Genomic DNA, 66,164 nt, shown 5'->3' on the forward strand with positions numbered 1-66,164 from the left:
ACAGAGAGAGACCCTGTCTCAAAACAGAACAAAAGCCAAAAAAAAAAAAGCAGTATGTAAATGGAATTATGCAATATGTATTGTTTTGCCTCTATTTTCTTTAACTCAACACTATGTTTTTCAGATTCATTTATGTTGTTGAGTGAAGCAGTCTGTTAATTTTCAATGCTGAATAGTATGCCATTGTATAAACATCCCCAAATTTATTCATTTTACTATTGAAGAATATGTGGACTTTTTCTGGTATTTGGCAATTACAGAGAAAGCTGCTGTGAACATTCTTGTACATAACTGCTGGTATACCTTTTATGCATTTCTGTAGGATGTATACTTAGGAACAGAACTGTGTAGTTCTTTCTAGAACTTTAGTAGAAATGCCAACCTGTTTTCCAGAGTGGTGGCACTGATTTACACAGTGTAGAAGAGTGTCCCTTGTTCTACATCCTCACCAATATCTGCAATGTGAATTATGTTGTGAAGTGCTATTTTGTTACGGTTTTAATTTACATTTTCACGATTGAGGTTTCATATATTTAGTAATCATTTGAATATCCTCTTTTGAGCACTTCTTTTTTTTTTTTTGAGATGGAGTCTTGTTTTGTTGCTGAGGCTGGAGTGCAGTGGCACCATCTCGGCTCACTGCAATCTCCACCTCCTGGGTTCAAGGGATTCTCCTGCCTTAGCCTCCTGAGTAGCTGGGATTACAGGCACCCACCAACATGCCTGGCCAATTTTTTGGTAGTTTTTAGTAGAGATGGGGTTTCACCATATTGGTCAGGCTGGTCTCGAACTCCTAACCTCAAGTGATCCACCCATCTCGGCCTCCCAAAATGCTGGGATTACAGACATGAGCCACTGCACCCGGCCAAAGCTATTTTTTTTTTTTGAGACAGAGTCTCATGCTGTTGCCCAGGCTGGAGTGCAATGGCAAGATCTGGATTCACTGCAACCTCTGCCTCCCGGGTTCAAGAGATTCTTCTGCCTCAGCCTCTGGAGTAGCTGGGACTACAGGCACACACTACCAGGCCCAGCTAATTTTTCTATTTTTAGTAGAGACAGGGTTTCACCACATTGACCAGGCTGGTCTCGAACTCCTGACCTCAAGTGATCCACTCACCTAGGCCTCCCAAAGTGCTGGGATTACAGGCATGAGCCACCGTGTCTGGCAACAGTGTAACTTCTCAAGTATTTTGTACTCTTGGGGTATCTGTCTTTTATTACTTTAAAGCTATTGCTTATATATTGTTTTATGAGTCCTTCTTATGTGTGGCATACAACTTTGATAGAGGGTCTTTCTTTCCCCACTCCATTCTCTTAATGGTGTCTTTTGATAAATGGATGTTCTTAATTTTTTTTTTTTTTTTTAAGACAGAGTCTTGCTCTGTCGCCTGGGCTGGAGTGCAGTGGTGCAATCTCAGCTCACTGCAACCTCTGTCTCCTGAGTTCCAATGATTCTCCTGCCTCAGCCTCCCAAGTAGCTGGGATTACAGGTGGGTACCACCACGTCTGGCTAATTTTTGTATTTTTAGTAGAGTTGGGGTTTTGCCATGCTGGCCAGGCTCTCCTTGTGATCCATCCACCTCGGCCTCCCAAAGTGCTAGGATTACAGGCGTGAGTCACCGTGCCCAGCCAGGCATTCTTAATTTTAATGAAATCAAATATATTGATCTTTTTCTTATTAGTTGCATTAAGTCTGGGTTCCCCAGAAACTAGAGCCTGACTTTACTACTAGGGAGTCCAGGGAGCAGGTGTGAGGGACAAGGGGAATGAAGCCAGGAAGGAACTACAACATAGTTGTAACATAGCAACATAGGCATCTTTCATCGACCTGGACATCACTAAATTAAACTGATTGTTCAATCTGGGGACTGTGTTTGCAATAAACAAACTATCTCAAAGACATCTTGGGATAAGTGAGATAGGGGAAGAAGTGGGGAAAAATTATTAATTGGCTCCTCCCTTTCATTGATCGAAATACCATCCCATGGGGAATTATCACCCTTACACTTTGCTGATTGCACATGAGATTATACCTTTAAAAAGACAGAACTATTTTATTTTATTTTATTTTGAGACAGAGTCTTGCTCTATTGCCCAGGCTGGAGTGCAGTGGCGGGATCTCGGTTCACTGCAAGCTCTGCCTCCCAGGTTCACGCCATTCTCCTGCCTCAGCCTCCTGAGTAACTGGGTCTACAGGTGCCCACCACCACACCTGACTAATTTCTTTTTGTATTTTTAGCAGAGATGGGTTTCACCGTGTTAGCCAGTAAGGTCTCGATCTCCTGACCTCATGATCAGCCCGCCTCAGTCTCCCAAAGTGCTGGGATTACAGGCATGAGCCACCGCGCCTGGCCGAAAAAAAAACAAAACTCTTTACTGTCATATTAGTGGAGGTTATGGATGTAATAGTGATACATGCATGATTGAATCCACCACGTTTAACAGAAAATCATATTTTCTCTCTTTTTGCTTTTCCAGAGACAGGGTCTTGCTTTGTTGTCCAGGCTAACCTCGGGCTCCTGGGCTTAGGTGAAAACTCCTGCCTTAGTCTCCTGAGTAACTGGGATTATAGGTACCTGCCACTGTGTCCAGCAGAAAAATTATATTTTCTTTTCTTTTTTTGAGATGGAGTCTCACTGTGTCACCCAGGCTGGAGTGCAGTGGCATGATCTTGACTCACTGCAACCTCCTCCTCCTGGGTTCAAGTGATTCTCCTGCCTCAGCCTCCTGAGTAGCTGGGACTACAGGTGTGCTAAGGAAGCCAGACTACCATGTCCGGCTAATTTTTATATTTTTAGTAGAGACAGAGTTTCACTATGTTGACCAGGTTGGTCTCAAACTCCTGACCTCAGGTGATCCACCTGCCTTGGCCTCTCCCAGTGTTGGGATTATAGGCGTGAGTCACCGCACCTGGTCAGACTCATATTCTCTTTCTCTTTCTTTTTTTTTTTTTTTTGATAGAGTCTCCTTCTGTCACCCAGGTTGGAGTGTAGTGGTGCGATCTCAGCTCACTGAAAACTCTGCCTCCTGGGTTCAAGCTATTCTCCTGCCTCAGCCTCCTGAGTAGCTGGGATTACAGGCACCTGCCACCATGCCCAGCTAATTTTTTTATTTTCAGTAGAAATGGGGTTTTGCCATGTTGACCAGGCTGGTCTCGAACTCCTGACCTCAGGTGATCTGCCTGCTTCAGCCTCCCAGAGTGCTGGGATTAACAGGCATGAGCCACTGTGGCTCGCCTCAGAATCATATTTTCTAATTGGTTATTACTGATGTATAGGTAATATTGGTAATACTAGAATATTACCATTCCAGTCACTGAGCAGGGAGTGCCTAGGCTCAGTTCTTGTTTAAAGACTGTCAATATTTTTATTTTCCCACCCACATGGCACATTCCCATGAAACTGTAGCCCCAAGCAGAAGGTTGGCAGTAATTTCGTTCAGCTTGCATGTAGGGACAGTCGTGTCCTTGGCTTTAAGCTGAAAATCTGTCCCAGGTCCTCTACCTCCTGAGAAGCACTTACATCTCCATTATCTCACAGGAGCCAAATCTCTAACTGCTACCCTTGATTCTAGACTCATTTCAAAGCCCATGAGGTCCATGGGGAGGGGGTTTTCTCATTTCAGAGTGTATTAGCTGTCTTGAGCTGCTGTAACAAAATACCATAAGGCTGGGTGGCTTCAACAATAGGTGCTTATTTCTCACAGCTCTAGAGGCTGGAATGTCCAAGACCAAGGTGCTAGCCAATTTAGTTCCTGGTGAGTGCTCTCTTCCTGGTTTGTAGACACTGCCTTCTCACTGTGTGCTTGCACAGCAGAGAGAGGGCATGGGTGTCTCTTTCTCTCTTTGTAAAGCCACTATCATCATGGGGGCCCTACCTTCATGACCTCATCTGACCCTAATTACCTCCCAAAGGAGTCTTCTCCAAATAGCATCACATTGGGGGTTAGGGCTTTAACAAATGAATTTGGAGTAGGGGCTGGGGGTAGGGGGAGACACAATTCAGTCCATAGCATACAGCTTAGGTCTCCTTACTTTTCTCTTTTAAGGTTTTATATGTCATTGCTATATGTCTGCTATGGGGTGGTATGTGTGTGTGTGTATTTGAAAGCCTTTACACATTTCATCATCTTCATCAGAAGTCTCATAAAAATTTCTTGAATTGATGACAGACAATAGTGACAGTATGTTAATTGCATTCTTCCTATTGTCTCTGGAATTTCAGCAAAGGCCTCAAAAGCAGAAGGCAATACAACAGATGCCAGGTACTCCCATTCCCCCATCTTAAAGGATGATGATGGAATATGAACTAGTCTGCCAGCATTACTAATCATCCACACTCAGTCTATATAAGAGAATGAGGATTGTGTTGGAGAGTTACCTGTGGGCTCTGTATTTCCTCTCCTGCCACTCTAGGTAGGGAGACGGGTTTCTCCCCTTGCCTGAAGCCAAGTGAGATGAAGGCTTCCACTAGAACCTCCTAGAATGTTTAGCTTGTGTCTCCTGGAGTTTGGAGATCCACAGGCATAGTGTCTTAACCCCTATCTGGGGGAAGTCCAAAAGTAAGATGCTGGCTAACTGTGCTGGGTTAGTGAATAAGGTGGGTGCCATGGGGAGTGAGCTGCATTGCCCTCGCCACTGAGGCAAAGATGCATGAGTTATCCTGTGAGCCAAGTGGACCTACAAGTTAACCAACTTGGAGTCATTTAAAAGGGATCTGTCCCATGAGAGATAACCAGAGAGGAAAGGGACTCCTGCCAGGGGAGTAAGTTTCACATGGGGTAAGCCTCCCCAAGAAGGCCAAAGACTGGGGGGAGGGGAGTCATAGACAGTGAACCAGAGGAGGACCACTGCCTAACTCCAAGCAAGAGAGTTCTAAAAAAGCCCACAAAGGTGCATAAGAGAGAAAAGCCAACATTTGTGATTCCTCCTTGTCCATAGGGAACCAATTTTGGAAGATAACAGCATCCTGCACTAACCAGGAACGTCTGTGTTCTTTCCCTCCAATCCCTTCTCCTCCTGGGAGGAAGGGGTCAGAAATAGCAGCTAGCCAGTGGGAGAGGAGGAGCAAACTTTGAGGAGCAAAGGCAGGGATGTGGAGAAACCTACCATACCACTTTTAATACAGCAAGTTTCAAGTATGAAGCAGGTAAGAGCAGGGGTAGGGGAGAATCTTTAGCCTGAATAAAGTTTAAAGTTTTGTTCTGTGCTATAGATTTTCTACTGCAATATGACTACTCTCATGACTGAAAAATACTTGAAAAGTGAAAGGATCTGCAAGAGATTTCATGCAGGACACAGAACTATGCATACAGCAAGTGTGAAGGGGAAGCAGAAGAGTTTTCTGATTATACACCATGTCTCCCCATCTTGAAACACCCCAGCTCCTTTGATAAAAATACTCAGTATTAGAAACGGGTCCAGGAGGAAAAGTTGATACAGAATATAACAAACATGATTTAAAATTTATTGACTCCAACTATCTATAAACACTGATTTACATTTTCTTCACATTTATTAAGTCCTACCAAAAGTATGGGTAACCAAAATCCATATATACTCTAATAAAGACAGGGCATACACCTCTGGCATATTTTTATTATTTTTTCCATTAAAATAAGTTATTGGTTTCTTATTTTATATAAATTATATAAAATGTGAAGCTGGGTGAAAGTAAAGTCAACCAGTAAACATTTTATACATATTTACTGAGTATATGCCATTATAAGAACGTATGGAAATGGATATATATATCTATAAATAGATATAGAGAGAGATGTATTTTTTGAGAGAGGGTCTTACTCTGTCACCCAGGCTGGAGTGCAGTGGCATGATCACAGCTCACTGCAGCCTCAACCTGCCAAGTAGCTGGGGTACAGGAACGTGCCACCACACCCGCAAATTTTTTTTTTTTTTTTAGAAATGGGGGTACTTCTACGTTGCCCAGGCTGGTATTTAACTCCCAGGCTCAAGCAATCCTCCCACCTCGGCCTCCCAAAATGGTGGGATTATAGGCGTGACCCTTCGCGCCTGGCCCACTTTTGTATTTAGGATGCAGAGCCCTGAGACTGGCATCTAGGAAAATTCTGGACTTAGGCCGGGGGGGGGGGGCATGCCTGAATCTCTTACAAAAACTCGCCAGGCCTCCAGTCTGTCATGATGTGGGCCCCTGGTAGTGAGGGACCTCCACCATGACCACAAGTACTTTAGTCAGAAAACAGCTCGAAAACTTACTCATGTCACGCGTGTCTGTGTGAAGAGTTCACCAAACAGGCTTCATGTGAACAACCAGGCTGTTTATCTCACCTAGGTGCAGGCGGGTTGATTCCGAAAAAGGAGTCAGCAAAGGGCAGTGGGATTATCATTAGTTCTTACAGGTTTGGGATAGGCCTACAAAGTACCTTCTTAAGGGGGTGGGGAGAATATTACAAAGCACCTTCTTAAGGGCGAGGGGGAGAATATATCCTGTCAGGATGGGGCAGGAGCAAATCATAATAGTGGAATGTCATCAGTTAAGGCTATTTTCACTTCTTTTGTGGATCTTCAGTTGCCTCAGGCCATCTGGATGTATACGTGCAGCTCACAGGGGACATGATGGCTTAGCTTGGGCTCAGAGGCCTGGCAAAGTCTATTTTGGGCTTGATTCTCGTCCACCACCTCCACTTGTACTTTCCCATCCTCAATTTCAACCTCCAGAAATTAGGCAAACTGGAAAGTAAACTAATGCCGGTCCTGCTGCTTCCGCAGGGAGGCCAGGACTTCGGTGGGCGCTCCTGCCAGGTCCCTAACCTCTGACACAGCTAACGTTTTCAGGCCCGCTTATATTCTCACGAATGGTTTTCAACCATTTCGTGTCCATCCCTAAATTAAGAGGCCTGAGGGGCAACAGGAAAGAGCGAAGACCTCCGCACAGTCTCCAAACCCCTAAGTCCCGAGGCCTGGACCATCCCGGAAAACCAGGCTCCTCTCTAGGGAAGCCGTCCCTTCCTCCCCGCCCACCCCGCGCGGAGGCCCCGGGGGTCACGTGGCCGTCGGGGGAGGGGAAGTGGGTGGCTCAGCGGCCGCCATCTTGAGGATTCGGAGGCGGGGCGTGCAGCGCTCAGGGCGCGCGCTTCGCTTCCCCTCCCCTCGCCCAGCCTCGCACCGGCGTCTGTGCTCCTCCCCACTTTTCTTGGTTCCTGCGGCCGCTCTCTGAGTGGAGGAGCGGGGAACCCCGGAGGCGGCGGGGGGGGGGGTGTGTCAGACGCGTGCTCGCGCCCTCCAACCGCCAGCCGCGGGGGCGCGCTCGGCCAGGCCCCCGGGGCGACGCGGGGCCGAGGGGAGGGGGCTGCTCCCGCGACTGAGGCAGCGCGCAGCGGCCGAGGTGGCGGCGGCTGCAGCTGCGGCGGCGCGCTCAGGGCCTGCTTCTAGGGCGCCCCCGGGTCAGAGCTGTCGCCGTGGCCGCCGCTGCGAGAACCATGTACCGCAGCAGCGCTCGCTCCTCCGTCTCTTCCCACCGGCCTAAAGACGACGGCGGGGGGGGCCCGCGCAGCGGCCGCAGCTCTGGCTCCTCTTCAGGCCCGGCTCGCCGCAGCTCACCGCCGCCTCCGCCCTCCGGCTCGTCGTCGCGGACCCCGGCTCGCCGACCCCGCTCGCCCTCAGGGCACCGCGGCCGCCGCGCCTCGCCGTCCCCGCCACGGGGTCGTCGCGTCTCCCCGTCCCCGCCTCGGGCCCGTCGCGGCTCCCCGTCGCCGCCGCGGGGCCGACGACTCTTCCCGCCGGGCCCGGCCGGCTTCAGAGGCAGCAGCCGAGGGGAGTCCCGCGCCGACTATGCCCGGGACGGCCGCGGAGACCATCCAGGCGACAGCGGCAGCCGGGTAATCCCACCCCTCGTCCAGGACTCCCTCCATCTCCCAGCCCCCTCGCCCGGAATTCCCTTTTCCAGAAACGCCCGGGGCCTCCAGACCAGGGTCTTAAGCGCGAAGCCTCCGGCCAACTCCCTTGGGGATGCCGAGCTTGGCGGCTTCTGTCAGACCCGGCAGCGTTGACACAATAACGGACTCGGGAGCGCACGGGCGCCTGGTCGGGAGTGCGAGCTCCGTTCCTTAGGAATAGGCTGTTTCTCTCACGCCGGGTGAGGTGTGGAAAGTTTGCTAAGGCGAGGGGCATTTCGTCCAAACCGTGTGCCTTGGTACTTTTTGTGGAGTTGACGTGTCCTCGGGGTTCCGTAGTTTTCATCCCCTTAAACCTGAGCTGCCTCCCTGGATCTTAGGGAAAAAAAGCCGAAATGTCAGTTTTTGTGGCGAGTTAGGGACACTTGAACCCTACCAGGCTTTACGTCTAGAGTGTCAACTGTTAGCTTAAATGAATTGGAGCTGCTGCTTCGGAATGAAGTGTGCAGGACCACAGTCATTGCCATAGCCACTAACTCTTAATCAAGTTCTGTGCCAGGAATTATGCCTAGCCTTTCACTTTACACATTCTTTTAACCCTCACAACTCTTTGAAGTGAGGCCGTTAATATTATTTCTTGTTGTACAGCCGAGGAACCAACCCAGAGAGATTCAAGTAACTCAACTAAGGTGACACGGCTAAGTGGTGGAGCTGTGATTCAACTCAGATCCTCCTGGTTCCCCAAACCCGTGATTTGAACTGCTATGTTTCACTGCTAGAGGAGCATGAGATTAAGTTTAGTTTTAGAAATAGTGTTGACCTTTAACCATAACCACCACCCCAAGACATCCTCTAGGTAGAGTCTGGTGTTTGGGAATTTGTTTTATTTTTAGTTCTTCAATCTTTTTATTATTATTTGAGAAAGAGTCTCACTCTGTGGCCCAGGCTGGAGTGCAATGGCGCGATCTCAGCTCACTGTAATCTCCGCCTCCCGGGTTCAATCAGTTCCCCCACCTCAGCCTCCCAAGTAGCTGGGATTACAGCTGCCCGCCACCATGCCCGGCCTCTTTTTTTCAACTTAGTAACAAAGTTCTGCTTTTTGAGTGGCTCTCTAACATGTATGTAAGTACTGTGAGTACTTTGGTCAGGGGTTGTTTTGTCACTACGTTAAGATATTCAGTTGAGCAGTGCCAGTGTGGATGGCAGTCACTACAGAGGAAGCAAGAACAGAATGCTTGTTTCCACAACCTCCTTTTCTTCTCCAATGCACAATGTATTTGCTCTGGTCTTTTCTGTCTGAGTAAATAGCATCATCCATTGCTTACATCAGAAACAGTCATTATCTCCCTTGTTCCCACATCTGATTTGTCAGATTGCCTCATCTGTCTAACCCATTAGCCTTACCTCTAGAATACATCCCCAAAACTGCCCTCCTCCTGCCATCACTCTGGTCTAAGCCCTATTACTTCTTGCATGGATTGTTGTATTTGGCTCCTTTACGCTCCACTCTTGCTACCCTCCAGTTTATTCTGGAGGGTACCCAGAAATCAAAATGATTTTTAAGCCCTCACTTTATACATTGACATATATTTATTGAGCATCTACTTTGCATTAGGTACTGTTCTGGACTGCCCTGGGGATACAACAAAGTACAAACCAGGCAAAAACTATCCTTATAGAGTTAGTATTGTAGCAGGGAGAGTTGGATAATAAGATGAAGTTAGAAACGCCATGGTATGTTAAATGTAATTAAGTACTAAGAAGGACTAAAAGTACTAAAATAGGTCCAGGCGCCATGGCTCACGCCTGTAATCCCAGGACTTCGGGAGACCGAGGCGGGCGGATCACGAGGTCAGGAGATCAAGACCATCCTGGCTAACACGGTGAAACCCCATCTCTACTAAAAATACAAAAATTAGCCGGGTGTGTGGCGGGCACCTGTAGTCCCAGCTACTTGGGAGGCTGAGGCAGGAGAATGGCATGAACCCAGGAGGCGGAGTTTTCAGTGAGCTGAGATCCTGCCACTGCACTCCAGACTGAGGGCGACAGAGCGAGACTCCGTCTCAAAAAAAGGAAAAAAAGAAGTACTAAAAGCAGAGAAGGGAGTTACAGTTTGTGTGTGTGTGTGTGTGCGTGTTTAATAGAGTCGTGCTCTGTCACCCATGCTGGAGTGTAGTGGTGTGATCATACCTCACTGCAGTCTCATACTCCCACGCTCAAACGATCCTCCCACCTCAGCCTCCTGAGTAGCTGGGACTACAGGCATGTACCACATCCCAGCTGATTTTATTTTTAAAAAATTTTTTGGTGTGGAGAGGGATTTCACTGTGTTGCCCAGGCTGGTCTCAAACTCCTGGCTTCAAGTGATTCTTCTGCCTCAGCCTCCCAAAATGTTGGGGTTACAGGCATGAGCTACCATGCCTGGCCCAGGGAGGTAAAATTTTTGATAGAGTAGTCAGGGAAGGACTTCTGGGAAGGTGATTTTTGAATAAAGATCTGAAGGAGGTGAGGGTGTGCTGTGCAAGCATCTGGAGGAGAAATGTAGTCAGATGATACACTATCCTGTGTAAAACCCTCCTGTAACTTAATTGCACTAAGGATAAAATCCAAATTTCCCAACCGTGGTTTCTGCCTATCTTTTCCTCTTCTGTCACTTTGCTGCAGCCACACTGGCCGCTTTTCTGTTACTTAAAATACACCAAGCTCAATACTGAGGTGAGTCTTTCCTTTGCCTGAAACATCCTTCTACCTGTTCTTTGCAAGGCTGACATGTCATCATTCAGGCCTCAGGTTATCACCTGAGAAAAACCTTTTCTAACCATCCTATCTGAAGTAACTCCTTTTATGATCATATTTTAATGACTTTATAGCACTTACCAGAAGTACTTTTTTTTTTTTTTAAACTTCTTTTTGGCTTCCCTCCTTCACTAGAAATATGTAGGTTCTGAGAGCAGGGACTTTATTCACTTCTCTTTTCCCATGCCCAGTAAGAATGAGAGGTCACTGTTTAGGAGAGTTAGAGGTATGGGCTTTCTCTAAGAAAATAATTTTTAGAAAGTGCTTTATTTTTGGAATAGTGTCTTACCATAACCATTTCTCACCTTGTTGAACCCCAACTTTGTGGGGTGGTTTTTTGTTTTTTGTTTTTGAGACAAGGTCCTGCTCATTGCCCAGGCTGGAGTGCAGTGGTGCAGTCATGGCTCACTGCAGCCCTGACCTCCCAAGCTTAAGCTGTCCTCCCACCTCAGCCACCTGAGTAGTTGGGACCACGGGTGTGGTGTGCACCCCACACCTGGCTAATTTTAAACTTTTTAAATTGAGATGGAGTCTCTGTTGCCCAGACTGGTCTCACATTCTTGCTTGGGCCTATACATCTCAGCCTCCCTAAGTGTTGGGTTTACAGGCATGAGCCACCATGCCTGGCTAACTTTGTAACTAGGGAGGAGAATGTTTTTGGATACAGGGATGTCTTGACCCTATTGACTAACCATATTATCTTTTACTTTTGTAGAGACGCTCTCCTGGTCTGCGTTCTGACTCTTTAGAAAAGAGCTTAAGGATCACTGTTGGCAATGACCACTTCTGTGTTAGCACACCAGAACGGCGACGGCTTAGTGATCGGCTGGGGTCACCAGTGGATAATCTGGAAGACATGGACAGGTAGGCATCACCTACGGCAGGACATACTATACTAGTACTTGAAGGCAGAAATGTTGCTGTTTTCTGAATGATATATTTGAAAGGATGGTGCCAGCTCTAAAGTTATTTCCTATGCCACGTGCCCAGTACAAAATATAACGTTGGGATAGAATTTCTAAGTGGGAAGAGTATAATGATGTATAGACTCTGTTGCTGAATAAATTGTATAGAAAAAAAAGACTTTAAAAAGGTCATCCTAGTCTGACTAGAAAGAAGAGGCTGAGGGGACATAATCAGAGTCCTCCAAACCAAGAACAGTTGAGATGGTATAGATTCAAAAACAGTGAAACTGTGAGAGGTCCCTTTCCAAAGAAAAGTTCTGGACAAAAAGGGAAGTCTTTTTAAAATGGTGTTATTTTTTAGCTTATCCAGGCTGAAGCATAGATTCAGAAAGGGTTTAGATAAGTTCATGTCTAATATATGTGTGTATGTGATGTGAAGTGGATAAAATATTAATAAAAAGCTAAAGACCTTCAAAAATGTTTAAGTTCAGTTATCATTTTACAACTATTGAGTGGTGAGGAAGGGTAGATACACCCAAGAGAGTTGATACAGACTTCAGGTGCTAGAAACTTAACCATATGTAGAATGTAAATAATCACATCAGGTGTTTTTCAGCTCACAAAAATCAAAGTATGGATGGAAGTTCAGGAAAGCACTCTTTCTCAGAGCTGAGACCTTGACTGTTATGGTCTCAGCCCAGCATGTTGGGAGTTTTGACAAATGAGTAGCAGTAGCAATAAATCAATGTAATGTAGTTTCAAACTGAGACTGTCACTTGCAGTGTTGTACAGAGCATATCTAGGCGGGTGGGGGAGAGCTGGGCAGGAAGTCTGAGGACCAGTTTTGCCGTTGGTAATACTTCAAAGTTCCATTGGCTGTGGATGCAGTGAAGCAAGGCAGAACAGTCTTTTTTTTTTCCCCAGGCCTAATTCACTTTATATTTCTTATATAAAAACCCTATGTTGTAGCCACAGCTGGAGCCTGGGTCCTCTGCACAGAGACTCTGGTGTGTGTCTTGATGAGGTGGTCAGTGAATTCCTGATAGGGAATCCAGTCTCTTTCCAGAGGTCAGGGGTCAGGTAGCTGTAGGTCTTAGCGATGGGATCAAAGGTGGCTTTGGCAAAGCCACCCAGGGTGGCAGTGCAGCCCCTGGCTGAGGTGTAGCAGTCGTTGATACCAGCTATCATGAGCAGCTTCTTGGACACGGGCTAAGACGATGCCAGTGCCCTTGGGCGCAGGGATGAGGCGCACCAGCACAGAGCCGCAGTGGCCTGTCACCTTGCAAAGGACAATGTGGGGCTTGTGGATCTTGTTCCCCCAGTAGCCTCTGTGCACAGGGAGAATAGAGAGCTTGGCCAGCAACATATGGCAGTGGCCACCTCCTTGGAGCACTTAACGCCCAGACCGATGTGGTCATTGTAATCCCTGATGGCAATAAATGCCTTGAACCTGGTGCACTGGCCAGTGTTGGTCTGCTTCTGCACTGGCATAATCTTCAACACCTCATCCTTGAGAAAGACCCCCAGGAAAAAGTCAGTGATCTCAGATTCCTTGATGGGCAGGGAGAAGAGATAGTTCTCCAGGGACTTGATCTTTATGTCCTTGACCAAGCAGCTCAGCTTGGTAACAGGCATCCACTCCTTATCTTTGGCCTTGCCTCCATGAGCTCCGCGGCCTCAGCTCCATGCACGGCTGCAACCCCGGCCCCTCCGCGGAAGCCACCGCAGTTCCCTATCCCAGGGCCCCTGGGCCTCTGCCCCCACCCCACCCCTCCCACTGACATCATCCGCCATTTGGTGTTTTCTCATAGAAGAAGCAAGGCAGAATAGTCTTATGTCATACAACATTGAAGCTTCTAAAGGGCCTCGAGATACGTGACTGTATTACTTAATTGAGGCAGTAGCCCTTGCCCTTCTGGCTGCTTCTGTTTTGGGAAATGATTGAGTAGGTAGTCTGGGTAGGTGGTACGTAGTATGATTGTCTTCATTCTTTGCTGAGGTTTTGAGTTAGTTTCAGCAGTTCCTCTTCTTAGGCCTAGGATGTCACTTCCCCTCTGCATAAACTTTGTTATGCACGTGTGCTTCAGATAACTAATTGTATTTTTAAATTACAAAAATTAAAATTTTTCCTCTTAGGGAGTTTGGGGCAGCAGTCTTCTTTCTAGAATCATGTGTTTTAGAGACACGGGTCTACTTTAGAGAAAGGGAGATTGAGGTTCTAAACAGAGATACAAGGCCATTTAAAAAATACTGTTGCCCCCTACACATTTCTCTTCTTTCCCTTTTGTTCAGTATGGTTTGTGTGGATAATTACTGTCCATTAAAACCAGGCCACAGGACCATTGGCATACTCAGGATGTCTCCTGACAGTGAGTCTAGTCTTCAACCAATGATACAGGCCATTTATATCCTTTGTATGTAGATGTTTGGGCCTGGCGCAGTGGCTCACACCTGTAATCCCAGCACTTTAGGAGGCTGGGGTGGGCTAATCACTTGAAGTCAGGAGTTCAAGACCAGCCTGGCCAATATGGTGAGGCCCTGTCTCTGCCAAAAATACAAAAATTACCTAGTGGTGGTGCATGCCTGTACTCCTAGCTACTCCAGAGGCTGAGGCAGGAAAAGGTTGAACCTGGGAGGCAGAGTTTGCAGTGAGCCCAGATTGCACCACTGCACAGAGCAAGACTCTGTCTCAGAAAAAAAAAAAGAAAAAGAAAGTGTATGTACATGTTTAGTTTTTTAAAAATTATTTATTAGGCCGGGCGCGGTGGCTCAAGCCTGTAATCCCAGCACTTTGGGAGGCCGAGACGGGCGGATCACGAGGTCAGGAGATCGAGACCATCCTGGCTAACACGGTGAAACTCCATCTCTACTAAAAAATACAAAAAAACTAGCCGGGCGAGGTGGCGGGCGCCTATAGTCCCAGCTACTCGGGAGGCTGAGGCAGGAGAATGGTGTGAACCCGGGAGGCGGAGCTTGCAGTGAGCTGAGATCCGGCCGCTGCACTCCAGCCTGGGCAACAGAACCAGACTCCGTCTCAAAAAAAAAAATAATAAAATTATTTATTAATTTATTTTTTGAGACAAAGTCTTGCACTGTTGCCCGGCTGGAGTGCATTGGTACAATCTCAGCTCACTGCAGCCTCCGCCTCCCGGGTTCTAGCAATTCTCCTGCCTCAGCCTCCTGAGTAGCTAGGATTACAGGTGCAGGCCACCACACCTGGCTAATTTTTTGTATTTTTAGTAGAGATGCGGTTTCACTGTGTTGGCCAGGCTGTTCTCGAACTCCTGACCTTGTGATCCGCTGACTTCGTGATCCACCGACCTCGGCCTCCCAAAGTGCTGGGATTACAGGTGTGAGCCACTGGGCCCGACCCCTTTTAAATTTATTTTTAAGAGACAGGGTCTCACTCTGTCACCCAGGCTGGAGTGCAGTGACATGATCATAGCTTAGTGTAGCCTCTAACTCCTGGGTTCAAGTGATTCTTCTGCCTCAGCCTCCCAAGTAGCTAGGAATACAGGCACACACTACCTGATGCCCAGCTAATTTTTTTTATTTTTGTAGAGATGGGGTTCTCACTGTGTTGCCTAGGCTGATTTCAAACTCCTGAACTCAAGTGATCCTCCTGCCTCAGCCTCCCAAAGTGATGGGATTGCAGTCGTGAGCCACCATGCCTGGCCAGATGTTTATTTATTTGTTTTTTTTCTGAGACTCTAGTATTCTTTCTCTTCCTTTATTGAATCTGTTAAGTTTTATATCAAGTTTGGATGATAGCGAAGTTGGGTTTTAGTGTCTCTTCACCTTAACAGCCCTATATGTAGGACTATAATTCTTCTCAAAAGGGAACATGAACAGGTAATGTGAAAAATTCTAAAACATTTGGCTTCTAAAGACCTGTGGATGTGAGGTTGATTTCTCCTGTTCATCAAAGTAATTTGGACATTTAATGTTCCATTAATGGAGCTGTTTATTTTTAAAAAATCATTATCTTTTTAAAAGACAATGTCTCGCTCTGTTGCCCAGCCTGGAGTGCAGTGGCGTGATCATAGTTCACTGTAACCTCAAATTCCTGGGCTCAAGTGGTCCTCCCAGCTCAGTCTTCAGAGTAGCTAGGACTGTGGGCTACACTGCCATACCTGGTGAATTAAAAAAGAAATTTTTAGAAATTGGGGGTCTATCTATGTTGTCCAGGCTAGTCTCCTGACCTCAAGCAGTCCTTCTGCCTTGGCCTCTCAAAGTGCTAAGATTACAGGTGTGAGCCACTGTGCCCAGCTTATCTCCTAATTCCTTGTCCTTATTCTGATAGATTGAAGGAGTAGGATTTTTTTCCCCTCTGATTTACTTTAGGGAATAGAAGCAAACAGCTTTCTCGGGGCATTTTTGGGTCTCATCAACAGAAAAGAACAGAGAGTTTAGGCTCTGAAGGACCTTTTAAAATATATATACATTTTTTAACAGCTTTATTGAGATACAATTTGTATACTATATGATTCACCCATTTAAAGTGTACAGTGATTTTTGGTATATTCAGAGTTGTGCATCCCTCACTACAATAAATTTTAGAACATTTTTATTGTACCAGAAAGAAGCTCTGTGCCTTCAGCCATTACTCCCTCTGCCCTACCCCCAGCTGTGGGCAATCACTAATGTACTTTCTGTCTCTACAGATTTGCGTATTCTGGACATTTCATATAAATAGAATCATATAATATGTGGTCTTTTGTGACTGGCTTCTTTCACTTAGAATATTTTTTTTAAGGTTCATCCGTGTTTGTAGCATTCCTTTTTATCGCTGCTAATATTTTATTGTATGGGTATACCACGTTTTGTTTATCCATTCATCAGTGGTGAATGAATGGATAACATTTGGATTCTTTTCACTTTTAGCAATTATTAATGCTAATTGATATTAGCATTAATGCTGCTCTGAACATCGGTATAAAAGTTTTTATATGGACATATATACATTTTTTTTAAAACTTGTTTAACAGAGATTTGTAAACACAAAAATGTAGAATAGTATAGTGAACCCCCATGTCCTCATTACCCAACTCCAGCAATCAGTTTTTTAAATAGATAGACCTTATTTTAGAAAACAGTTGAACTCTTAACCAAGGCTTTCAGGGAGTGTCCATCGCTGGACTCTTTCAGGGTATAGGAGATTGTACTCTTTTTAGGGCTCATTCTTACTACAGCCAGTTCTGTTCTCATATCCTTTTGGAGTTCTGGGGAAGGAGGACATGAGCTTCTAATAAGCAACCTGATTTATGCCTACATATATGTGATAGCTTTATTAAGAAAACTGTTTTTATGCCTTTTTTCTGTCTCATTCTACTGGAGATTCCAAGTCTGGATGGAGGCTTTTTGAGGGCCATCTCATTTATAAGCTTCTTGATAGTACTGGATTAGATCTTGGGCTAGTATGCCATTTCATGGTGACATGTAATAGTTCTAGTGGGGAGCTGAATGTCGGAGTGTGAATGAACTTGCCACTCCTCATCGAGCTTATGTTTTCTCTCCCTATACTAATATGATCAGAGACTTCTTGTGTGGTAAATGGTGTTTTGACAATGGAGTGACTCAACTCATGAACATTCCTCTCTGGAAACAGGTGTGTTTATGGCTGACAGACCTATAGAGAAAAATTTTTACCCCAGTTTGATTTCAGAAATCATCCTTGGTTTATTCCCATTTATTCCTATTTCATACTACATTGAAACCTCAACATTTCCCAAATTCTTGGGAAGAAGGTGGGTAACAGAAACCTGGATTCCCACAGGTGGCATTCTTGTTAGAGAAGGTAAATAAAGTTTGTCCTTGATAACCTTTCATAAATTTATTCCTAGGTCTACAACTTTGAACAAAGGCAGGCTGGTGAATAAGAAAAGGTGATGTTTTGAGGTTCTGCTGGCATAGTCTCAGAGATAGAAAAGCAGCTACTAAAAAAACTAGGAAAAGTCATTTCTAGAAACTCACAAAAAACAAAAGTAGCTACTAGAAACTGCAGGAGACACTAATAGTTACCATCCTCTAGTTGATAATTCACTCTGGAATGTGAGTGACATGTAAGAACCTTTATTTTTTATTCAGATTATTTAGAAATTTCATACATAAAGTGCTAGAGGATCTTTATTTCTGTCTATGATTTAAATCAGAAACTTTCATTTTGTGTCATAGCCATAGCCCCCGAGAAGGTTAGGACAATTGGGTGTGGTATAGAGTTCTCAGCTAAAAGAATAGATGTCCCATCCTGGATTTTTACCTCATGCCTCAAAGGTCTGAGACCTTTGTATTTAATGAAATAAAAATGTATGGTGAACCAAACCATCACTTTCTCGTTTCTAAGCCCGAGAATAGCAGAGTTTTTGTAGATTTCCAGAGAAGGCAAAGAGGGTGACAAAACAGGCTGTGAGAGAGTTTTTTGGTTTTTAATATGTGAACCATCGAGGCAAAGCATTGGAGAACCTTCTAAAACTTATGAGAAAATCATGCTAATTAGAATAATCGTTTTTTAAAAAAGTTACCCTATAGTGAAACTTTTTTTTCCAATTGAATTGTTAGAACCTTAATATACAGACTTAAAGTTGGATATAGTATGATTTAACTGGGGTAGAAGGTCCAGAGCCCTGCTGGTTTTGCTTTTTTAGTACCTCCTTTCTTTTGGTAGCTCCTGAGCACTCTTTACAACCTCTGGAACACAGCTTTAAAACCATTGTTCTGAGCCACGTGCGGAGGCTTACACCTGTAATCCCAGCACTTTGGGAGGCTGAGGCAGGCAGATCACCTGAGGTCAGGAGTTCGAGACCAGCCTGGCCAACATGTGAAACCCCATCTCTACTAAAAAAAAATGCAAAAAAGTCAGCCGACGTGGTAGTGCACACCTGTAATCCCGGCTACTTAGGAGGCTGAGGCACAAGAATCGCTTGGACCAGGGAGGTGGAGGTTGCAGTGAGCCAAGATCATGCCACTGCACTCCAGCCTGGGCGACAGAGCGAGACTCTTTCTCAAAACAAAACAAAATAAAAAAATCCCATTGATCTGGACTGGTGTTTCTCAAACTTTAAAGTACAAAAAAATCACCTTGAGATCTTGTTAAAATGCATATTCTAGTTCAGATCTGCTTGGGGTGGAGCTTTGAGAAGCTGTATTTCTAAATAGTTCCCAGCTAATGCTAATGCTCTTTGGTCCGCACTACACTTTCAATAGCAAAGAGCTAGAATTTAGCTTGTGTGGAGTTGTGTAACTTGCATGATGTTTTGCATGCCCCAAGTCTAGTCAAAGATATTACCCAAGAACTCTGTCTAGATATATTGGTAATATTAACTCTTGGTTAGAGGCCAAAGCTGCTTGCACCCCAGGGAAAGGGAGAAGAAATGTTCTTGGACTTCATGATAATAGGCTTTTGCCTTAAGCATTTTATAGCCCCCTTGACAAAATCCATTTGTTCAGTGATGCTTCTCTTTTTCCTCAGGGATGACCTGACTGATGATTCTGTCTTCACTCGAAGCTCCCAGTGTTCTCGGGGTCTTGAGCGATATATTTCCCAGGAGGAAGGGCCTCTCAGTCCCTTCTTGGGACAACTGGATGAGGACTACCGAACAAAAGAAACTTTCCTGCATCGATCTGATTATAGTCCCCATATCAGTTGTCATGATGAGCTTTTGCGGGGAACAGAACGGAATCGAGAAAAACTTAAAGGCTACTCTATACGATCTGAAGAAAGGAACCGGGAGGCCAAAAGACCCCGTTATGATGACACAGTGAAGATTAACAGCATGGGAGGGGATCACCCAAGTTTTACATCCGGAACTCGCAACTATCGACAGCGTAGACGAAGCCCAAGTCCTAGGTTTCTCGACCCTGAGTTTCGAGAACTGGATCTTGCCAGACGAAAGCGAGAGGAAGAGGAGGAGCGAAATAGGAGCTTGAGTCAGGAGCTGATTGGAGTTGATGGTGGTGGTACTGGCTGTTCCATCCCTGGATTGTCAGGTGTCCTAACAGCATCGGAGCCAGGATATTCTTTGCATCGGCCTGAAGAAGTATCTGTGATGCCCAAGAAGTCCATTTTGAAGAAGCGGATTGAGGTGGACATAATGGAGCCTTCCATGCAGGTCTCTGCTGCATTTCTTGTAGGGCGTCTTGCTAGTCTCTCTAAATATCTTAATGCCTGTTTACTTTCCTGTGGGCTATGTTTCTAATAGTGTCTTTGTAATATATGCTGGACCAACATTGTGAGCTATACCTTCTAGGACTGTGAGCTACACCTTCTAGGACTCTCCAAACGAAACTGTAGGCCTTTTAATGCATCAGTAGAGGGTTATATTGCTGTATATTAGGCTTTATATTAATAAATAGATATTTTGGAGAGTATCTACTATAAGTTTTTTTCCTTAAATTGGATTATCCTTTGGCAGTCTTTGAATATGGGTTTGTTGGAAATGAAGCTTGAAGGGCAAAGGGAGGAGATGACCTCAATTTTCTCATCTCTCTTTAGAGAGAAGACAAGATGTATGAGTTGTAGGACACTGAACTAGAAATCAGGTGATTCTGATTTTGGACCCTCTTCTGCCACCAACTTACTGTGATTTTTAGACAAGTCACCTCACCATTCTGAGCCTTGATATTTTTCCCTCACCTGTGAAAGGATGGTGAGACCACTAGTGGAAAGACCACTAGTTTTTAGCTGTCCTCTTAGGAGATAAAGGCTTCTGAAGAGGTTCGCAAGGAAGGGAATGCTGATGAATTAGTGTTCCAGAGTTTCCTGTCCCCACTTCAGCCAAAGCAGCTGTCTCTCTTTTTTTTTTTTTTCTTTTCTTTTGGGGATCCATAGAAAAGAAAACAAGCTAGGAGACCTCTAAAATTCTTTTGAATTCAAATTCCTTTTAACGCATAGATAAAGGTGAGGGTTCCATCCAGTTTGCCTCACTTCCTGTTTCTCCTTCTTAACAGCAGAAACGTGGAGATAAGGTGACTCACATTTTGAATCTGGCTAAGGATATTCATCCTCCCTTTTATCCATACTTATATCTCACCTGTTAATTCAGGAAGACCAAAGTATTTAAGTAATTTATCTCAGTTACTAATGTTCTGAGATTCTGCATAAGACTAAATCAGTTGTGTTTGTCTTTGCAGCTTGAGAGTTTTTCCAGCAGTACCAGCTCCAGCCAAGATCACCCTCTCTACTCTGGGCACCCATCCCTTCCACTAAGTGGTGCTATTGCTGCTTTTGCCTCAGAGATTGAAAACAAGGGGACTATGGTAGAGACTGCCTTGAAGGAACCTCAGGGCAACCTCTACCAATGGAGTCCTCTTCCTGGGATTCCCAAAGACAACAGTCCTCTCAGAGAAAAATTTGGAAGTTTTCTATGCCACAAGGATAATTTGGATTTGAAGGCCGAGGGACCTGAGCGACACACAGACTTCCTGCTGCCCCATGAGAGAGCTAGCCAGGATGGCAGTGGTTTTTCCCGCATTCTGAGCATGTTGGCTGATTCTACTAGTACACAGGAAAAAAGGCGACGTAGCTTTCCTGACATTGAAGATGAGGAGAAGTTTCTCTATGGGGATGAAGAAGAGGATTTAAAGGCAGAATCTCTACCAAAGCCCCTTGGGAGCTCTGAGAGTGAAGTTACGAGGCAGAAGGCAAGCTCCCTGCCGTCTTCAGCTCCAGCTGTAAAGCTGGAATCACTAGAAGAGACCAACCCAGAATATGCGAAGATCCATGACTTGCTCAAGACAATAGGGCTGGATATTGGAGTAGCGGAGATTAGTCAGTTGGCTGCACGCACCCAGGAACGACTTCATGGCAAGAAGCCATCATTACGCTCCTCAGCTGACCGCCGTTCCTCAGTTGACCGATACTTTTCAGCTGACCACTGTTCCTCAGTTGACCACCGCTTCTCAGCTGACCGCTGTTCCTCAGTTGACCACTGCTTCTCAGCTGATCAACGTTCCTCAGATCCCCACAGACTAGAGAGCAGGGAGGCACATCATAGCAATACCCACTCTCCAGAGGTGTCCCATCCCCACCCACCTTCTCCTGTGGATCCTTACCTGCTCACAAAAAATAGCCCTCCATTCCTAAAGTCTGACCATCCAGTGGGTCATATTTCAGGACCAGAGGTAGTTGGTAGTGGATTTCAGTCATCTGTTGCAGTCAGGTGCATGTTGCCATCAGCCCCATCTGCCCCAATTAGACTTCCACACACTGCTGCTTTATCTCAGTTTCACATGCCAAGGGCCTCTCAGTTTGCTGCAGCTCGGATACCTCCAAATTACCAGGGACCTGCCATTCCCCCTGCCTCCTTTGATGCCTATAGGCATTACATGGCATATGCAGCCTCAAGATGGCCCATGTATCCCACCTCTCAACCATCAAACCACCCTGTACCTGAACCACACAGGATAATGCCAATAACCAAACAAGCTACTCGTAGCCGTCCCAATCTGCGTGTGATCCCCACTGTGACTCCTGATAAGCCTAAGCAGAAAGAGTCTGTGCGAGGCTCCATTGCTGTGGCCCAAGTGCCTGTTCAGGTGTCCATTCCGTCACTCATAAGATATAATCCAGAGAAGATCTCTGATGAGAAGAACCGTGCTTCCCAGAAGCAGAAGGTGAATATTAGCTTTGGGCATCCTGTGCCTGAGTTTTCTACTTTACCATACATTTGTATATGTTTTTTAGAGGGGGTTGAAAATTTGTAAGGCTCTTTCACTTGAAGTCCTTTGGAGGCTGCCGTTATCACCCTGAGAAATGTATATTGTTCCTCAGTTTTTCATATTTTTTTAAAAGACGAGTCTCACTCTGTCTCCCAGACTGGAGGGCAGTGGCACGATCTCATCTCACTGCAACCTCCGCCTTCCGGGTTCACGCCATTCTCCTGCCTCAGCCTCCTGAGTAGCTGGGAATACAGGCACCCGCCCCCACGCCCAGCTAATTTTTGGTATTTTTAGTAGAGACGGGGTTTCACCCTGTTAGCCAGGATGGTCTTGATCTCCTGACCTTGTGATCCACCCGCCTTGGCCTCCCAAAGTGCTGGGGTTACAGATGTGAGCCACCGCGCCTGGCCCACACGTTTTATTAGGACTAAACAAAAGTCTGGCCTTGGGTCATATTGTGATTGCCAGACTCCTCTTTTTTTTTTGAGACAGAGTCTTGCTCTGTCCCCCAGGCTGGAGTGCAGTGGTGCAATCTCTCACTGCAAGCTCCGCCTCTTGGGTTCACATCATTCTCCTGCCTCAGCCTTCCAAGTAGCTGGGACTACAGGCGCCCACCACCACACCCGGCTAATTTTTTTGTATTTTTAGTAGAGACGGGGTTTCACCGTGTTAGCCAGGATAGTCTTGATCTCCTGACCTTGTGATCCGCCCGCCTCAGCCTCCCAAAGTGCTGGAATTACAGGCTTGAGCCACCGTGCCCAGCCCAGACTTCTCTTTTTTAAGTTTAGTTCCATCCAAATTAATTGTCTTCAAACACTGTATATAGGAACTGGGAGCCTTGAAGTCTTCAATATGATTTCATAGTGGAGTGGGGAACCAAAATTGGGTTTGGTGAAGGAGAATCAGTAAGCCTGTTTGATCCCAGTGAATTCTGTATTCTTATCCTGTAGTGATTATGTGAGTTAAAGCTAATAATTAGTTGTTGCTTGATAATTGAAGCAAACCAACAAATATACTTTGCTTGTTCTGGTTTATCTTAGAGCCCAGGAGTAACAGTAACATTTTTGACATGTTATTTATTTAAAAAATTGTGTGTGTGTGTGTGTATGTGTGTATGTGTATGTATACATATATTTTATATAGAGATGGGGTCTTCTCAGTGTTGCCCAGGCTGATCTTGAACTCCTGGGCTCAAGTGATCCTCCCCTGCCAGCCTCACCCAGAGTGCTGGGATCACAGGCATGAGCACTGTGCCTGGCCTCTAAAATAATTTTTTATATTATCCAGGTTCATTGGGTTCCCAGGCTGTGGGAAGAAAGCAGTGACTGGGGTAAAGATATAATTCTAATAATTCTGATAATTTAGAGCAGTAGGTGAAAACTACATCAAGATAAGGAATACTTAATAGAAGAATTTTGAGTGGAAGAGTTAATACTTACTATTAATTGTAAAGGTACTTGTTTAGAAACATAAAAATGTAATGTGTATAATTTGGTTTGCTCATAAAAGTTAAGACCTGGCCATGCGTGGTGGCTCATGCCTGTAATCCCAGCACTTTGGGAGGCTGAGGCGGGCAGATCACGAGGTCAGGAGATCGAGACCATCCTGGCTAACACAGTGAAACCCCGTCTCTACTAAAAATACAAAAAATTAGCCGGGTGTGGTGGCACATGCCTGGAGTCCCAGTTACTCAGGAGGCTGTGGCAGGAGAATTGCTTGAACCCAGGAGGCGGAGGTTGCAGTGAGCCGAGATCATGCCACTGCACACCAGCCTGGGCAACAGAGCAAGATTCCGTCTCAAAAAAAAAAGTTAAGACCTGAAGAAAAAATAATAGAGGGCCGGTCTCATTTTTTTGCAGTTAAAAAGTGTTAGCCAATTATTGGGAAGACAAAAAACACTTCAAAGTATTTAAGTTAAATAGAAACTTAACTTCAGTCTTTAGTTTTACTAAAAAGTCTTTTGAGAAAGGGAAATAGGTTCAATATAGACAAAACTTAAAACTTCAGAGACAGTGTTTGGAGGTCATACACTTTCTCTTTCCCTTTTATAAATCTAGTCCTTAAGTCAGGGTGCTGATAATACATAGGTCTATTATAGACACATATCAGCCTATTATATGCTGGTATAGTATAAACAAGCCATATTTGCTTTTTTCCATTAGGTAGTAGTATAGTTGAAAGACCATGAGCTTTAGGGCAGATATACCTGGATTGTAAATCTACACTTAACGTGTGACTTTGAGTATTCTGCTTAATCTTGTACAACCTCAGTTTTCTGACTACAAAATAGAGAAAATGTTGTGAGGTTTAAACAACATGCTACTCTGGGCACACTGCCTATGGGTTATCCCTGCTTTGCAAGGAGCAGTGAAAATAAATAAATAATATGAAATATGTCCCTTACTCATAACATACATAGTTCCTTTATGGTTCTATATATAACATATATATGGTTCCCTTTGGAACTTAGAACCACTATCTAATAGTTGCTATCAGTGCCCTAGATGCTTCCTGCAAAAAACAAACAAAAAAACAACGTTTCTGGACAGTATAGTTTTTGAAAAGATGGACAGTTCTATTCTGGAACTTAGAACGAAATATCACTTTGACTGTAAGGTCAGAGCCTGTGTGCAGGCATTTGGATCCTTACATTCAGATAATGTCTAGCATGAAGGCTTCTGGAAGAGAGAAATAGAAAAGGGAATATTGGAGGAGATGGACTCTCTTACCATTTTGTATTTTGCAGGTTATTGAAGAGAGGGAAAAACTAAAGAATGACCGGGAAGCCCGCCAGAAGAAGATGTACTATCTTAGGACCGAGTTAGAGCGGCTTCATAAACAACAAGGTATCAGCTGCTTTGCATGATTGCCTTTTTGTAATAACTTATGTAGGAGACCCAAATTTGTTACTCTCACACAGGTTCAGTAACCTGAAACTTCATTAAAAAAAATTTTTTTTGACATAATTAAACTTACAAAAAAATTGCAATAATAGTGCGAAGAATTCTCAAGTACTCTTCTCCCAGATGATGATGATGATGATGATTTGAGACAAAGTTTTGCTCTTTTGCCGAGGCTGGAGTGAAGTGGCGTGATTTCGGCTCACTGCAACCTCTGTCCCCCAAGTTCAAGTGATTCTCCTGCCTCAGCCTCCCAAGTAGCTGGAATTACAGGCACCTACCACCATGCCCAGCTAATTTTTTTCGTATTTTTAGTAAAGATGGGGTTTCGCCATGTTGGCCAGGCTGGTCTCGAACTCATCACCTCAGGTGATCCACCTGCCTCGGCCTCCCAAAGTGCTAGGATTACAGGCATGAGCCACCACACCCTGCCAGATTATTAACATTTTAATACACTTGCTCTATCTTTTTTTTTCTCTCTCTCAATGTGTGTGTGTGTGTGTGTGTGTGTGTAATTTTTCCTGAACTTTTTTTTTTTTTTTGAAAAAGAGTCTCACTCTGTCGCACAGGCTGGAGTGCAGTGGCGCAATCTTGGCTCACTGCAACCTCTGCCTCCTGGATTCAAGTGATTCTCAATCCTCAGCCTCCCAAGTAGCTGGGATTACAAGTATGTGCCACCACACCTGGCTAATTTTTGTAGTTTTAGTAGAGGTGGAGTTTCACTGTTTTGTCCAGGCTGGTCTCAAACTCCTGGCCTCAAGCAATCCTGCTGCCTCGGCCTCCCAGAGTGCTGAGATTATAGGCATGAGTCACTGCACTGGCCTTTTCTGAGCTTTTTAAAGTAACTTGTAGATGTGATGTTCTTTTACTCCTAAATACTTAAGTATTTCCTAACAACAAAGAAGGTACATACCCTTAATACACTTATCAAAATTAGGATATTAGCAGTGATACAATACTATTATCCAGTCTACCAATCTTACTCATATTTCACATTGTCCCATTAATGCCCTTTATAGCAAAAGAAAGTGCAAGATTATTTATCACATTCAGTTTTCATGTTCTTATACTCTTGTTTAATCTGAGTCTTTGTATTCCATAACATTAACATTCTGGAAAATAAGAGGTCACATATTTTGTAGAATATCCCTTAATTTTTTATTTGTCTGTTTCCTTGTGATTAAATTCAGGTTATTCATTTTTGGCAAGACTATTACAGAATTGATGCTCAGTTTGTATCAGGTGTTGATTTATCCCATTACTGGTAACGTTAACTTTAATTATTTGGTTAAAGTGGTGTCTGCCAGATTTCTCCACTATAAAGTTACTGATTTATCTTTTTAAATTAATATGTATCTTATAGAGGAGATACTTTGAGACCTCGTAAATATTCAGTTACTCCTCAAACTTTCACCCACTGGTTTTAGCATCCACTCATGAGTCTTGCATGAGCCAGATATTATGATAATAGTTATTTAAAAAAAAATTTTGAAACAGGGTCTCGCTGTGTCACCCAGGCTGAAGTACAGTGGCAGTGGCACAATCTCAGCTCACTGCAGCTGGCTCAGGTGATCCTCCTGAGTAACTGAGACCATAGGCACGAGCCACCACGCCTGGCTAATTTTTTTTTTTTGGCTAGAGACAAGGTTTTACCATGTTTCCAAGGCTGGTCTCAAACTCCTGAGCTCTGCGGCCTCCCAAAGTGCTAGGATTACAGGTATGAGCCACCGTGCCTGGCCTATGATGGTATCATATAGTGATTTTTCCAGTTTCCTCATTCCTTCTACCTTTATTAGTTGGCTTTCTACTATAAGAGGGAACTTCCTAACCCTCACTGCCATTTGTTTATCCATTTATATGAGTATGAATTCATGGATTCTTCGTTTGATACGTTATAATGTTTTATTATCATTATTTATTTTCATGCACACATTGTTCCAAATCTGGCCAATGAGACCCCTTGTGAGTTAGTTCCTGTGTCCTTTCAATATGTCTTCATCATTTTTGAGTACTTTTTTTTTTTTTTTGAGATGGAGCCTTGCTCTCTTGCCCAGGCTAGAGTGCAGTGGCGCAATCTTAGCTTACTGCAACCTCCACCTTCCGGGTTCAAGTAATTCTCTTGCCTCAACCTCCCGAGTAGCTGGGATTACAGGCGCGTGCCACCATGCCCGGCTAATTTTTGTATTTTTAGTAGAGACGGGGTTTCACTATGTTGGCCAGGTTGGTCTCGAACGTCTGACCTCAGGTGATCCGCCCTCCTCGGCCTCCCAAAGTGCTAGGATTATAGGTGTGAGCCACCACGCCCAGCTTTTTTTTTTTTTAAGAGACAAGGTCTCATTCTGTTGCCCAGGCTGGAGTGCAGTGGTGCTGTCATAGCTCACTGTAACCTCGAATTTTGGACTCCCAAAGCACTGGGATTACAGGCATGAGCAGCAGTGCCTGGTCTTTCCTTAAATTAGGTGCACACACACAAAAATGTTCCCTGATGCCTTCCTTTTTATTCCATTTGTTTATGCTTTTAGGAATTCACATACACAGTGAGGAAAAGAACATAACAAGGCTTCTAAATACTGATAGTATGAAAGAACAGAGAGTAGGAGAAGATGTAATTGCTTCTGTCTGGGTTTGGACTGTTTAGGGATGAGAAATTGAGTTATTTATCCTGTGAGGATTAACACCAGAGGATCTGCAGTTTAGAATAGGAGATAACATTACATAAGCCAGCAGGGTGTGGTGGCTCACACCTGTAATTCCAGCACTTTGAGAGGCTGAAGCAGGCAGATCACTTTGAGCTCAGGAGTTTAAGACCAGCCTGGGTGACATGGCAAAACCCCATCTCTACCAAAAAAAACAAACAAAAAAAAAGATAAACCAGAGGCAAAACCTAAAACTCATTGAAGAAATTGTTAAAGTGTCCTTAGATCAGATAAAATCAAATATATTACCCTTTAAATAATTCTTCAGCTCTCTGAAGAGAGGACAACTGCTAGATTCATAGTTACAACACTTATTAATGTTTTTGAGAGACACATACAAATTTATATATACTGTTATGGGAGTTCCTGGAGCCCCTGAAGCCTGTCCATAGATCCTTACCTTATAACCTTTACACAAAAGATAATGTCATAACCCATCCTTTACCTTTATAGAAGCTTCACTTACACCAGCCCATGTGGAAGGAGAGTCTTACTTGCTCTTAGAAAAAAAAAATTGTTTTTTGAGATGGAGTCTGTCACTTGTCACCCAGGCTGGAGTGCAATGGTGTGATCTTGGCTCACTGCAACCTCCGCCTCCTGAGTTTAAGCACTTCTCCTGCCTCAGCCTCCTGAGTAACTAGAATTACAGGTGCCCACCACCACACCTGGCTAAGTTTTTGTATTTTCAGTATAGACGGGGTTCCACCATGTTAGTGAGGCTGATCTCATCTCAAGCACCTGAACTCAAGCAATTACCCTCCTCAGCCTCCCAAAGTACTGGGATTACAGGCATGAGTCACTGCGCCTGGCCACCCTTAGAAACTTTTGTGGGCAAAGATTTTGTAACCATAAAGCCCTGACAAATTACTACTTGTAAATGAGAAACAACTCATCTTATTTTCCCTGTGCTGCTTTTTGTCGACATTTGACTACTCAGGAGAAATGCTGCGCAAGAAACGAAGGGAGAAGGATGGCCACAAAGATCCGCTCCTGGTGGAGGTGAGTCGGCTTCAGGATAACATTATGAAGGACATTGCAGAGCTACGGCAAGAGGCAGAAGAGGCAGAAAAGAAGCAATCTGAACTGGACAAAGTAGCTCAGATCTTGGGAATTAACATCTTTGATAAATCCCAGAAGTCTTTAAGTGATAGTAAAGAGCCTACAGAGAAGCCAGGGAAAGCAGAAAAATCCAAGAGCCCAGAAAAAGTGTCATCGTTCTCAAATTCCTCCTCCAACAAGGTAACAACTTTTCCATTTCTGTCATCTTTTTTTTTTTTCCCCTTAGACTTCTATGGAAGTTTTCTAACCATTTTCTTAACTTAGGTTTTCAAACCGTTCTTACTCTTGTTAATTATTTTCTTACAGTATAGATAACAGCATGGTACTCCTCTTCCGAATTTCAGCAGTTCCTTGTTGCCCACAAAGAATCCCACATCCTTAGTGTTCAGGACCTTCTGTATTCTTGTTCCAGCATTTACTCCTTAACCCACTCCTGTCTGGCTTCTGATCTTCTCAGGACTTGTATGTACCCTTTTGCGGGGTTAATATTTAGCAACTATGTTCATGTCTAGGTCACTACTATGTTGCCAAAGTCAGTAGATACATTTTACTTCTCAAATGAGCAGCATTTGAGGCCGAGAATCACTTTCTCCCACAAATAACTCTTTTCCCTTGGCTTCTGTCACACTTCTTTTCCTCCTAGTGCATTGGATGCTCCTGCTTAGTATCCTTTGCTGTCTCTCATACATAATCTTTAAATTTTTGAGTTTCTCAGGGCTTAGTCCTTGCCCAGTTCTCCAGAATTTGCTCTTTCTTTCTAGGCCATTTCATCCAGTCCTATGCTAAAATGCCATGTGAGAAATGCAAGTTTTATGTTCTAGTCAAATGAGTCTTCTGAGTGTCTAACAACCTAACTCACCATTTCCACTTCATTGTCTCATAGGCACTTGAAATTGAGCATGTCCTAAACTAAATTAATGGTTGTGCTCAACCTCCTTCCAACTTTTTCTTCCTCCATTGTTATCCATTCTCAATGCATGGCACACTGTCCAACAGTTTTCATGACAACAACTTAAAAGTCACTCTTAGTGCTCTTCTCTCCCTGACTGCTCCATACACAGTTACAGATTCTGTCAAGTCCCTCTCCAAAGTAAATCTCGATTCCATCCAGCTTACCATCTCCATTGACATTCAAGTCCAAGCCACATCAGTTTTTGCTTATGTTGCTATGTTAACTCTTTTTGCACATATAGCCAGTGATCATGATACTCAATCCCTTGCCTACTTCCTCAACCTCATTTCATGCCTCTTTCCCTCTTGCTGACTGTAGTTGCATTACTAACCTTTTTATTCCTCAAATGTATCATCTCCTCTCATGACCTCACATTTTCTGTTCCCTTTCTTTACCGTGCAAATTGAACTCTTTCCTTATCTGCTCTTCTAACTCCAGTTTGTCCTTTAGATTGGATCTTAAGTTACTTCCCTGATTTCCTTCTGTGATTCCCTAGACTGTTAAATTTGCCTGATATACAATCCCATAATATCTTGTAATTTTCCTTCTTAGCATTTATGACAGATCTGATTATATAATTATATGTGTTCCGCAACTTTGCTTTTAAGGTTCAAAAGTTCCAGGGACTTTATATGTGTCATTGTTCAATATGGTTCCCAATATATAGCCCAGGGCCCGGCACATAGTAATGAATACTGCTCAGGAAACGTTATATTACATCTTACACTGCGTCACCTCAAAGTGCAGTTTTCCAGGTGTGCAATATCTGGTATTACACCTCTCTGGTTTTGCATTAATAATCCTATTAGCCTAGAATAATCTTTCTCCCACCCCCACTCATCCATTAAAGCCCAATTTGGATACCACCTCCTCCATGAAGAATTTCCAGAATTCCACCCAGATCTAGTCAGCTTTCTTTAGCACTCTGTAATTTGTTTCTTTGTACAATTTATTTTGTTGTCTTGTTTAAAGACTCTTCTTACGTCTGTCTCCACTAAACGAGAGCTTCTTTTTTTTTTGTTAAAGATGGGGTCTTGCTATATTGCCCAGGCTGGTCTTCTTTTTGAGACGGAGTCTTGCTCTGTCACCCAGACTGGAGTGCAGTGGTGCAATCTTGGCTCAACCTTGGTTGAACCTGCAATCTCCGCCTCCCAGGTTCAAGCGATTCTCCTGCCTCCGCCTCCCAAGTAGCTGAGATTACAGGCACGTGCCACCACCCCTGGCTAATTTTTGTGATTTTAGTAGAGGCCGGGTTTCACAATATTGGCCATGCTAGTCTTAAACTCCTGATCTTGTGATCTGGCCTCCCAAAGTGCTAGGATTACAGGCGTGAGCCACCCTGCCCAGCCATTTTTTTTTTTTTTTTTTTTTTTTTTTTTAGATAGAGTCTTGTTCTGTTGGCCAGGCTGGAGTACAGTGGCATGATCTTGGCTCACTGCATCCCCTGTCTCCCAGGCAATTCTCCTGCCTCAGCTTTCCGAGTAGCTGGCATTACAGGTGTGTACCACCACACCCAGCTAATTTTTGTATTTTTAGTAGAGATGGAGTTTCACCATCCTGGCCAGGCTGGTCTCGAACTCCTGACCTCAGGTAATCCACCCGCCCCAGCCTCCCGAAGTGCTGGGATTACAGGCATGAGCCACTGTGCCCATCCCCGGCTGGTCTTGAACTCCTAGGCTCAAGTGATGGTCCTCCTGCCTCAGCCTCCCAAAGTGCTTGTATTACAGGTGTGAGCTACCCCACCTGGCCTGAGAGGATAAAAGAGGAATCTTTATCTTTGTGTTTCCCATGGCATACAATATGTCTAGCACATAGTACATCCTCAGTTAATGTTGAGAGGTAGGAAAGAGAATATATTCTGTATTATCACCCAAGCCCTGTTTTTTTCCATGTCTTCCTAGGAGAATTTTCTTTCTCAACCAGGTAGGACTAGTCTTTTATACGTGGGTCTTGAGTCTAGGTAGGGCCTTTAATGGGAGAAGAATTTAAAAGCTCTGGTCCTTTGTAGTTGACTTATACATTGGATTTCTATTCATATACCAACCCCATGAGATAATCTATCATCTTGATTTGGGTGAGTCTTCATGGTCTCTGAAACTAACAGGGATATGTTACAATTCAGTTTTCATCTCAGCAGTAAGGAATATTATGTCCACAACCTTTCCTACCTATCCTTCATATTTCTTTACCTCTCTTTAAAACGTATAGTTGGTTTGAAGTTTTCTTTCCCTTTCTGTTCATTTCAGAAAAGCACACACAAACTTGTAATTTCATCTACCTAGAAACAACTATTATTATTACTTTTTTTTTTTTTTTTTGACACAGGGTCTCATTCTGTCACCCAGGTTGAGTGCAGTGACATGATGATGGCTCACTGCAGCCTCCAACTCTCGGGTCTAAGCATTCTTCCCACCTCAGGCTCCCCAGTAGCTGGGACTACAGGTGCTCACCACCACCACACTTGGCTAATTTTTGTATTTTTGTAGAGTTGAGGTTTCGCCATGTTTCCAAGGCTGGTCCCGAACTCCTAAGCTCAAGTGATCTGCCCACCTCAGCCTCCCAAAGTGCTGGCATTACAGGCATGAGCCACTGGGCCCAGCCAAGACCACTGTTATTAATACCTTGGTGTATGATATTATTAATACCTTGGTGTATGTTATTCCAAATACATAACACCAAGATATTAATTCTTTCCATTCATTCACTTAACAAATATGTATTGGTCACCAATAAAGTGTCAGGAACTGGTCTAGATATGGGAAATATCACACTGAACAGTATAGACAAGGTTCATATTGTCATTAAATAGCAGAAGACAGACAATAAATAAGTCCATGTTAAGTAATGATAAGTGCCTAAAAAAAGAAAGCAGGATAAGGAGTATAGAGTGGTTAGAGAAAGTATTTTGGATAAAGTGATATCCAACGCTCTATGCCTATTTACATATCTTCGTTGATTATTCAAGTGTATTTTATTAGCTTTCTCAGTATATCATGAACATCTTTCCATGTCAGTAAATACGCTTCTATAATACCATTTTTAACAACCTTATTTTTTGTTGTTTTTGTTGCATGGTTAAGCGAAATTTATTTAACCAATCAAATCACCTGTTGTTTGACATGATACTTTCCATAGGATAAATATCAAGGAGTAAATTGCTGGGTTAAAGGGTATACAGTATTTTGAGGTATGTAATGTATTCCTAGATTATATTCTAGAAGATGGTGCCAGTTAATACTCCCACCAGGAGTGTATGAACTCTCCCATCCCCTACCTGTCTGGTGTGATTTCTTTAGTGATTCTTGAATAGGATTCAGGTAGGGAAAGAGTATCTTTGAAGCCCCAGTTGTTTCCCTTTCCTCCTATCCTACCTTTTTCCCTGAACGAGCCAATATTCTAGGTACCCAGCTCCTTCATCTTGTGTACTATAGAACCCCATTCATAGCTAGCCTCTGAGTTGCAAAAATTATCTTTTTTTCCTGTGCTTTACTCCTGAACATTAACCAAAATTCTCATTTCCTGAGTGCCTTGTTCCAACTTGGTAATAAATTAATTTATATTAAATATTTACTCTTGATCATTTTAATATTAAGGAGTTGATATATTTAAAAAAAAAGATACATGTTACTCAAAGGTGTTAAAAATTTTTTTTTTTTTTGGAGACAGGGTCTCACTTGTTGCTGAGGCTAGAATGCAGTGGCACAATCTTACCTTACTGCAACCTCCGCCTCCCGGGTTCAAGTGATTCTCGTGCCTCAACCTCCCGAGTAGCTGGGACTACAGGTGCACACCCCCATGCCCGGGTAATTTTTCTATTTTTAATAGAGATGGGGTTTCACCATGTTGGCCAGGCCTGTCTTGAACTTCTGGCCTCAAGTGATCCGCCCACCTCGACCTCCCACAGTGATGTCCTTTCAGGCGTGAGCCACCGCACCTGGCCTCTACAGGTGTTAAATTCTAAAAGTGATATTTTAGGCAGTTAGGAATGTTTTTCCCAGATTCCTTTAAATCATTCTACATAGATGACCTTATTTATCTATGTATATTGTATAGTCTGCTTTATCTATGTACACCAACACTTCTCTCCAGTTTTTCATACCAGGATGCATGTGATGAGTTCACTATCACCTATTTTCTGCATTTGCTTTACTTAGCCTGTCAATTACCTTTTCCATTTTGGTTTTTCTTCCCTCCCTAGTCGTCATGATTTTCAAATTTAACTATTTAGTTGCACAGGTAACACATTCAACGTTTATTAAAGGGTATACAGTAAAGAGACTACTACCCATCCTTGTTCTCCACTTCCCTTCCCCAGAGGCAGCCAATGTTTCCACAACCTTGGCTGTTCTTCTAGAGATATTTTAGGATATGTAAGTAAATATATTGCCGTTATGACTTACTTGTTATGCTGTAATAGCACTATGAAGTCAAATAGTTCTGTGTCTTAGAGACATGTTTCCCCCCAACTTGTGCAGCTTTAAACATTGGAAATAGGGTCATATGGCCCTATTTCTATTATTATGGCCACTTACTATTTCAAAGAGAAGACAAGTCTAGATTGCCTTGAATTCCTTGTAAGTACAGTTTTTGCCCTCTAGGAATCAAAAGTAAACAATGAGAAGTTTCGTACTAAGAGCCCCAAGCCGGTGGAAAGCCCCCAGTCAGCCACTAAGCAGTTGGATCAGCCCACCGCTGCTTATGAGTATTATGATGCCGGCAATCACTGGTGCAAAGACTGCAACACCATCTGTGGGACCATGTTTGACTTCTTCACTCATATGCACAATAAGAAGCACACACAGGTAGGTATCCTACTCTCTGTTATTTTTACTCCCACCCTCACTCTCTTCAAACTTCTATACCCCTATCTGCATTGCGAAGCTGGAAAAGGAAACATTCTCATATGGGCAGGAGCCCCAATCTGAAGAGCCAAGAGACACCAACAAAGGAGATACCATCCCCAGGGCTCAGTCCAGGGGACTTGGCTGTAACTAAACACCATGACAAGTGTAAGTGAGGTTTCTGCCTCTTTTGATTCCTTGAGTACCTGATTTTTTTGTTTCATTTTACCTTTCTCTGGTACTTGGTCTAACATGTGTTTACCTTTTCCACAGGTGATTTCCATTTAAACAGTTGGCAGAGGGGGTGGGGGTGGGTAGCTGGGGGCTTCTGGTCCCCTGATCTTATTATGGGGGAAAAAAAGAGAAAATTGGGTCATTGAGCTTTTAGTGCTGTTGTGTGAGCACCTCTGCCTCTTACAAATAGACACTGGATCCCTACAACAGACCTTGGGCTTCAAAGACCCAGAGTGAGGCCAAGCAAGATGCCATAAAGCGCACTGACAAGATAACTGTTCCTGCAAAAGGTATGTTTCCTCTTTGCCTCCTTTGTGGTTTCCTTACATTCAGTTGAGGAAGAGGTGTCCTGAGCTAACGTGCTAGGAAGCAGCATAGCATGAGACAGCCATTCCTTTTAACAAAGCCATAAGAATGCCTTCTGTGTACAAAACAGTGTACTAGGTCCTGAAACTATAAAGAGATCTATAAGACCATGATCTCTACCCACATGACCAAAAATCTACTACTAACAGATGTTAAACATAGACATGTCACTTAAAATAGAACTGTCTTTGTCATTGGCTTATGGGCCCAAAATCTTACTTATTTGGAATCCAGGTTAAAAAGGATAGAAGATGCAGTAATTTAACTGCCTTTTCAACTAAGAACTATACAATATTTTGAGTCATTGTTACTAAGCGGTAAATGGAGAAGCAGAACCTTCCTTTGTCTTTAAACTTTTCAATTTTTTTCTTTTTTTTTTTTCTGAGATGGAGTCTCGCTCTGTTGCCCAGGCTGGAGTGCAGTGGTGCAATCTCTGCTCACTGCAAGCCCCGCCTCCCAGATTCACCCCATTCTTCTGCCTCAGCCTCCTGAGTAGCTGGGACTACAGGCACCCACCACCATGTCTTGTATTTTTTGTATTTTTAGTAGAGACGGGGTTTCACTGTGTTAGCCAGGATGGTCTCAATCTCCTGACCTCGTGATCCGCCCACCTCTGCCTCCCAAAGTGCTGGGATTACAGGCATGAGCCACCACGCCCGGCCTATAAACTTTTCCATTTCTTACCTTCACAAGTAGCCGGTGCTGCTGCTGTATCCTTGAGATCTACGGAAGAGAGATTCCTCAGTAATTAATACCAACATGAGAGATCCTCATAAAATGGTAATGGACTATTTGGGAGTATAGTTTTTATATCTCCTGAGATGCTTAGTGCTAGTTAGGGTTTGAGGAGACTCAGCAACAGGAATTAATCTGGCACAGGAAACTCCTAAATTAACCAGTTAATGTTCCCAAGAGGTAGAAGAATTAGAGAACTGTAGTTCAAGCCTTAGGTTGGAAAGACTGTGCCATTGGAATTCATCTAAATACTGCTTCTGACTTCACAGTGGGTAAGGCCCTCTATACTGTAACTATTTTACTGCAAAGGGGTCGTGGGATTTCCATTGGTTGCTGACATTCTGGGTGGAATCGACTTATTTCCTTGACTTTTTTCTACTTCTTCCAGGCTCTGAATTTCTGGTTCCCATCAGTGGATTTTATTGCCAGCTCTGTGAGGAATTTTTGGGGGATCCAATTTCTGGGGAGCAACATGTGAAGGGTCACCAACACAATGAGAAATACAAGGTTGGTCTTTGTAGTAGGCTGTGGAGTTTCCAACTTTTCTGAAGTAATTATTTTGACTTTGTCAAATGGCTTCTGAGCCAGAAAAAGCCACTGATATTTCAAATTCCATATAACCTCTTAAGTTCTCCTCAGTCCTAGTGGGAGATGCTCAGCAGATAGCATCCCGTATGTCCTTGAGAAAGATTATTCTGGGGATTTCTACTGAATGAATTCTAACAGTGGCAGGGCCAAGATTTTTTTCTCTTGTGTTTTCACCAGTTTTTGAGCCTTTATCTTTTTTCTTCGCAGAAATATGTGGATGAAAACCCATTATATGAGGAGCGGCGGAATCTGGACCGCCAAGCTGGCTTGGCTGTGGTCCTAGAGACAGAACGGCGACGGCAGAGTGAGCTAAAGCGCAAACTTAGTGAGAAACCAAAGGAGGAAAAGAAAGAAAAAAAGGCAAAGGCTGTGAAAGAAGTAAAGGAGGATGACAAGGTCTCTGAGAAATTAGAAGACCAACTCTCTGAGGGTAGGAACTCCCCTGAAAAAGCTGAAAACAAAAGGAACACTGGCATCAAACTCCAGTTAAAAGAAGAGGTAAAGAAGGAATCACCAACATCATCTTCTTTTGGGAAATTCAGCTGGAAGAAGCCAGAAAAAGAAGAGGAGAAAAGTTCAGTGGTGACCCCAAGTATTTCTAAAGAAGAGATTGTAGAAAGTAGTAAGGACAAAGAGGATGGCAAAGCTGAAGCTGGGAAGGCAAAGCCCATCAAAATCAAGCTCTCTGGGAAAACTGTTGTTGCACATACCAGCCCTTGGATGCCTGTTGTGACAACTTCAACACAGACTAAGATCCGACCCAACCTGCCTATCCCATCCACAGTACTCCGCAAGTCATGTTCAGCCACAATGAGCAAGCCAGCTCCTCTTAACACCTTTCTGTCTATTAAGTCCTCTGGAACCACTGCTAAACCTCTGCCAGTGGTTAAAGAATCTTCAGCTGATCTCCTCTTACCTCCAGACATCATCTCCAAAGCATTTGGAGGGGAAGAGGTGATTCTAAAAGGGTCTCCAGAGGAAAAAGTGGTGTTGGCTGAAAAGAATGAGCCATCTCATTTACCTGAACAAATACTACCACCACCACCACCCCCACCTCCACCGCCTCCACCACCCCCCATTATACCTCATCCAGCTGCCCCATCTCCTGGTCAAGCAAATGCTATCTTGGCTCCAGTAAAATCAAACCCAATTGTATCTCAGACTCTCAGCCCTGGCTTCCTGGGTCCTAACATTTTGAACCCAGTGTTGCCTGTAGCCATCATGGCCTCAGCACAGCCAGCTGCCATTCCTTCTGATGAGACTGCTCCTGGGGTGAGTGAGAGTGACCGAGACCAGACCCTGTTCTCTGTGTTGGTACGTCCTCCACCACCCCTCTCAAGTGTGTTCAGTGAACAAGCCAAAAAATTAGAGAAGCGAAATTCATGCTTAGCCACTGCCAATGCTAAGGACCTGTATGACATATTCTATAGTAGTGGTGGAAAGGGGGGCCCTGAGACTAAGGGTACCTCTGAGACTAAGCTAAGTGGTGGTCCATTGGCCAATGGGGAAAATAACCTCTCTAGAACCAAAAGTTCAGACACCTCTTCTACTTATCCTTTGAACAGCAGTGCATCCCAAGAGGAGTTGCATCAAGATGAGGGTTTGGTCACTGCTCCTATAGTTAGCAACTCTGAAAATCCCGTTGCAAAAACTCTGGTGGCCCTAGGGAAATGGTCAGTTGTAGAACATGTAGACCCAAAAAGCACAGGCAGCACCTATGGCTTCCTACAGCCTCTGACAAGGTTGTGCCAAAGCAGGCCTTATGAAACAGTTACCCCAAAGACAGACACGTTGGCCATATGGACCTCTAGTTCCTTCCAGAGTGACACTTGTAGGGATATATCTCCAGAGAAAAAGAGTGAGCTTGACCTGGGAGAGCCAGGACCACCTGGTGTAGAACCACCTCCTCAGCTGTTAGATAAACAGCGCAAAGAATCTCAGAAGTTGGTAGAAATCCACCTCAGAGAATCAGTTAACCAGGATAAGGAAAACCAAGAGCTCCGTAAATCTGAGGATTATAGAGGAAGTGAGATAGAGACAAACACTGAACTAAAAGGAAGGGTGAAACAGCTGTCTGAGGGGATAGTTGATGAGGGAACAAGTACCAGCATTGGACCCCACAGCATAGAAGATTCTAATTTGAACCATGGGAACAGACACATGTGGGAGGGAGAAGTAAAACAGCCCAACTTGCTAATGATTGACAAAGAGGCTGAACAGTCCAGTAAATTGATGACAGGAAGTGAAACTCCAAGTAAAGTAGTGATCAAATTGAGTCCACAGGCTTGCTCTTTCACAAAAGCAAAATTAGACTCATTTTTATCAGAAGCTAGGTCTTTACTCAATCCACAAGATACACCTGTGAAAATTTCTGCCCCAGAGTTGCTGCTTCAGTCCCCACCCAGATCAGCTGTGTGTTTAGCAGGTAGTCCACAAGAGCAAGGAGTTTCAGTTGTTAGTGAGGAGGGGCTAGGAAATTCAGCTCCGGAATCAGCTTCTAGAACTTCTAGGTACAGAAGCCTCAAACTCAAGAGAGAAAGATCAAAAGACTTTCAAGTTAAAAAGATATATGAGTTGGCTGTTTGGGATGAAAACAAGAAGAGGCCAGAGACCTGGGAGAGCCCAGAGAAACCAAAAGCAGAAGCACTGGAGCTACAAGATATCCATCCAGAGTTAACAGTGACAATAGAAAGCAAGGCCCTAGAAGACTTTAAAGCTACAGACTTAAAGGTAGAGGAGCTTACTGCCCTGGGGAATCTGGGGGATATGCCTGTTGATCTCTGCAGTACCCGGGTAAGCCCAGCACATAGATCCCCAACTGCCTTGTCTCAGAAAGTGTGTGAAGAAAATTCTGTATCACCTGTAGGGTGTAATTCCTCCACCCCCAGTGACTTTGAACCAATCCCATCTTTTTCTGGGTTTCCGTTAGATTCTCCCAAAACCTTGGTGCTTGACTTTGAGACAGAGGGTGAACGAAACTCATCTAATCCCAGGAATGTTAGGATCCCTTCCCCTAACATTTTGAAAACTGGACTTAAAGAAAATGTTGACGATGGCTTGGGGGGCCTAGAGGGAACACACCAGGCCCTTGACCTGTTAGCAGGAGGAATGATGCCTGAGGAAGTACAAGATTCTTCCCAATTAGACAAACAAGAGTCACTCAGACTGGAATTAAAAACAATTAATTCTGTAGGCCTTGGGCCATCTCCTTGCCTTCCAGACCTTGTTGACTTTGTCACACGGACCTCTGGAGTTCAAAAAGATAAACTATGTTCTCTACTCTCTGAGCCAGGTGACCCTTCTAAGTGTAGTTCCCTGGAGTTGGGGCCATTACAGCTAGAAGTATCGAAGGCATCCATCACAAAGGTGGCAATTCTGCAAGTAGATGATGACAGTGCCGACCCTCTGAATTTGGTTAAAGCTCCAGTGTCAAGATCCCCTCCAAAGGAGCAGGTAGTTGAAGACAATATGGTCCCTCAGGAAATGCCTGAACAGGAAGCTACAGTTGGTGCCATCCAGGACCATTCAGAATCCAGTGTTGACAACTAAGAATAAATACCTAGAGCTACTTGTGAATGAATCAAATTGGCTTCTAGAAATCAGATGCCCAGATGATCCAGGACTAGTTTGCTGTCTCATCTGGAACCTACACTAAGAGATGCAGTCAGCATCTTACAGTAAATATTAATGGAAGCTAAAAATTTTACCTCCTTTCCTTTCCCTTTCCCCTTAAAACACCAGACAAATCGATAACAACTTCTATATATATATCTGTAAAAATGTATTTTCTGTTAATTTTTTTGGCCAATTTATTTTCTCCCACTTTGTCATTAAAATCTAATGTCTAACTGGCTCACCACATAGTGTGCTTTGATTGTATTTTGGCTTTGACTCTGCCATTTCTGAAATGTGGGGTAGGATGGAGGCAACTGACCTCTCCAATTGCTGTGTTGTATTCCTACCCAATTTCCTGGGCAGTTGATGCATCTCTGGGAAAAACACCAGAAAGCTTGCTGAAATGGAAAACTTGGAAGAATTGTTCATCTCTTAGGCTTTCATTTGGATGGGCCTGCCTTAACATTGTTTGAAATGCAGCGTGAGTAGCTCTTTGTTTACTCTTTACACCCCTTGTTGGCATGTCAACTCCTGTACTTCCCTTACTGTATTACCTTTCTTGAGATGCATTGTCCTGCTAACCCACAAACCTGTTTGGAAATAAACATGGAAGAATATCTGGCAGGCAGGCTTTTAGAAGACGACAAATCGGTAAGGCTTATTCATGGTTCATTGCCAGGAGCAGATATGCTTTAGAGATCACTTTTATTTTTGAAACGGCCTTTGTTCATTGTATTGTGATCCAATAACACTTTGTATGAAATTGTTTAGCAGCCATTTCTGTTGTGAAGGGGTAGAAGATCTCTGAAACTTGTCTTGAGATTGAACTCATTCCCTGTTCCACAAACCCATATGTATCCTTTCCTCTACCACCAATTTATTTCCACGATAGTATGATGTTTTGGGTTGTATATTTTGTTAAAAAGATTAAAGAATTTTTGAGTTGGCTTGGACAAGTTTAACTTTATTTTTAATGTGTTAATTACTTGGAATAAATGCATTAATCTCATGTTTCCTTCTGGATTTTTGTTTTGAAATCACACACATTTGAACTCCAAAGGAAAACTAGAACAGTGAATCCCTGCTGCCTTATTGTCTACCACACCCCCAACCATGCTTTCCTCACTTGTCAGAACTACTTCATGCCACAATGTTAGGACATATAGTCTGCCCCAGCACAGCCTGGATGGGTAGTGAGTAGGCAACAGTTGTCTGGTATTGGCATCTTCCTATTGTGAAGCTTTTTGTATACCTTTGTGTTGACTCTCCATAGGTGGTTCTGGGAACTGAGCTCCCCTAGGACAATCAGGTTCCTGCTCTTGGGAATTAGGGAGCTCAGTCCTCAGATTTTCTATCTCTGTCACAGTTTCCTCTTGATAGCCCTGTTGTCAGCAGTTTATAACGTGACTCAACAGGGCCTTCAGAGTCTTATTTACCCACCTGTTCCTGAAAGATAATACAAAATTATTGATCTGTATTTCCCGTCCCCCCATTTTTTTTTTCCTGTTTACTTATGTACAGAGCTATAAAATCCCTAGGTCAACTTTGAGAAGGATTTTTAATTTTTCTTAATGTCAATTTAGAAGTCATTCTGGCCTCTCTTAATCATGTTATGGAAATGGCACAGATTTGGGAGAGCTAGATCCTTGACTATGCCTCAGTCATTTACCTTGCTGTGATTTTAGACAAGTTAGTTTACCTTACTGTGTCACAGAGTTGTTTTGTGTTGTTTCCTTTGAGATAAGGATCGTTATCTTTATCCTAGCACCAATACGTACAGGATCAGGGTATCCTGCCCATGTCACCATTCTAGCCCTGGTTTTTAGGACAAAGCCTGAGTTCATGCAGTTTTCTTGCTTGGAAACCATAGAGTAACTCAAAAGGTGCCATTTAGAAGAGTTTAAACCCAAGTGAGCTTCAGAGAGATTTGTTTTCCGAGAGAACTACTCCCTCCCTGTTCTAGCAGGTTATCTATAGGAATTCAGGGAACATAATTTTTAATGCCAATTTGTGCTGATTTTCAGTCCTGTTCACTTAGTTCCACTTCCCTTTAGGGCAGGACCAGTGGTTTTAGGGAAAGAGTCAGGAGGAGATCCCAATCCTAACCTTACTCTCTCAGAGGGCATTGGAATCTTACTCTCTAGGTTAGGAGGGGGCCACTTCAAAGGAGTGAGAAGAGAAAAGAGGCAAAATTTATTGTAGGAAGGGCAGAACTAGTTCAGGTAGCTAGGGCTGGAGTACTTTGAGCCTAAGCTTTGGTAGTAACTCTTCTTGTATTCTCTGGATAACTTCAGGATTTACACCAAAGGCATCTACCAGTTTGCGGGTTTTTCAAAAGTAATGCTCACTTAAAGAGTTGTGGGAGTGGCATTCTTTATATCTTCCTTGAACCAGCAGAGGGAGAACTTTTAGGAATCTGTATTCTGGGCAGGAAGTGTTGCTGCCTCTTTCCTTTTGGTTAGTGGATCTAGCTTTGGAACCTATCCAGAGAAGACAGGTGAAAGGAAGGACAGAATTCTAACCCAGTAGCTGGAGATAGAGCATATTTTTTTGTTGTTGTTCTCTACCATCACAGTACTGAATAACCTTTCAACTTAGTAGACTTAGGCACATGGAAGAAATGGGCCCTGAATTTAAATGCAGCTTATGGTGTAATATAACTATGTTTTAAATTTTACAAATTTCAGGAACAACTTTTATCAGACATCCTCAATTGTGAGAGCAGATCAGTAATTACATTTAAATCTAGGCAAATACCTAATTTTACCTAAGGTGTACAAATAACCCCCTAAAAATTCCCCTTGGCCTTGCAAATGGGGGTGTTCTGCTTTACAAACTGTGTTATATTCACAGGGCACATAATACTGTCTACTAATATTGCTGAATAATATAGTTAAGTATTCTTACTTCACCCATGACACTTCATCTTTCAAAAAAGTCAGAAAGTTAATATTTTGGTAGCAGAGCATGCCGGCACATAGTCCATTTATCGGTCTGCCAGGTTCAGGGACGAAGGAAGAATGGGGTGGGGAGTTGGACATACAGGACACATACATCCAATAGGAACATGAAGTGTAATTTTAAAAGTTGGAGGAGGGTTCAGAGAGGATGTAGCCTGTAACAAATAAGTGAGGTAGTTATATATATATATGTGTGTGTGTGTGTGTGTGTGTGTGTGTGTGTGTGTATATGCTTTGTTAATATATTAATATATATCCCTAAACCTTGGTTATCACCTTAACAAAGCTTACATACCAAATCTAGGATAAGAACCTAAACAAAGTCTTTATTTATTAACAATTTATGTGAGAACATGGACAAATGGAAATAGTTTTGTGAGCCCATCTCTTCTTTAGAGTTTAAAATTGCAATAATGTTTATGTAATTTTTAAGTTATGTATACAATATTCATTGATAAGCCACGAAGTTGAATTTATAATGAAAATCTTCTAAAAATCACAACTCTTCTGATTTGCCCTCAACCCATATACACTTTCAGAAGAATACATATAAAACATGTATGTTTATGTTGTAGCACTTAACATGGTTATAATTTTACATTTATGTTTCTTTGATTAATATATGCTCCCCTTAAGTACATCATAAACTCCCCAAAGCAAGAAGTCTGCTTTTGCTTACTGTTTTTTAATCATTGTATTCACAGTGCACAGTTGTCTGGCATATAGCAGGTGCTCAATAAAAATTTATTGAAAGAATCAGTGTGGTAATAGTAGCTGTTTTTATTAACAAATTGTGAATACTTAGCAAATTATAAGTTGGTAAAAACTATAAATTGCCTATTGTATTTTCTGAGTGTTTAGCACTCTAGAAGCCAACTGTCCTCTTGGCTTCTGTCCTGGGTCTTTGTATACAAAGCACTTTATCAGTGAGGCATGTCAAGGTTGCCAGTGGTTCCCTCACTTCAACAGCATTCTGGAATAGTGGTGCCAGGCCATGATGGGAACACTGCTTCTGCAGCTCCTAGAAGAGAAACTGAGGATGAGAAGGAGTTAAATTTAAAAAAGGTTTTGGGGATCCAGTTTTCAGATGGCCCCCTTTTTCTCCCAGCCAGACTTCATAAACATGTTGAAGTCAGTCAAACCCCAAACCCCTCTGATTTGGTTGAAGAAGTAATTCAGCGCTTTATGATCTCCAGCATCCTCTTGTCATCTCATCAAAACTAAATCGTAACCAAAAAAGGTTGCCTTTGGGAGAGGGAAAAGGAATGCTATCACTTTTTATTTTGTATCTTCTATTTTGTTTCAACATTGTGACCATGAAAACGATTTTATGTAAAATATAAATGTTTTATAAACAAAATATGTACACATACACACATATATATGTATAAAATAATATGTAGTAAGGGTTATCCAGTGCTGTGGAATTATAGGCCGTTTTTTTTTTTTTTTTTTTTTTTTACCCCTCTGTATACTTTTCTGTATTAAAATTATTTTTTTTAAGTCGTGTGTCTCCTACTCAGTGCATCCCTGTTTTCCTTCACACCTCTTGTCTGTTTTCCATCGTTACAAATAGGTCCTGCTGCTTTTCCCTCAAGACTTCCTAAATTCTCCTATTCCCATCAATGCTGGGCAACATGCTTTCTTTGAGAATGTCTTACCATTATTTCCTCCTTCCTCTCTTCCTCTTCCCATTCTTTCCCCAACCTCTGTGGACCTGGTTGTTCGTATTCATTAATGTTGTACAAGCACTTGGACATTAAATGATATAACTCAAGATACCTGTTTTACAAAGTGATACAGGTACACAAAAGATAACAAAATATTTGTCACATGCAAAAGGACAGAAGATAACAAATCTAGATGTAATGATTTAAAGATTTATAGACTTTGGTTCCATTTGTGGAGGATCAGGCAAGAAAGGAATTTTGTAGAAAATAAGGGAAATGAGTATGTTTAAGGGAAGTGAATGAAGAGGGTGAAAACAGAGGCAGAGTTACATAACGGGGAGAACAAAAGGTAGAGAATGTGGAGAAAGATAGCAGAGATAAAATCAACCATATTAAGGTACTATTTTCTTTCATTTCTCTGATACTCTGCCCCTGCTAAGCTTCCACCCAGCCTTCCTGTAACCACCTTCCTAAGGATGACTATATTGATCACATTGTTACGACTCTCACCCTCTTATCTTCCTTTCTTTTCAGGGGCAATTCCAAAAGTCTTCAGATTTCCAAAATGAAGGACCGCAGCAGACATTTCTGCCCCCAGAAAGGCAGGGATAGAAACCACGGAGGCCACAGAAATGATGGGTGCCCTTGTGGCCAGTAGACAATCACCTGAAGGATATGACTTCCAGAAGGTGGGTATGGCTGCTGGGAGTGGGGATAAGATCTTGTAGAGAAGATCCTGTCATTCTAGCTTCCAGGAAATGGTGAGTTGGGTGAGTGAATATGTATATTGTTGTACTTGCAGAGGATGAACAAGATTAGAATGTACAAAAAGGGTATGTATTTTAGACTTGCCATTCCTCACCTCATTTAGCATTGAATAAATTATTCCTGAAGTCCCATCTCTCATTTTGTGCCATGATACTTACATTAAAGCTATAGAGTTCAGGTGTTCATATTCTTCCTGGGCCCTGGACTCCAATGTGCCCCTAAGTAGAACATCTCTTATCTTGGTTCTAGCCTCTTTTATTGGTCCATACAAAGACAAAGTAAAATTGGGTATGTCCTTAGAGGATTGGGGTATGAGTAAGCAAAGGAGACTCAATGAAGCGGGGACAATCACAAAGGATATGTTTGCTCCTTCAATGTCAGACCTCAGGGCAGCTGTCCATCAGTTTTTAACTCAGTCTTGTACTTGTCCCACACACACTGAAATCTCTGGTGCACAGTAGCAGGCAAGCATCATTTCAAAACATCAAGGAAACCCCTTACTCTCTGCTCATTTAAAATGCCAGTAGGGGACCAGGCATGGTGGCTCATGCCTGTAATCCCAGCACTTTGGGAGGCTGAGGCGGGTGGAACGCTTTGAGAGCAGGAGTTTGAGACCAGAGTTTGAGACCAGCCTGGCCAACATGGTAAAACCCCATCTCTGCTAAAAATACAAAAATTAGCCAGGTGTGGTGGCGCATACCTGTAATCCCAACTACTCAGGAGGCTGAGGCAAGAGAACTGCTTGAAACTGGGAGGCAGAGGTTGCAGTGAGCCAAGATCACGCCACTATACTCCAGCCTGGGCGACAGAGCAAGACTCCATCTTCAAAAAATAAAAAACAAAATCCCAATAGGGGCTGGGCATAGTAGCTCACACCTATAATCCCAGCACTTTGAGAGGCCGAGGTCAGCAGATCAGTTGAGCCCAGCAGTTCAAGACCAGCCAGGCAACATAGTGAGACCCTGTCTCTACAAAATATAAATTAGCCCGGCATGGTGGTCCATGCCTGTAGTCCCAGCTACTCAGGAGGCTGAGGTGGGAGGATCGTTTTGAACCCTGGAGGTTGAAGCTGCAGCGAACTGTGATTGCACCATTGTACTCCAGCCTGAACAACAGAACAAGACCCTGTCTCAAAAATAAATTTAAAAAAAATTAAAAATGGGCTAGGCGTGGTGGCTCATGCCTCTAATCCCAGCACTTTGGGAGGCCAAGGGGGGGGCCAGATCACCTGAGGTCAGGAGTTCGAGACCAGCCTGGCCAACATGGTGAAACCCTGTCTCTACTGAAAATACAAAAATTAGCTGGGTGTGGTGGCACATGCCTATAATCCCAGCTATTTGGGAGGCTGAGACAGAATTTCACTCTGTTGCCCAGTCTGGAGTGCAGTGGCACCATCTTGGCTCACTGCAACCTCTGCCTCCCAGGTTCAAACAATTCTCCTGCCTCAGCCTCCCGAGTAGCTAGGATTACAGATGTGTGCCACCATGCCTGGCTAATTTTTGTATTTTTAGTAGAGACAGGGTTTCACCATGTTGGCCAAGCTGGTCATGAACTTCTGACCTCAAGTGATCCGCCCACCTCAGCCTCCCAGAGTGCTCGGATTACAGGCGTGAGCCACCATGCCTGGCTGGTTTTGTTTTTAATTTGTAAATCCAGGCACTTTTAGAGTCCTGGAGGTCTAGTTTACTGCCCAAATAATCTTTGGTTTTAGTAACTTTCGGGACTATTCATGATATAAGCAAAGCCATCAGTGGAATAAGAAGTCAATAAAGGGCAAAAAGTACCTCAGGGCCTCATGCTGCTGATATATTAGTTAAGGATTACTTATTCCTGAGGCATGACCTGGTGGATGAAGCAATGGAAAGCAACCTGGTGCCAGGGCTGCCAACACGTTGTCACCACCACTTTCTCTCCTTTGTTCCAGCCCAAGATCTGTTTCTCATCAACTGTTACATTCCTCTGTTCAGAGACAAAGATGTTGGTCACAAGCTTTCATACAAACTATGACTCACAGCCCTACCTCCATCCCCTGCTTTGCTGCTTAGACCTCAGTTCTCCAATGGTGTCTCAGTTGCACTGATCTGGGAGATAGGTAAGGAAAAGGGAACGTTTTTTAGAATACTGTTTTTCCTTTTGGACTTCTTTTTTGTATTATTATTATTCAAAAAGCTTCATTTTTATTTAGCTTTCTGACTCTTTAACACTTTCATGATTTTCTGCTCTTTGATAAGGAAAGCACGCTTGATCTTGTCATGAACACATTTAACACACATGGAACCAGCATAGGCCCTGCTGACATGTCTTTCTGTTTTGCACAATCTCATAAGAACTTAAGGTCTCACAGTACAAACCCCTTGAAGTCAGCCTGGGCACACACCACATGCAGAATTTGGTGCTCTCCCAACCTTCTTGGTATAAAGGTAAACAATTATGTTACCAGGGCTTTGGGACAGCCTAGTTTTATTAGAGGCTGTATTTTAGGAAAGCCTACGATAGTATGTCAAATGTTGGACCATTCTAAGTGCCCCTACCCAAGCTCAAAGGACTGCTCCTGAGAGCCGTAGGCTTCCTCAACTTTTCGATGGTGGCCAATTGTAAAGGAAATATAGACAGGGGAAAGAGAACTCACATGTATTATGAATGAAGAAATATTTAAGATCTTTTTTATTGAATTACAGTTAATATTTGCATTTCACATAACATAAAATTCACCTTTATTTTTTTGAGACAGGGTCTTACTCTCTCGTCCAGGCCGAAGTTCAGTGCCACAATTATGGCACACAGCAGCCTCCACCTCCTGGGCTCAAGTGATCCTTCCACCTTAGCCTCCCAAAGTGATATGATTAGAGGTGTGAGCCACTGTGCCTGGCCAGATTCACCATTTTCAAGTGTATAGTTCTGTGATTTTTAATATCTTCAGTGTCGTACAACTGTCACCACTAATTCCAGAACATTTCCTTCATCCTCTAAAAAAACACATACCCATTAGCAGATACTCCCAGTTACCCCTACTCCTAAGCCACTGGCAATCACCAGTCTCCTTTCTGTCTCTACGGATTTGCCTGTTTTGAGCATTTAATATAAATGGAGTCATACAATAAATTTCTTTTGTGTCTGGCTTCTTTCACTTAGCATAATGTTGTCAAAGTTCATCCATGTTATACCATGTATCACTATTTTGTTGTATTTTATGGCTAATTATTCCACTGTATGGATGTGCCATGTTTTGTCTACCAATTGTTGGACATTTGGGCTATTTTCATATTTTGCCTATTATGAATAATCTATGAACATTCATATGCAAGTTTTTGTGTAAATATATGTTTTCAGTTCCCTAGGGTACATAACTAGGAATATATAGTCATATGGTAACCATTTAACTTTTTTCTTTTTCTTTTTTTTTTTTTGAGATAGAGTCTTGCTGTTGTTGCCCAACCTGGAGTGCAATGGCACGATCTCAGCTCACTGCAACCTCTGCTTCCTGGGTTCCAGCAATTCTGCCTCAGCTTCCCGAGTAGTTGAGATTTCAGGTGCCTGCCACCATGCCCAGCTAATTTTTGTATTTTTAGTAGTGACAGGGTTTCACCATGTTGGCCAGGCTGGTCTCAAACTCCTGACATCAGATGATCCACGTGCCTCGGCCTCCCAGAGTGCTGGGATTACAGGGTGAGCCACTTTGCCCGACCCCATTTAACTTTTTTCTAAGTAAACTTTTATATTAAAGTACAATGTTCATATTTTAAAAACAGGCTGGGCACAGTGGCTCATGCCTGTAATCCCAGCACTTTAGGAGGCCAAGGCGGGAGGATCACTTGTGTCCAGGAGTTCAAGACCAGCCTGGGCAAATAACAAGACCCTGTCTCTACAAAAACTAAAAAAATTAGCTAGGCATGGGAGCAGCTGCCTTTAGTCCCAGCTACTCAGGAGGCTGAGGTAGGAGGATCGCTTGAGGCCACAAGGTGGAGGCTACAGTGAGCCATGATTGCACCACTGCACTCTGGCCTGGGTGATAGTAAAACCCTATCTCAAAAACAAAAAACAAAACACATTACAAGTGTTAAGCTTAACAATTTCACAGAGTGAATAGACCTAGGTAACCAATACCCAGATCAAAAAATAAAATACGACCAACACCCCAGAAGCTCCTCTCATGTTATCTTCCTGTTACCACTTCCCCAAAATGTAACCAGTAATCTGACTGTTATAACAATTTCTGGTGCTTTTTTAAAAAGAGTCGAGGTGAAATTTTCATCACTCAAGATAAAACCCTATTTCCCTTAAGCAGTTAGTCCCCATTCCTACCTACCTGCAGCCCCTGGCAGTCACCAATCTGTTTTCTATCTCTATGGATTTACCTATTCTGGACATTTCATATAAATAAAATCATACAATGTGTGACCTTTTGTCTGTATTTTTGTGTTACTATTTTTTCACTTAGCATAATGTTTTTGAGATTCATCCATGTTGTATGTATCAGTGTTTTATTCCGTTTTATAGCTGAATAATACTCCATTATATGTATATATCACAATTTGTTTATCCATTCATTTGCTGATGAACATTTGAGTTGTTTCCACCTTTTGGCTATTTTGAATAATGCTGCTATGAACATTTCATGCGTAAGTATTTGAGTACCTGTTTTTTTATTCTTTCAGGTATTTACTAGAAGTAAAATTGCTGGGTCATACGGTTATTCTATATTTAATTTTTTGAGGAATTGCCAAACAGTTTTCCATAGCACCAGAATCATTTTACATCCTTACAGATTGTACAGTTTCTCCATAACACTTGTTATTCCCCTTTTTTAAATATAACCATCCTAGTATCTCATTGTGGTTTCAATTTACATTTTCCTTATGACAGCGATACTGAGCATCTCTTTTGTTGTTGTTTTTGAGACAGGGTCTTGCTCTGTTGCCCTGGCTGGCATGTAGTCATGGGAACACAGTTCACTGCAGCATCAACCTCCTGGGCTCCAGTGATCCTCCCACCTTAGCCTCCTGAGTAGCTGGGACTAAAGGCACACACCACCACACCCAGCTAATTTTTTATTTTTTGTAGAGACGGGGTCTTGCAATGTTGCCTAGGCTGGTCTTAAACTCCTGGGCTCAAGCGATCCTTCTGCTCGGCCTCCCAAAGTGCTGTGATTACAGGTGTGAGCCACTGCTCCCAGCAGTGAACATCTTTTCATGTACTTATTGGCCTTTTTTCCAATCTCACCCAGACTGGAGTGCAGTGGCACAGTCTCAGCTCACTGCAGCCTTCGCCTCCTGGGTTCAAGTGATTCTCCTGCCTCAGACTCTGTAGTAGCTGGGATTACAGGCGTGGGCCACCATGCCCAGCTAATATTTGTGTTTTTAGAAGAGATCGGGGTTTTGCCATGTTGGCCAGGCTGGTCTTGAACTCCTGACCTCAAGTGATCTGCCCTCTTTGGCCTCCCAAAGTGCTGGGATTATAGGCGTGAGCCACTGTGCCTGGCCTTATTGGCCATTTTTACATCTTCTTTGCAGAAATATTTATTCAAGTCCTTTACCTATTTTAAAATTGGAATGTTTGTCTTTCTGTTGTAGAATTGTAAGGATTCTTGATATATTCTACATACTAGGTCTTTATCAGATATATGACTTACAACTATTCTCTAGGTTGTCTTTTCAGTTTCATGATGTCCTTTGATTGCCAAATCCAAGGTCTTAAATACTTACCCTTTTGTTTTCTTCTAAGAGTTTTATAGTTTTAGCTCTTATGTTTAGGGTTTTGATCAATTTTGAGCTAATTTTTATATATGGTATGAGGGATCCAACTCCATTTGTTGCACATGAATATTTGGTTGTCCCAGCACCATTTATTGAAAAGACTGTTTATTCGCCTATTAATCATGGCACCCTTAGTGAAAATCAGTTGGCCATAGATGTATGGGTTTATTTCTGAACTCATCATTCTACTCTATTTTTTTATATGTGTTGCCTTATGCCAGTCCCACACTGTTTTGGTTACTGTAGCTTTGTAGTATGTTTTGAAATTGAGAAGAAGGAGTCTACCAATCTTGTTATTTTTGAAGATTATTTTGACTCTTTGGGCCCTGTTGCAATTTCATGTGAATTTGAGGATCAGCTTTTCCATTTCTGCAAAAAAGCCTTGGAATTGTGATAGGGAATGCATTGAATCTGTAGATTGCTTTGAATATTATCATCTTGATATCAAGTATTCTGATGCCTACACATGGGATACTTTTCCATTTATTTAGGTCATCTTTAATCACTTTCAGCAGTATTTTGTAGTTTTTTTTTTTTTTTTCGAGATGGAGTCTTGCTGTGTTGCCCAGGCTGGAGTGCAGTGGTGCGATCTTGGCTCACTGCAAGCTCCACCTCCCAGGTTCACGCCATTCTCCTGTCTCAGCCTCCTGAGTAGCTGGGACCACAGGTGCCCACCACCATGCCAGGCTAATTTTTTTATATTTTTGGTAGAGACGGGTTTTCACCATGTTAGCCAGGATGGTCTTGATCTCCTGACTTCGTGATCTGTCTGCCGTAGCCTCCCAAAGTACTGGGATTACAGGCATGAATCACCGTGCTAAGCCTATTTTGTAGTTTTTGTGTATGTCTTTCACCTCCATGGCTAAATCGAATACTAAGTATTTTATTATTTTATATGCTGTTGTAAATGTAATTGGTTTCTTAATTTCTTCTCAAAGTATTCATTGCAGGTATATAAAAACACAACTGATTTTCATGCATTGATCTTGTACCCTGAAACTTTGCTGAATTCATTTATTTGTTCTAGTAGATTTTGTGTGTGTATAGATTCTTTGGGAATTTTATTATTTATTTATTTATTTATTTATTTACTTATTTGAGACAGAGTCTTGCTCTGTCACCCAGAATGGAGTACAGTGGTGAGATCATGGCTCACTATACGCTCAGCCTAGGCTCAAGCAATCTTCCCACCTCAGTCCCCCAAGCAGCTGGGACCACAGATGCAGACCACCATACCTGGCTAATTTTAAAAATTTATAGAGAGCACTATACTGCTCAGGCTGGTCTCAGACTCCTGGGCTAGAGCAGTTCTCCTGCCTCAGCCTCCCCAAGTGCTGGGATTACAGGTGTGAGCCACCACACCCACCCTGGGATTTTTATATGCATAGAATCATGTCATCTTACAGTAGAGATAGTTTTACTTTTTTTTTTTTCTTGCCTAATTGCTCCAGCAAGAACTTCCAATACAATGTTAAATAGCAGTGGTGAAAGTAGCATCCTTGTCTTATTGCTGATCATAAGGGGAAAACTTTAGTCCAAGTATGAAGTTAGCTGTAGGTTTTTCATAGACGCCTTTTATCATGTTGAAGGAGTTCCCTTCTATTCCTAGTGTCTTGAGAATTTTTATTATGAAAGGGTGTTGGATTTTATCAAATATTTTTTCTGTGTCAATTGAGATGATATGTGGAGTTTTTTCTTTTATTTATTTATTTATTTACTTACTTACTTACTTACTTACTTATTTATTTATTTATTTTGAGACGGAGTCTCGCTCTGTCACCCGGGCTGGAATGCAGTGGCCAGATCTCAGCTCACTGCAAGCTCCGCCTCCCGGGTTTACGCCATTCTCCTGCCTCAGCCTCCCGAGTAGCTGGGACTACAGGCACCCGCCACCTCGCCTGGCTAGCTTTTTGTATTTTTTAGTAGAGACAGGGTTTCACCGTGTTAGCCAGGATGGTCTCGAACTCCTGACCTCGTGATCTGCCCGTCTCGGCCTCCCAAAGTGCTGGGATTACAGGCTTGAGCCACTGCGCCCGGCCTTTTTCTTTTATTAATGTGGTATATTACATTGATTGATTTTCTTTTCCTTTTTTTTTTTTTGAGAGATGGAGTCTTGCTCTGTTACCCAGGCTGGAGTGCAGTGGTGTAATCTCAGCTCACTGCAACCTCTGCCTCCCAGGTTCAAGCAATTCTCCTGCCTCAGCCTCCTGAATAGCTGGGATTACAGGTGCAGGCCACCACACCTGGCTTCTTTTTTATATTTTAGTAGAGACAGGGTTTCGCCATTTTGGCCAGGCTGGTCTCGAACTTCTGACCTCAGGTGATCTGCCTGTCTCGGCCTCCCAAAGTGCTGGGATTACAGGCATGAGTCACTGTGCCTGGCCTCTATTGTTTTTCTATTCTTTATTTCCTTTATCTCTGCTCTTGTTTCTGTTTCCTTCCTCCTGCTAGTTTCTCATTTAATTTACATTTATTTTTTCAGTTCCTCAAGGCATAGTATTTAGTTATTGATTGGAGGATTGGAGATCTTTTTTTTTTTTTTGAGACAGAGTCTTACTCTGTCACCCTGACTGGAGTGCAGAGGCACGATCTCAGCTCACTGCAACTTCCACCTCCTGGGTTCAAGTGATTCTGATGCCTCAACCTCCTGAGTAGCTGGGATTACAGGCATGTGCCACCATGCCTGGCTAATTTTTGTATTTTTAGTAGAGACGGGGTTTTACCATGTTGGTCAGGCTGGTCTCGAACTCCTGCCCTCAGGTGGATCTGCCCGCCTTGGCCTCCCAAAGTGCTGGGATTACAGGCATGAGCCACTGCACCTGGCCAGATTGGAAATCTTTTAATAAAGTAAGTGCTTACAGCTATAATTTCTCTCAGCACAGTTTTAACAGCATCCCATAAGTTTTGAAGTATGGTGGTTTTGTTTTTATTCATCTTAAAGTGTTTTATACTTTCCTTTATGAGTTCTTTGACTCACTGATTGTTTTAAGAATGTATTGTTTATCCAGGTGTAGTGGCTCATGCTTGTAATGGTTTACAGTGTAATCCCAGCATTTTGGGAGGCTGCAGTGGGCGAATTGCTTGAGGCCAGGAATTTGAGATCATTTCAGGCAACAAAGCAAAACTTCATCTCTGCCAAAAGATAAAAATGAAAAAGTTAGCTGGCTGTGGTGGCTTGAGCCTTGTAGTCCTAGCTACTCAGGAGGCTGAGGTGGGAGGATCGCTTGATCCCAGGAGTTCAGGGTGCAGTGAGCTATGATTATGCTACCGCACTCCAGCCTGGGTGACAGAGCAAGACCCTGTGTTGTTTAATTTCTATATGCTTGTGAACTTCTCAGTTTTCCTTGTTATTGATTTCTAGCTTCATTGCATTGTGGTTGGTGAAGATACTTGTATGATTTAGGTATTTTTCTAATGTATTGTTTTGTAGCCACACTTGCTTTATGGCCTAACACATGATCTGTCCTGGAGAATGTTTCATACACTTGAAAAAAGTACACATTCTGCTATTGTTGGGTAAAGTGTTTTATATGTCTGTTAGGTCTACTTGGTTTAGTGTTGTTTTAAAGTCTTCTGTTTTCTTATCAAATTTCTGTCTAGATGTTCTATTTACTATTGAAGTGTTGTACTGGAGTCTCCAACTATTATTGTAGAACTGTCTATGGTCAGCTCTCCATAACCATGGATTCCACATCCACAGATTCAACCAACCATGGATCAAAAATATTTGAAAAAGTTAAAATGAAAATAATAATACAACAATTAAAAATACAAATAAAAACAATTATAGTATACCAACTATTTACATAGCATCTACATTTTTTTTTTTTTTTTTTTTTTTTTTTGAGGCAGAGTCTCGCTCTGTCGCCCGGGCTGGAGTGCAGTGGCTGGATCTCAGCTCACTGCAAGCTCCGCCTCCCGGGTTCACGCCATTCTCCTACCTCAGCCTCCCGAGTAGCTGGGACTACAGGTGCCCGCCACCTCGCCTGGCTAGTTTTTGTATTTTTAGTAGAGACGAGGTTTCACCGTGTTAGCCAGGATGGTCTCGATCTCCTGACCTCGTGATCTGCCCGTCTTGGCCTCCCAAAGTGCTGGGATTACAGGCTTGAGCCGCGGCGCCCGGCCAGCATTTACATTTTATTAGGTATTATAAGTAATCTAGAGATTATTTTGAGTATATAGGAGGATGTGCGTAGGTTATATGCAAATAGTATACCACTTCATATAAGGGATTTGAGTACTTGCAGAGTTTGTTATCCAACAGGGGTCCTGGAACCAATCCCCTGCATGTACAGAAGGACAACCGTATTTCTCTCCCGTCAGTTTTGTCAGTGCTTGCTACATGTATGTTGGGCTTCTGTTGTCTGATGCATGTATGTTTATAGCTGCTATATTTCTTCTTGATCAGTTGACCTTTTATCAATATATAATGACTTTCTTTGTCTCTTGTAACAACTTTTTAAATTTTTTTTTTTTTTTTTTTTGAGAAGGAGGCTTGCTCTGTCGCCCAGGCTGGATCTCAGCTCACTGCAAGCTCCGCCTCCTGGGTTCACACCATTCTCCTGCCTCAGCCTCCTGAGTAGCTGGGACTACAGGCACCCGCCACCTCGCCTGGCTAGTTTTTTGTATTTTTTTTTTTTAGTAGAGACGGGGTTTCACCGTGTTAGCCAGGATGGTCTCAATCTCCTGACCTCGTGATCTGCCCATCTCGGCCTCCCAAAGTGCTGGGATTACAGGTTTTTTTTTTTTTTAGAAACAGGGTCTTGTTCTGTTGTTTGGGTAGGCATGAATGCAATGGCAAGATCATAGCTCACTGCAGCCTTGAGCTCCTGGGCTCAAGCAATCCTCCCACTTCAGCCTCCAAGTAACTGTGACTATAGGCTCATGCCATGGCACCCAGATAATTATTTTAAAATTATTTTGTAGAAATGGGGGTCTCACTGTGTTGCCCAGGCTGGTCTTGAATTCCTGGCCTCAAGTGATCCTTCTTCCTCAGCTTCCCAAAGTGCTGGGATTACAGGCATGAGCCACTACATTCAGCCTCTTTTAACAAATTTTTTTGACTTAAAGTCTATTTTATCTGGTGTCAATATAGCTATCTCAACTCTCTTTTGATTACTATTTCATTCTTTTACTTTCAACCTGTGTATCTTTGGATCTAAAATGAGTCACCTTCAGGTAAGAAAGGAACTGTAAACAAAATTTTAAGAAGAATAAAGTAAAATAAAATGAGTCCCTTATATACAGCATGTAGCTGGATCATGTTTTTTCTTATCCATTCTGCCAATTTCTCTTTTAACTGATGTTTTAGTCCATTCAGGTTACTCTGACAAAATAGCTTAGATTGGATAATTTAAAAACAACAGAAATTTACTGCTCACAATTCCAAAGGCTGGGAAGTCCAAGATCAAGGTGCTTACAAATTTGGTGTCTGGTGAGAACCTTCTTCCTCATAATGAAAGTCTTTTCACAGTAACCTCACATGACAGAAGGGGCAAACAGGTTCCCTGGCCTCTTTTATAAAGGCACTAATCACATTCATGAGGCCTCTGCCCTCATAGTCTAACCACTTTCTAAAGGCCCTATCTCTAAATGTTGTTACATTGGGGATTAAGTTTTAACATAATTATGAACTAGTTCATAATTATGAATTTTGTGGGGGTCACACAAAAACATTGAGATCATAGCATTTGGTGAATTTAATTGATTTACATTTAAAGTGATTACTGATGAGAAAGGACTTCTGCCATTTTATTTGTTTTCTATATATCATAACTTGCTTTTTCCTCAATTTTCCAGTAGTTTTTTTCCAGCCTTTATTTTCCAGCCCTTTTTTTCCCACCATGTTATCTTTTAAATCATGCATTAAGAAAATATGTATGTAAAACTACCTACAATATCGTAACTTTACACAAGATGATACAATTCTTGTTTTGTTTTGTTTTGAGACAGGGTCTTGTTCTGTTGCCCAGGCTGGAGTGCAGTGGCACGATCACAGCTCACTGCAGCCTCAATCTCCTGGACTCAAGCAATCCTCCTACCTCAGCCTCCTAAGTAGCTGGGACTACAGGTGTGTGCCACCACACCTGGCTAATTTTTGGTTTTTGTGGAGACAGGGTTTCACCATGTTGCCTAGGCTAGTCTTGAACTCCTGGGCTCAAGCAATCCACCTACCTTGGCTTTCCAAAATGCTGGGATTATAGGCATGAGCCACAGCACTGGCCAGATATAATTTTTTTTTTTTTTTTTGAGATGGAGTCTCGCTCTGTCGCCCAGGCTGGAACGCAATGGTGTGATCTTGGCTCACTGCAACTTCCACCTCCCAGGTCAAGTGATTCTCCTGCCTCAACCTCCCAAGTAGCTTGGATTACAGGCACCTGCCACCATGCCCAGTTATTATTATTATTATTATTATTATTTTTTTTTTTTTTTTTAGTAGAGACAGGGTTTCACCATGTTGGCTAAGCTGGTCTCAAACTCCTGACCTCAGGTGATCCACCCACTTTGGCCTCCCAAAGTGTTGAGATTACAGGTGCAAGCCACGACACCCAGCCTCGATATAATTCTTATATGCAAGAAGCATTTCTATTGTATAAAGATACGTATTTTGTTAATTAGGACCCTTGTGGTTGTGTCAGAAACCTAATACTTTCCATATTGTCTAGTGGTTAGGAAGAAGAAAAAAGAAACCTAATGCAAATAAACTTAAGAAAAATGATGGGAGCGGTGATTTATGGGTTGGTAACCAGGAAACTGAGAGCCACATCCAGAAGGTCAGAGATGTCATCTGGATTCTCTCTTCCCCAGTCCTTCTGCTCTGCTTGGCCTTATTTTCGGAAGTCTCTGTACTCAGAGGCAAGATAGCCCCTTCAGTTTCAAGCTGCCTGGTCCGTCTAGGCTTCTATCTAGAAATTGAGAGTATATCCTTTCTCATAATACCAGAGTCTCAGGGAAGATTATGATTAGTCTGATTTGAGCCACATTTCTATACCTGAACAATTACTATGGTCAGATGGGTGAAGTACTCGGACCAGGTCCAGGTCACAAGCTCACCATAAGAAGGCAGGGTCTGCTTTATTAAACCACATAGACAAATTTGAATTAACATGGAATAGGGAGAGACGAGGTTCTTCAAAGGAAATGCTTCAAAGTAGAAAATAAAAATATAAAGCTACAAAGGTTCAGTGCCTTCTTTGTAGACTTTCTCTTTGTGGCTTTTTATCAAAAGATTGGTGTTCGGGTTCTTGTCTCCACTAAGATGCTGCCTTCTTTTTGGTGGGGATGGGTAATAGGAGGGGAGAAATTACAAATAACGGCTTTATAGCTCTGCCTGTTCCAAAAGCCCAGGAGAAGAAGAGGAAAAGCCCAATCATTTTGGATTTGGGAAGAGGGTGGAATTTGACTCCTGATTCTGTGACCTTGAGCTTTATAGAGGAAAGACTCCTCTATAGAAAGGTAAGCATTTGCATTTGTCTAAATCACAAGATTAAACTGTTTTAGCCTCATTAACGTAGCATTAACATAGTCTCATGACCTGTAAGGACTATGTTTGTATATTATTTACAAATTACCCTCCAGACCTTAGTATGAAGATGAGGAAGTTACTAGGACTTTACAGCAACTCCATGGAGCATTGTCACCATCTAAACAGATTTATAAGCAAGCTGACTACCAAGTTTCACTTCATTCTTTTTCTCCTCAGTTTCCAGCATATGGATACATTTTTCATGCTGCAAATTATGTGTAGGTAGTTATTTTTATATACTTTCAGATGAAATACACATTTTTAAGTAATACTTGAAAAGCCAAATCCATCTTTGCATGGAAAACCATCGTTTAAAGCTGTTACTGATTTCTTCACAAACATAGGTTGAAGGCAGCCATGGCAAAGGGTTAGGGGGTCCTTTCCTGCAGTCTTGATTCTGAATTAATCTAGTTGATACCACTGAATCACAAAATGTAGCCTACTCAATATCCCTAAGCAGCTAACTACTATTAGCTTTATACAGAGTACTCTCAACAGTTTCATGTAATGGCAAGATGATGCTGGAAAATGAGGGGAAAAATAATTAAACAGACTCTTGCTAGAGCCATAAATGATGTTTATAACTATACAACAGCAATTCTCTGTGGGTGGGGGGATTGGTATGTTTTAAGAAACCAAATTCAGCCTTTTTTTTTTGTTTTGTGTGTGTTTCCTTTTTTAAAAAGTAATATAAACTACAGAAAGTAAAGCTTTCTAGTTGGAGCAAATATGCAGAAGATGCAACGAGAAAGCAAAAGGTTTATGGGTAATAAGGATTAAGAAACACAACTTTAAAGAAATAAGACTGATTTTTCATTAACTTACCAGAACTGAGTGATTTTCCTTTCAAAAGAGTTACCTAAGAACAAAGTTGTGGGTAATGCCTTAAAAGTCACAGGCATGGCCAGGCACAGTGGCTCACGCCTGTAATCCCAGCACTTTGGGAGGCCAAGGCGGGCAGATCACAAGATCAGGAGTTTGAGACCAGCCTAGCCAACAAGGTGAAACCCTATCTCTACTAAAGATTAAAAAAATTAGCCAGGCGTGGTGGCACATGCCTATAATCCCAGCTACTTGGGAGGTTGAGGCAGAAGAATTGATTGAACCTGGGAGGCAGAGGTTGCAGCAAGCCATGATCACACCATTGCACTCCAGCCTGGGTGACAGGGCGTGACTCTGTCTCAAAAAAAAAAGTCACAGGCATATGACCATGTACTTGAACAAGCCTACAAAGACATAAATGGGTGGAGTTTGTCATTGTAATGAAATTCACTGCAAAGCTCACCTGACACATAATAGCAGCCTTATTTATAAGGTTGCTTTATAGTTTACATAACACTTCTCCACATTCTCTTATTTGCCACATATTTAATGATAGACAGAATTGTGCCACATGCTAATTAAGCTTAATTAGTAAGTTCTTATGAATGACTATAATTGGTGGGACTTGTTTGTTACCAAAAGCAAATTCTCAGTTCTCTATTTACTTCATTAGTTACCTACTATTTGTAATCAGGATCAGTTTAAGTTATATTTTCTGTTTTATATCATACATGTTGATCCTCATGTATATTAAGAAACAAAACTCCTGGCTGGGCACAGTGACTCATATTTGTAATCCCAGCGCTTTGGGAGGCCAAGGCAGGAGGATCTTTTCAGGCCAGGAGTTCAAGACTAGCCTGGGCAACATAGTGGAACCCCATCTCTACAAAAAATAAAAAATTGGGTATGGTGGCACATGACTGTAGTCCTAGCTACTTAGGAGGCTGATGGGAGGATTGCTTGAGCCCAGGAGTTCCAGGTTACTGGTGAGCTGTGACCTGTACTCCAACCTGAGCGACAGAGCAAGATCCTGTCTCTTGAAGGAAAAAAGGAAACAAATTCCTGAGACCTTATTCCTAGGCAGCTGAACTTCCTTCACTCCAGGACACTCATTGTTACCAACTCTCAACCTCTACCAGTCCCCCCTTATTCCCACATCTCTCACTAGCACTCATCTATCACACTCAGGGGGACTTGTATATAACATATAACATTCATTCACCAGCAAATATTTGTTGAGCACTATGTGCCAGAGATTTGAGCAAGGCACTGGAAATATATGCAATGGTTGGCAAAGCAGCCTGGTTCCTGCTCTCATGGAGCTCACAGACTAAGGGGGCAGACAAAGCCCAGATTGGAGTGGAGGACGTAGGCAGGAAGTTACCATATTTATTTCACTTTCTAAACTACAACCTGTCCTTTATCAATAATAAAGATGATGGGCTGGGCGGTGGTTCATGTCTGTAATCCCAGCACTTTGAGAGGCCAAGGTGAGTGGATCACTTGAGGTCAGGAGTCCAAGACCAGCCTGGCCAACTTAGTGAAACCTCGTCTCTACTAAAACTACAAAAATTAGCTGGGCATGGTGGCATGCTCCAGTAATCCCAGCTACTAGGGAGGCTGAGGCAGGAGAATTACTTGAACCTGGGAGGCAGAGGTTGCAGTGAGCTGAGATCATGCCATGGCACTCCAGCCTGGGCAGCAGAGTGAGACTGTCTCAAAATAGTAATAATGATAATGAAGGATCTCGGTTTGTCTTTTATTTCTCATTTGGTTCAACACTCAGAGAAAACACAGCTATCATAGTTTGGGCCCCCTCTACCCTCCAGGAGAGGATGGTGGTATAGAAACAGTGCTTGGGGTCAATAACCTGGTATGGAGTAGTTGAGGGGGAGCTGAGGTTAGGCAGAAATTGATGAGGTGAAGATACTGGGCAAGTGAGCTCTCAGAAAAGATGGCTTTGCAAAGGCCCTGAGGCAGAATAGAACTTAACAGGCTCAAGAAGCTCATTTAATGTGGTTGGAGGGGTCGATGCAACAGGAGAAATGGCTAGAAGACTGGAAAAGTGGAGGGTCCTGTCAAAAGGTTTTAATGACATTTCCCTGCCCCTTGCATCTCAACCCATTATTTTTCTGGATAGGCCCTCTTATCTTCAGGTATGGAGGTGCTGTGCAGACAAGTGTAGTATCCTTTCAGGCTGAAACTCATGGGCAACTTAGCAAAAACCATGCTTGGGGGACATAGAGTGGAAAGAGTATGAGCTCAAGAGTCAGAATGCTTGGGTCTGTATAATGTTTTACAAATTTCTTTTTTTCTTTTTTTTTTTTTTTTTTTTTGAGACTGAGTCTTGCTCTGTCGTCCAGGCTGGACTACAGTGGTGCGATCTCAGTTCACTGCAACCTCTGCCTTTCAGGTTCAAGCAATTCTCGTGCCTCAGCCTCCTGAGTAGCTGGGATTACAGGCATGCACCACCATGCACAGCTAAGTTTTTTGCATTTTTAGTAGAGACAGGGTTTCGCCATGGTGGACAGTCTGGTCTCAAACTCCTAACCTCAGGTGATGCTCCCAGCTCGGCCTCCCAAATTGCTGGGATTATAGGCGTGAGCTACCACACCTGGCCAAATGTTTTACTAATTTCTTAACCTTACCAAGCCACTTTCTTTTTTATACAATTGTTAACATTTCTACCCTTCATCAGCTCTAGTAATGCCCTCTTTCTAACACAAGTTTCAAGCTCCTCTTTGGGAAAGGAATCACAGAATCATAATTGTTAAATCATGAAGAGACTTTAAAGTTCTATCTGCATATGATATTTGGATCCCTTCTGTAACACTGAGGATCAGTTGGTTTATTGTCCAGTATTACTCGTGTCCAGAAACAGGAAGCTCACCACTGTCTGAAGCAGCCACTCTGTGTTTGGGCTCTATTAAAAAGGGTTTTGGAGGGGACCTAATCCAAATCTGCTTTCCTGTATCCTCCCTCCAGGGGTCTTGGTAGTACACCTAATGCCTTTTCCATGTAACATAACAGCCTTCCAGGGACTAGTAGTCATTATCTCTATGGGACCACTTACTCACCTAGAATGGAAAAGCTTGTTTCTTCAGCTTTTCTAACAACACTAATCAAACGGTCAATTCATCAAGCAAATACAATCCTGAAACATTTATGTACCTAATAATAGAGCTTAAAAACATGAAGTAAAAAGTTAGTGGGAGATTTTAATAATAATAGCTATCATTTACTGATTATAACTACACTGTACTCAGTGTTAAAGATACACAGATAATTATCCATCAATTCTATCAAAGTCAAACAAGTAAACAAGTGTCATACAATGTTACAGATACTGTGACAGAGAGGTCTATGCAGGAAAAAGGCATGGTGGGCACTAAGGGAACAGTCATCTTTGTGAGAAAGAGGCCTGCCTCTAATGGGAGATGACACAAACTGCGCCTGAACAATTGAGTAATACCTCCTTTGAGGTGGACTTACCCATTTGTAGTAGTTATTAAAATATCATTTTAGAGACTTTAGTCACACCAACTATTCTTCAAAACATCCACTGTCAGTAACTCAAATGCATTCCCACAAGAAATGTTAATTTTCCCTGTTATTCTTTACATAGCCTCTGTTCTAGTCAATAATGACAACCAGGCCAGGAAGAAACGTGGACTACCATAATTTGCTGTACCTGCAAATGCATAGTGCCAGTGTTTGGAAGGGTGGAGCCTCAACTAGTCTTTCCTAAGCACTGAAATAGAAGAGATGAAGCATATTGTGAGATTAGGCCATACAATAAAGGCCCTACAAGATGTGAGGAGCAGTAAAGCATTTTCCCCACTGACTCATTGCAAGCTGTGTGAAAGCAACATGGGACTCACACACCAAGATTTGTTTCTTTGTGTTGGTCCCTATGCTAGATGCTGGGGTAAAGATGACCTGCCCAGGCAGGTGAGGCAAGCACACAAGGTAATCCAAGACAGAAATTGCTAGGGAACCTTGGAAAAGGATTATTTGATGTATCATGGAAGTTCTGAGAACCTGGAAAGATGAAATTAGCCTTCCTTGAGGAGGCAGCGTATCTAAGAATAAATACACCAATGCAGTCTTCCCAACCTCCTAAAGTGGGTCCTTCTCTCTGAGAGCCATAGGGAGTAAAAGGCAGTAAACCTGTAGCTTCTTCCTCCAAGAAGAAATTAATGACTTGAAGAGACACAAGTGGCAAACAGGTATATGAAAAGATCATCAACATAATTGATCATCACAGAAATGCACATCAAAACAGATAACATCTCACCCAAGTTTAAATGGCTTTTATCCAAAAGACAGGCAATAACAAATGCTGGCAAGGACGTGGAGAAAAAGGAATGCTCATACACTGTTGATGGGAATGTAAATTAGTACAACCACTATGGAGAAGAGTTTAGAGGTTCCTCAAAATCTAAAAATAGAGTGTAGCAATATACGATGTAGCAATCTCACTACTCGGTATATATTCAAAAGAAAAGAAATTAGTGGGCTGGGTGCTGTGGCTCAGGCCTGTAATCCCAGCACTTTGGGAGGCTGAGGTGGGCAGATCACCTGAGATCAGGAGTTCAAGACCAACCTGCCCAACATGGTGAAAACCCCATCTCTACTAAAAATACAAAAAAATTAATGGCGTGGTGGTGTGCTCCTGTAATTCCAGGTACTCGGGAGGCTGAAGCAGGAGGATTGCTTGAACCCAGGAGGTGGAGGTTGCAGTGAGCCAAGATTGTACCACTGCACTCCACCCAAGGTGACAGAATGAGACTCCATCTCAAAAAGAAAAGAAAAAAATTAGTGTATCCAAGAGATACCTGAGCCTGGACACCATGGTGAGACCTCGTCTCTACTAAAAATAAAAAATTAGCCAGGTGTGGTGGCATGTGCCTGTAGTCCCAGCTACTCGGGAGGCTGAGGTGGGAGGATTGCTTGAGCCCCAGAGGTCGAGGCTGTAGTCAGCCATGATTGTACCACTGCACTCAGCCTGGGCGACAGAGTGAGACCCTGTCTCAAAAAGAAAAAAAAAAAAACAAAAAAAAAAAACAAAAAAAAACTGCACTCTCATGTTTATTGCAGCACTATTCATAATAGACAAGATTTGTAAACCCAAGTGTCCATCAACAGATGAATGCATAAAGCAAATGTGGTATACATACACAATGCAACACTATTCAGCCATAAAAAAAAATGAGATCCTGTCATTTGCAATAATGTGGATGGAATTGGAGGTCATTATGTTAAGTGAAATAAGCCAGTCCCCATCCTTCAACCCACTGGTCTCATGCCCAAAGAAGAGTTGAAGGCATGGGAGCCAACATTTTATTGAAGAAGCAAGCCAGAGACAGAAACAAACTGCATGTTCTCACTTATTTGTGGGAGCTGAAAAAACAATTGAACTCATGGAGATAGAAAGTAGAATGATGGTTGCCAGAAGCTGTGAAGGGTAGTTGGTGGGGGTCGGGTTGGTTGATAGGTACAATAAAATAGAAAGAATGAATAAGATTTGATTCATTTGATAGCAAAACAGGATGACTACTCCATAATAATTTAATAGCGTATTTTTAAATAGTATGATTGGATTGTTTATAACAGAAAGGATAAATTCTTGAGGTGATAGATATCTCATTTACCCTGCTGTAATTATTACACATTGTATGTATGCCCGTATCAAAATATCCCATATAGGTCTGGTGCGATGGCTCATGCCTGTAATCCCAACACTTTGGGAGGCCAAGGTGGGAGGATCACCTGAGGTCAGGAGTTCAAGACCAGCTGGACCAACGTGTAGAAACCCCATCTCTACTAAAAATACAAAATTAGCTGGGCGTGGTGGTGCATGTGTAATAGTAGTAGTGTAATCCCAGCTATTTGGGAGTCTGAGGCAGGAGAATCGCTTGAACCCAGGAGGCAGAGGTTGCCATGAGTTGAGATCATGCCATTGCACTCCAGCCTGGGCAATGAGAGCAAAACTCCATCTAACAACAACAACAACAACAACAAATCCCATATAACCCATAAATACATACACCTACTATATAACCACAAAAACTAAAAATTATTATTTTTTGAGACTGAGTCTCACTCTGTTGCCCAGGCTGGAGTGCAATGGTCTGATCTCAGCTCACTGCAACTTCTGCCCAGGTTCAAGCAATTCTTGTGCCTCAGTCTCCCGAGTAGCTGGGACTACAGGTGTACACCACCATGCCTGGCTAATTTTTGTATTTTTAGTAGAGACAGGGTTTCACCATGTTGGCCAGGTTGGTCTCGAACCCCTGAGCTAATTTTTGTATTTTTAGTAGAGATGGAGGTTTCACCATGTTGGCCAGGCTGGTCTCGAACCCCTGACCTCAAGTGCTCCACCCGCCTCAGCCTCCCAAAGTGCTGGGATTACAGGCGTGAACCATGGCTTCTGGCCTTATTTCTTTTTAAA

At 42.9% G+C, this 66,164-nt stretch overlaps 1 protein-coding gene and 1 pseudogene across 1 annotated transcript; one reads left to right on the forward strand and one right to left on the reverse strand.

Annotated features, from left to right (window-relative positions):
* The first annotated feature begins 7,172 nt into the window (after positions 1 to 7,172).
* Positions 7,173 to 41,221, forward strand: ZNF318 (zinc finger protein 318). Its single transcript, XM_023212869.2, has 10 exons — positions 7,173 to 7,854; positions 11,381 to 11,529; positions 19,039 to 19,678; positions 20,700 to 22,181; positions 24,973 to 25,072; positions 28,760 to 29,061; positions 34,432 to 34,635; positions 35,099 to 35,198; positions 36,398 to 36,516; positions 36,805 to 41,221. Exons 1-10 carry the CDS (start codon positions 7,456 to 7,458, stop codon positions 40,144 to 40,146), a joined length of 6,837 nt encoding a protein of 2,278 aa, XP_023068637.1. The 5' UTR covers positions 7,173 to 7,455; the 3' UTR covers positions 40,147 to 41,221.
* A 6,566-nt stretch (positions 41,222 to 47,787) lies between these two features.
* LOC116418798 lies at positions 47,788 to 48,126 on the reverse strand (annotated as a pseudogene).
* Between the last annotated feature and the right edge of the window lie 18,038 nt (positions 48,127 to 66,164).

Source organism: Piliocolobus tephrosceles, chromosome 5 (genome assembly GCF_002776525.5).
Source record: "Piliocolobus tephrosceles isolate RC106 chromosome 5, ASM277652v3, whole genome shotgun sequence".
Taxonomy (NCBI): domain Eukaryota; kingdom Metazoa; phylum Chordata; class Mammalia; order Primates; family Cercopithecidae; genus Piliocolobus; species Piliocolobus tephrosceles.

What these genes read in the sequence shown, in the direction of transcription:
- ZNF318 (XM_023212869.2), top strand. Translation starts at nt 7,456, where the DNA reads ATGTACCGCAGCAGCGCTCGCTCCTCCGTCTCTTCCCACCGGCCTAAA. An exon ending in AATCTGGAAGACATGGACAG is followed by an intron (nt 11,530 to 19,038) that starts GTAGGCATCACC and finishes CTTTTTCCTCAG; the next exon opens with GGATGACCTGACTGATGATT. An exon ending in ACAATAAGAAGCACACACAG is followed by an intron (nt 34,636 to 35,098) that starts GTAGGTATCCTA and finishes TCTTACAAATAG; the next exon opens with ACACTGGATCCCTACAACAG.